The sequence below is a fragment of the Aythya ferina genome (genome assembly GCF_964211825.1).
Source record: "Aythya ferina genome assembly, chromosome: 1".
Lineage (NCBI taxonomy): Eukaryota > Metazoa > Chordata > Aves > Anseriformes > Anatidae > Aythya > Aythya ferina.
Genome location: NC_140296.1, coordinates 151,454,042 through 151,526,130, shown reverse-complemented (window position 1 = coordinate 151,526,130; position 72,089 = coordinate 151,454,042). Strand labels below are relative to the sequence as shown.

The 72,089-nt window shown below is 41.7% G+C and overlaps 1 protein-coding gene across 2 annotated transcripts; it reads right to left on the bottom strand.

The window, feature by feature from the left end:
- Window positions 1-14,924: 14,924 nt before the first annotated feature.
- ISX (intestine specific homeobox) lies at window positions 14,925-42,447 on the bottom strand. 2 transcript variants are annotated; one of them, XM_084525019.1, is made up of 6 exons: window positions 42,371-42,447; window positions 41,165-41,446; window positions 34,234-34,476; window positions 21,025-21,176; window positions 16,567-16,683; window positions 14,925-15,896 (listed from the first exon to the last, which is right to left on the bottom strand). In XM_084525019.1, exons 2-6 carry the CDS (start codon window positions 41,331-41,333, stop codon window positions 15,651-15,653), a joined length of 927 nt encoding a protein of 308 aa, XP_084381145.1. In that variant the 5' UTR covers window positions 41,334-41,446; window positions 42,371-42,447; the 3' UTR covers window positions 14,925-15,650. The 2 variants fall into 2 exon arrangements, with proteins under 2 accessions (XP_084381145.1, XP_084381146.1); XM_084525020.1 differs by lacking the exon at window positions 42,371-42,447 and having other exon boundaries at window positions 21,100-21,176; window positions 41,165-41,545.
- Between the last annotated feature and the right edge of the window lie 29,642 nt (window positions 42,448-72,089).

Here is a 72,089-nt window from a genome sequence, read left to right as displayed (position 1 = left end):
AGATATCTAAACCCCTCATTTGCAAGGCACTTTGTGGTGTATTCCCAAGGAAACAATTTGCATAAGTCAGCTTAGCCTATGAAAATGAGCTCACCCTGCACTCAGGAGAGACTTTCTATGGGGTGATTTAGAGAACATAAAATGGAGCCCATGTAAGGTCTGTTTAGAGAGCCCGAAATTTTACCTAATGCAGGACATTAAGTGCTAGCCATGGCACCTGCAGGAGTTGTGGTGTCCTGACAGTTTTAAAACTAGCAGGTAAATGCATACAAATAGGATCACACTTACAAGAAATGCCAAGAATGTACTCTGCAGCACTGCTTCATAGGAAATTGAAAAATTTGTCCCTGCCTTCATTAAGGAAAACAAGACAAATTTTCGTATTGAATAGACACAGAAAGAGGAGTTGGAAGTTAGTTAGCTGCTCACGCTGTATTCTTCACTCTGGAAAAGGGGTGGCAAGTGTGGTATTGCTTCTCACCTGTCCCTGAAATGGTAAGGCATGGTAGAAATGGTTCTCACTGGGGCACTTCAGGGTTAACCCTTCTTATGGGCCACCTCATTTTCCTTATTGAGCTCCATGCTCTGTTTCAGTCCTGCCAACACCCCTGACCGGTTTATGACCTCCCTCAAATAATGTCTTGGGACTCTGGAGCTGTTAGGAGCCATTGTATAACTGTAAATGACTTAAGCTGGTCAGGAGCCTAATTGCTGCTAAATGACTCGATTGTCTCACACAGATAGCAAAGGAGATCTCTTTGCTCCCATCGCATGTGCGCAGTACAAGACTGGGGTCATGTAGCAGGTGGCTGATAAAGAAAATGCAAAGGCAGCTGGCCTGCCTGCTTGGTTGGATACCTTTTTCCAGTTTGAGAAGTTATCTGTCCTTCTTGACTGGGGTGAGAGGGAGATGTGGTTTTCCTGAACTGGTCTCAGGTAGCAAAACCTGTGCAACGAACATTTTGCTGATTAAGAGCTCTGTTTCCATTATTTTCTCTCTTAATTGGCTGAACAGGTCGGTGCTGTCAGCTGGAGAAGCAGACAGGGCAACAGTGGGGTAGCTAGCTGTCCAGCCCCATGCCCCGGCCTGTGTATCTACTGCTTTCACTCTTGGGAAATGGGAAAAAATTGTGGGAGTGAAGCAGGGATTTAAGGTAGGGTCACAGGCTGTAAGTGGTGCTCCATGTTTGCTCATGGAGTCAAAAAGCAAGGATTTGTAGGGTGTGCATCATGCATCATGGTGTTCCCAGCAGTGCTCAGTGGGTACGACTGCCCCAAACATCCCCAAAGACTATTGATCCCTTATAAGTACTTTGCCTCACCAGCTGAAATATTCAGGATCAGCATCTGTCAAGAGGTAGGGTCAACCTGGGCCAGGCTGTGTTTGGTATATAAGATGACACAGATGCATTGCGTACATTTTCTTCCACTCAGGGTCAAACACTAGACTGAAGGGACTTTCTGAAGGGGGCAAATTCAAAGTACAGGGCAACACATGGTGAAATATTTGTTTTGAAAAGGATAAAGCCAACATTCAAAAACACATGGTTTGGTTTTATTTCTCTGTGTTGTTTTTTACCTGACATGTGAGCATTGCTACTGCAGTGAGCAATGCAATAATTGCTTAGAGCAAGAGTTAAGGTCTTTTTAAAAAAAAAAAAAAAGTGGTGTAAAAAGATAAAACTCTTGGCTATAATAGGATAAATGAGACAATGATTAGATTAAACCATGTTACTGAAGCAGCATTGAGTCTGAGAGGTGTTTCTAGGTGCAAGAACTTCATGCGACTGCAGAGCTCAGCAATGGGAAGGCAACTGTGATGCCTTCAGTTAATGAACATGTTCCTGCTGTCATCATCCCGAGCACTGGCTTTACACTACCTGGCTAATAAGGGAGCATAAGTTTGCTTTGAGTTTTTAACATGGTTCCTTCCTTATGTGCTGCTTCCATCTGAGTTTGGCTTTGAGCATCAGTTATTTTTTTTATCCTCAGAACAAAACTCTGGGGTTTTGAAACCATTTCTGCTTGGGGAAAAGAAGCCATTAGCACAGTCTTGCGTGGGAGCCTGCATCCATGCAGGGGGGTGGCATTCTGCTCATTGTTATACTGCAAGAACTGGCAAGATAAATCATTTTAATCACAGAGCCAGCAGAGAACGTTGCTTTCTCCCCTCAGATTTCCAGATGACCCAGGTGTAAGAATGAAAGCAATAATCCCTTGAAAGGACTTGTAGCTGGTTCAGCAGCAAGATTTAAAACACCATAGGATGGAAATATATGGGAAGCATCTGTCAATGTGTTGGCATTTTAAAACAAAGAGAGGAAAAAAATAAAATAAAAAACAACCAACAAAGAAATCCCCAAGTGGACAAAATGGAGTCTGGCTGAGGAAGACCAGCCAGAAAGGACGTTGCTTTGCTTTTGCTTAGATTCCCCAAGCCATAAATTCACTTTGTTGTCCTTTTGTTCTATGTTAACTCCACAGTGCTCCCAGGAGACTCTGCCTAAAATGTCAGAGGTCTATTTACAGCAGGGAAATTGCAGGCTTGCAGGAGGCTTTGTAGAAAACCCTGAAAGCACCCCAGTGGATTTCAGGTACTTTGATTATTTTCTTTGGTGAGGCAGCTCTCTGTGGAGAACAGCTGAGCTGAAGCAGTGCTGAAGGCACAGAGGGGTGGGTGTTAGTCTGTCTCTGGGGAGCCCAGGCATGTGGGGATCATTGTCCCCCATTCTCAGGGATCTTTGCTTATGTAGTGGTGCTGGAGTGAGATCACCAGGAAGGGGATCCGGCATCCAAATAGTGTAAAACACATCCGATTTTGGGATAGCTGGTTGACTTCATTGGTGAAAAGTGAACTGCATGTTTGTAGTAAAGAGCTGGTGGGGGGAAACTCATTCCAGCCTATGAGCCCCTCTCCTGGCCTGAGGTTTGGCTCTTTAGCAAAAGGCTTCCTTGAGCATGGGGATGACCCCCCATGAAAAATGAATACAAACCTGATAATAAGAAAAAATTAATAGGTGAGATTACCACCTGTTTCTTCTTCTTGGAGTACATGCAGAATAACTTGCAACCCTGTAACATCTGTATACCAGCTACTCATCTCTTGGGTATGGTGGTTGCTGGCATTTCTGGAGAAACTTCACTATTTCTAAGCTTATCTAGATGATTTCTTCTGAATCTTCACCCATGAGCAGGATCCAGGTGATCAACCTTGGGGCTGAGAAACAAGGTCATCTGGGGATCAGCCAAGGAAAAAGACTTTTGTTTTCTGTTCAGAAATTGCTGTGGTCTGGCATTCCCAGAAGGAGTTCTTGATATTAATTTAGGCAGCAAAACTCACCATTATCAGCAGGGAAATTCTGAAACTTTTGTGATTTTTTTTTTTCGAGGTTATCTCTATTGGCACATAGATCTCAAAACTGATAGTCTGTGCAGGGGAGAGATTTTATTCACTTTAGGTACAGGCAAGAGGGGAGTAAGAAAGCATGTATGTGTGACACAGGCATGTATAGGCAGTGTCCAGGGAGCTATTTGTGAGCCATCTGATGAAAAAGACAGTGCCTTTGCTCAGGTGCAGCCTGTGAGCATATGCCTCAGAGTAGCTTCCATGCTGAAGATGGCTGATATGTCACCAGGTTGTTGCTCTGCGTTGGCTGAAACTCAGCATACCCTGACTGCCACACCAGCTTACTGCGAGGTGACATTTAGCAGGTCTGGTGCTCTGTGCCCCATGCTGTGTACAAACACAGGCATGCCATTTGGATATTTCTGAGCTAGAAGAACAGGTCCTATCCCTGGGGGATGTAAGCTATTTAACACCCGTGCTCCTGCTTTTATTTTATTTTATTTTATTTTATTTTATTTTATTTTATTTTATTTTATTTTATTTTATTTTATTTATTTTATTTTATTTTATTTTCACTGGGAGCTTGTAATGAATCTAGTGAGTTAAAATCAAACTTACAAGGGTGGCTCTTCACTACCAGCAGAAAAGAAAAAAATAATGAAGAGTTTCTTCTCTGCTGCTATAAAATACTCACCCCTAGGGAACTGTACCGACTGGAGACTGTGAGTGATTCTGGAAGCAGCAGGCAGGCAAATCACTTATTTTATTAGCTATATTTTGCAGCCCAGTATGTTTGTACAGTAGATAACATATTTTGCATAAAGTCAATGGCTGATGCTGTGCTTTTTATCATGGCCTGCTATTTTTTACAGCTGCTCTTTTAAGTGTCAGCATTGAGCATTTGTTGATGTCATCATCTGCACTTTACATTGCTCTGTGCTGCGATATAGCTGTTCCAAAGCTTTGTACTGTGACAGGGATGTCACAGTTACTGGGGAGAGATGCAACCGCACTTCAAACATTTTTCACTCTTTGCATGGCCACGTTTATGGCATTTGTAAAACTCTGTGCAATTTTATGGTGTTTGTAAAATAGCGTCATTTTATGGCAGTTGGGAAGTACTGTGCTTTCAGTGAAAAATGGACTTAGGCTGGTGTCAGTGGGAGAATTTTCCAGTGCCACACAGGGATGAAAAACACCCAAACTTTCTGGGCATAACAGAAAAACTCTTTTGAGGATAGCAGCAATTAAAGCGTTTCCTGCCTTTGGCATGTAAGAAATTATTCTTTTTGTGGTAAAGAGTATTTGCTGCTCTGCATGACGTGTATGAGAAAAGAGTGCAGCAAGAAAACCTCTGTAGTGAAGAATTTTAATAAAGCAGAACCTCAAGAAAATTGTATGTTTGTATTCACACACACATGTAAAAGAGCAATCACATTCAAAGGCTGCTGGGTCCCTTACGCTGATAATGGTAAAATTTACCTCTGTGCAAGGAGCCAGAGAACAGGCTTTGAGGCTTGTCTCTACTTAGTATCCTCCACGTTAATTTGTCCCTATTTGCTCAATGTTAATGCTCCTGTTTGTCAGAATTAAACAGGAGTGCCATTAAATACTGCAGTCATTTTTATTCTTTGCAGCTGTGTAACCTTCAGTAACTATGGACAGCTTTTCCCCCCCTTGCCTCCCTTCTGAGGGCTTCACCCTTAGCCATAATTGGAGAAAAATCCAGAGAGGGGCCGGAGGTGAGATTTCTTGGAGCTGCTAATTAGCTGATGCCATCACATCAGAATTACAATCCAATTCCTTGGAGGACTCCAGAGACTGCTCTCCACAGCTCTGAGACACATGCTGAATTTACCCTCAGAAAACAGGGGCAGATGATTAGTGCTGACACCCTCAGTTCCCAGAATGAACAGGTTGGCAGAGGATTGGTTGGTTTAAAGGCCTTGCCTAGAATTAAAGAGATTCCTTTCAACTTTTATTTTATTTCTCCCTTTCTCCCTTTCTCCCTTTCTCCCTTTCTCCCTTTCTCCCTTTCTCTCTTTCTCTCTTTCTCTTTTTCTCCCTTTCTCTCTCTCTTTCTCTCTTCCTTTCTCCCTTCTTTCCATCCTTCCTTCCATCCTTCCTTCCTTTCTCCCCGATTCACAAACTAGTTCAACAGAATTTGAAATTTGATGAGGGAAATTTCCTCTCCAGAGCTTCTCATCTGGGTTGGAAGGGAAAACAACAGCAGCTCTGTTGACAATAAAATTCAATTACAGTTGAACTACCATTGATTTTTTTTTTTAATTTATTATTATTTCATTTGTGTTTATCTTTTAATTAAGCCCTTCTCATAGTATTTTTTTTTTGGTCCTCTTTCTTAACATGTGATGCAGGGGCAGGTGTTCAGTGAGTCTGAATGGAAAGGCATAGTGCTACATCTCTCTTAACTGACGTGCTAGATGATGAAAAAAGACTTCTAAGAATATAAGTATTGTTAAGATATGATATGATACACTGAGGGCAGTATCCAGTGCAAAAGCTGTGGGGTCAGAAGGGGGGCAAACATGAAAGACCATAAGCAGGACTTAGTGGTCAGGACAGTCTGCTGAGAGACACAGGACTGGAGCTTGTCTCCCTGCTCAGCATCCTCCCCTTGGAAAACCAAGGCACAACATTTTCTTTCTAGTAAATACTTACACCAAGCAAGAGCCAGTTATTGTATAACAGAGTGATAAAACATTTCCTGGGCTAGTGCTGTGTACTGCAACAGATCCTAGAAGGGCTGAGAAGGCCCAGCTTCCCAGAAGAGGAGGATCTAATTTTCATAGCTCCTTCAGCACTATCATTCGCTGTAACATGAGTACAGATTTAACTTTATTAAAGCAGCACTGCTAAGGTAGCTCAGCTAAGCACACAGGAAATATGACATGTCACCACGCACTGTTGTTTTTGTAAGGACAGCAGCTTTAATATTGGAGAGCAATGAATTGCCTGGAATGATATTAATACTGGAACATTGTGCTAATGCTGGTCTGCACTTGCATGACTCCCAGTGCAACATCAACAGGCCTCTGGCTGTAGTTTTGTTCAGTGAGTAGATGTTTAAGACTTTTATTTTTATTTTTTAAAGTGCACCAATCTCTTGTTCTGCCAAACATGGGGGATGTTTTCCTGTTTTCTTGCTAATTTCAACAGGGATTGAGCCAAAGTCCCACAGTCAGACTTGCCAGCTTTCCTGGAGCCATCCCCAGCACCCAGTTACCAAAAGCTGAGCAGTGGATTTTTACAAGGTGTAGATCAGATGCAGTGTTTCCACATAGCACCCGATTTGTTTTGTGACTGGTCATGTAAAATTATTTGTTGTATAAGTAGTTTGTGGTTCTGTGAGTCAGCAGATGCTCATGACACCTGGGGACTGTTTATATATTTGGGAGTTGAAAATAGATCTGCTTTTCACAGCTTGCATCCACCTCAGACTTCCGTCATTTCTCAAAGAGTCTGGATGAAAAGTGAGTGGACTGTGAGTACCCAGGGAAGCAGGTACTTATGTAGGATGAGGGGAGACTTTGCATTTTTGCTCTGAAATGGACACAGGGAGGGAGCTGTGTCTTAAAGGCTTTGCACAGAGGAAGAAAAGGGTAGTTCTGGGCATGGAGGGTTTCTGCTGGACTGGGAGACATTACGACTAGATGATGCCAAGGATGGAGACGTCAGGTTGTTTGCATGAGCCAGATGAATGCACAGGAATAAACTGATGCACGCAACACAACCTGGAATAGCAGTGAGACTGAAGCATGTGCCAAAAGCATCATCCAGTGACGACCATCAGAAAAATCTCTGGATACTGGGCTGGGTATAGATTTGAGGTTTGATCCAGTGTAGCTGGATTTGTGTTCTTTTGCTCCTACTTTCTATAAAATATGCAGTTTTATCAGTGGAATTTATTCTTTGACCCGGTAAACACTAAGCTGTTTCGTTCAAGTAACGCACATGTAAATATACACCCACATTTACAAACACACATACACTCATCAGATATATATATCTATATATCATTCTGTTACTGCCTCTTAGTAACGTATGGCATAATTGGGTAATAAAATGCCTCTTACTCTAGTCAAGTTCTTTCATCAGAATCAATGAGAATTTATAGCTGTGTTCATAGCACAAAGAGTTTTTATCCTCATCACTGTTTGCTCCTCTCCAGTGATGCTCTACAGAACACCACAGGCAAAAGCTGGCTAAAGAGAAAGGTAGCTAAATAGAGCACTGAAAAGGATAGGAAACCCCAAGAGGGTGGAGTGAATACCCAGATCTGCCCTCTTTTGTGCTTACATTGTGACAGTCCTTAATTAAGTGATCACAGGATGCTTTTTTCCCCTGTGGGATCAGATTTCATTGAATGCGCAGGATAGAAGAACTCATTGAAAGACAGGCCTTAGGTAGGACTTGTTTTATTCTGTTTATTATTAATTATGAACTTTCAGGCTTTACCTCCTGCCTTCTCTGATGTTAGAAGGATTCCCAGCCCCCTGGGGTCTCTGCAGTTCTCCACGCAGGGATGTCTGAGCCCCACAGGCAAGGGAATGTAGTTGCTGTATTTCAGAAAGGAATCAAGGAACAGCCTGACAAAGGCTGGGATTACTTCTGAGCTTTGCACCCTACTGTCAGACCCTGGGGTTCCTATTTTTGCAAGCAGGCAGTGCCAAACAGTGCTCTAGCGTGACCCAGACATCCCTGGCATGCAGAGAAGGAGCCTTGCACGAGTGAAATCCACGGTTCAAGTCACCAGCAGAGCATCCCATGGGAACTTGGTGGCACAGGTAGGGCCAAACCTGTTCCTCATCCCACCTCAGATCAACTCTTGTCCCCTACTCTTTGTTGTGCAGCTACCCCACGCTGTCCCCATGAAACCACAGGCATCCTCTCTGGTTGCACCTTCCTGGCCTCCCAGTACAGTCTCCTCACACAGCCAGCATCACTCTCCTGTTTATACCATTCCCTGTCCTGTTTTTCCTCTCCACTTCCCAGTCAGCATCCAGCCACAATTCCCCACCCCTCCTTGCCAGCCCACCTCTCCTGAGGAGCTTGTTCCTAATATTAACCTAGGGAATTTTGCTCCACCACAGTGATCCTGTGATTAAAGTGGTGGGGCACTCAGAAAGCAGGGGAAACAGGCTTTTCTGGCTATCCTAAGAGTCTGGGCCACGTGTTGTGTTGTTCGCAGCAAGCCAAGGACTGAGCCTGGGGGGGGGGAAGTCATGCTGAGCCATCAGAATAAGCATTGCCAGGGAGCATCGACTCCCTAAGGAATGTAACTGCTATAATCTGAAGGACTCAAAATAAACCTGTTTGAACAGATACTCTTCAGATGATACTTTGGCCAGACGACAGGAGTTGGTGACAATGACAGCAAAGAGCACAATTAACAGAAAAGGCCACCTGCATGCCAGATTTCAAGCTCCTGCTTTAAGCACTGTTCTCTTTTGAAAGGCTACCAGAATTTTGTCACCACAAGCAAAACAGTGCACTTTCCCCGGCTCTTTCTCAGAGAGGACTGAATCCCTAAGATTTAAGACATTGGCCTGAGGCAGGCAGATAACATAGAAAAACGTTAACTTGAAAGTTAAAAATTTGGTAAAATTCAAAGTGTCTGAGAGCAGGGGAATTGCACTGAGTGCTGTTAAATGCCATCAATAAAAGGATCTCACAAACACCTGTGATGCAGGCTGAGATTTGAGACTCCTTGTTGGGGACCTGTTTTTCCTTACCTATAGGAGGGGTAGCCCCGGGAATCATATGGTGCACCCCGAACACTGCACATCTACATAATCCTCAAGGCAAATTGAGGAGAAAGCCTCTCCTGAGCAGTTCCCTACGCCAGCAAGCCTTTCATTGCAGTAAGGAGGTGCTTTCCGTTGCCTGGTGTCCTTACAAGAGTGTGCACCTACTCCTGCCTTGAAAATCCTGGCAGCATTGTGTAGGATGGCCCTAAGGTCAGAGCAGTAAAAGGAGATTAGCCAAGGGAATAAAGCAAAAGAAGCAGTAGCATTTGTTCTGTTAGTACACGTGGGAGACAAAAGAAAGGAGAGAGGGAATAGTGAGGTTTCAGAGAGTGGAAAATTAGTGACAAGCAAGGCTGAAATTGCTGAGGGCCCTAAATGATTTCTTAGCTTCAGTAGACGCAAACAAAGCAAAGGTACCATTCCAGAGTCAGGAGCGTGTTCCCTGCAGATAAAGAAAGAGAAGTGTTAAATTGGCTTTTCCTATTGTTGAGGAGCAGACAAAATGGCTCTTTCTGCTATTGGAAGTGTTTGAAACCATTAAAAGCTGACAAGGCCTGGGGTCTGTAAGGCTGTAAATAGAAGCATCTATATTTAATCAAAGATGATGAAGGGTTCAGTGAATTTCTGCCCTGTAAACTTGACATCAGCTGTGTGACAAAGATGAGGAGTGCAATGGCAAAGAATGTGATTATTAGAGAGTTTTGAAATGCAGAAAAAGGGACAGATGCTCTGAATTCACGGCACATGTTTGCTGGCTGATACTCTTTAATTCTTTAACAGGCTGTGGATCATTTAGGTGGCCAACACATACCACTTGATATGCTGGTCCCAGAAAGGCTCACAGGCTCAGCACCAATACATGGTGTCCCATGAGGGGACATGCTCTCCCTGAAATGCTCTTGAAAACAGCTGTTTGAGTAATTACTTCTTTGCTACTTTGAGATACAGATTTTTTTTTTTTTAGATGATAAAAATCTGTTTGGGTTTATGTTTAAAGCACTTAATCTAAAACCCCTTTGCGACTTTGACACCAGGTTTATTTTTGATGAAACAAACGAAACAACTCTGAAGTCCTTTGAGAAGCTTCCAGCTCTGAAGAGCTGGAATGAAAGGCTTTTTCTCTTCCTGCCCCTTCCATGCTGCCAGACTTCAGGAGGCCAGGGGGTGAGTTTTTATTGCTAGACCCTAGAAAACAACATTAGGCTGTGTGGGTATCTTTGGATAGATATTGATTGTAAATGATGGATTTTAGAAAAAAAAAAAAAAAAAGAAGAAGTAAAATGGCCAGGAAGTCAGTTAAAAACTGTCCCAGGGACAGAGCAGGTTTGCCTGAAGACACAAGCAAGGAGAATGTATAACAAGAGGTATTCTTAAAAGAGCCAAGATCTCCTGGCTGGATCAAAGCCTGCCTGAATTATTTCACTGACTGCTATATTTTGAATGAAACCCTTATTTACACCCAGTCTTCTTGGTTGATCTCCATGAGATGCACAGATGTGTGGTCATTTGGTCCCTGAGCTAAACCAATATCATTTTTTCAGATACAAAAATACACCAAACTACCTAGGGGCAAAAAGGGAACAGAACGAGAAGTGGTGCTTAGGCAAGGCTTGTAGTCTAGGCTAAGGGGGGGACAAGGGGTGAAGGAAGAAGAACACTTTGCAGTTGCTTAGCAAAGTCAGGTCAGAGCACGGAGTGAGAAAAGAATGGAGAGCTTGCTCAACAAGCATGAAGAACCAGATGTTTGGCTGCTTTAAATCACAGTTTTTTTTTGACCCAAGGTCTAGTGCGTACCTGTTTGGAATTACAGAGTAAGCAGCGCCTTCTCTTCACGCTCTTTTTCTGACAGTGGTAATCACAGGAAAGAAAAAAAAAAAAGAAAAAGAAAGAAACCCTCAAAAGTAAACAACCCCCTCCAAACCCCAGCTCTCTTTTCCAGCCGCCCCCACAAAATAACAGCAGCAATGATAACTGAAAAGCTTTCTAGAACCCCTTGGGCTCTCTTACTGCGGTATTGGTAAAAGTCTGCCAATCTGAAAACTCAGCTAAAAGTAAAGAAAAAGAAAATCAGCTTTTGATCAAAAGAGCAATCACTGCATGCATGCCTCCTTGCTCTGCCCACTGGTGTGAATTTCAGTCTCATATGCAGCAAGTTTTCCACATTAAATCGTCTAAATAGGAGTCAGGCAGGCTCATAATCCAATTTTTATGTGGGGTCCAGCTTTCCTCCTGCACAGCCAAGCTCTCTTCCCTACCAGCAGCACAGGGCCCCATCTTCCCATAGATGATATGTGAGCAAAACTGATCCCAACCCCGCCAACTCTCTGCATACCACATCCCCTTCTCCCTGATGCATATTCACCACCCCCTTTGGACTTTGTCCCAGTCTCCGCCCTCTAGATTGGTGCTAATTTACGTCTGTTCTCGGACCTTGGTCATCTATCTAATTGTGTTTAATCCAGTTGAGAATCTTGCCCTCAATACCTCTGGCCCTGAGGGATTTACAAGGAAAGGTTAAGGGACACAAGATAGCTAGGTGAGCTAAGCCAGGGCGACTTGAGGGCTCAGAGGTGTCTAAGGTGTGCAAACATCATCTGCAGGATCAGGATTTCCTTACGCTGAAGAGGACTAATTTTTCTGAAATTGGTGGCCTTTCTCCTCGAGAAAAGTCAGTGCGGAAATGGAAATTGGGGCCATAAGCAGAGGGGAGGAATTGTGCAGGTTATGAGGGGTTTTATGGGGAATTAAAGGATGAAACTGTCACATGGAAAATGTAAGTTGAATGTCATGGAGAGCTGTGAGACTGTGGAGGGGTATCCCTAAGTGGGCTGCACAACCTTGTCATTTGAGTCGCTTAAAATTAGGTGAGGTAAAACCCCCAAGCATCTACCACAACTAATGGCCCTTCATTTCTGTCAGGGACTAGGAGAAGACAGGGTTGCCCGTCACTCATTTCCAAGGTGTTATTAGGCTAATGAGACCTGATCCATCTGACAGCAGCAACAGCCTTCCAGGACGTCCATGGGCAGGGAGAGTTCAGCCCCATGCTGTCACCTCTCATTGCCCTTGCCTTGGAGAAGTTATCCAGATCAGCCAAGGGAATGAAATGTTATTGTGACTCTCTGCTGTGCCTTGTGGGTAGAGATTATAACCATGATTTTTTGGGGAAGTGGTCTTAGGCTGCTGAGAGTGGGACAGATTACTTCTGGCTGGGACAAGAATAGGAGTGATGCTAGCTGGTCAGAAGGACTGTTTCACTCTGAAGCAGCACAGTGAGAGCCAAGCACCTCTGATTTCTTTCCCTGATAAATCTGACTCCTTTTCCCAGCCACCAGCACTTCTTCCCCAGCATCTCCCTGTTCAAAACATGGATCAAAATGTCTGCTTTGTGAAGGGTTCCCTGAATTTCAGAGGAAAACAGCTCTGTTGGTGTTAAAAGGTTGGTGCTTATTGCTGGGGACATGTCTGTCTATTATCCTGAAGTTAGGATAAAACTATGGCTGCATTTTTATAGGCAGATGTTGCTAGCGGGTGGCCAGCTTCTTCAGACAGCTTGGCCCTCTGACAACACTTTTTCAGGCAGGTTTAAGGTAAGTGAATGCCCAGAGCAATCCTATAAGTCTGAATGATGTTGTGGAGTATAAGATGTGCCCAAGCTAGCGTTTTTGGCAAACACCAAAATATATTACAATGCCAAAAATAAATAAATAAATAAATAAATCCTGGGGACCAGGACACCAACACAGGCATGAAGCAAGCGGTCTTTTTTTTTTTTTTTTACTTCTTGCTTTGAAGATAGGTCCAGGGTGCAGGGGAAGGGAAGAAGGGAAAGACATCAGTATCAGACAAGATGGGATGAAAACTGGAAGATGAGAAAGCGTAGGAGCTTAACAACATGCTACTGCCAGAAACTGTCCTACTCCATGACAATTTGTTCTGAATGTGCCTCAGAATAAAATTATGAAATCTATGAAAAACAAACTGATGATATTAAGTCTCTCTGGATTTTTGCCAACTGTATGTATACGAGTGGAGATGCCACACATTTCCTGAAACCTAGATTTGATGTTGGGTGGGAAATTCTGAAACTTCATAAATAAATAAGAAAGCCCAAGCAAAATTGTACCACATCAAAACAAAATCTCCAACTCTTGGCACTGCAAGCAAACGAAGGAATTCCAAGGCTTTGATTTTTCAAGATGAAGCTGGTGTAGTTTGCTCGGTAGCTCTGCTTCTCAACTCTCTGTCCCAAAACAGAGCTTCTAGATGACCTCAGAGACATGAAGCAGAGCTTCCAAATTTTGGGCAGGCATCTTGATGTGTAGGAACCCTGGCAGTGGGGCTATCAGGTAGACAAGTGGAGTGGTCAGAAAGTAAACAACAGTCTAGGAAAGCTGCTTGGCTTCTATTACAAGACTGGTGAAATTGAAACACTCCGTATCCTAACAAAGATAAATTGACACATTATGATCATCCCCGAATCGTCCTCTATTCTACACAAATTAACCCCCAGAAGAAGCTGTTCCAGTGCAGGGGCTGTCTTACAGTCCTGGTCCGCTTGTGTGCAGAGTCACGCCCATATAGTCTTAGCTTTATATGACTACAATGCCAACATCTATATTTAAGACAACAATTGAGTAGAGACAATATGGAATAGGGAAACTGCAGTAATGCACAGTCTTCACCCAACTTAGAAGCCTAAGTGTGAGCACTTTTCCTTCTGTAAAGTAAGACCAGGGTGCTTAATTCAGGTGTATGTGGCTGCAATGCAGTCACCTAAAGTTGCATGAGGTGAACAGCACAGCTAACTCATGTACATTTAAATCAGTTAGGTGGGTAAACCCCTTTGTGGTTCTGCACTGTATCTGACTTGGCTTCTTTCAGATGGTAGATGAGATGACATGGATGAAGAAGATATAAAAACCCTAGCAGGTGTAGGAAAAAGGTCTTGTGTAAGACCTGTAGGAGGTAAGACAGTGTGATTTCTGCTGAATAGTTGAGGCCTGGAGAAATGAAGCCCATGTAGGGCAGGGTTTTGCTCCTTTATTTTTTCACCCTGTAACAATCAGCTACTCACTAGTTTACGGTTCCCTCAAACAGTACGGGGATAACTGGTACAGGGACAGCTGGTACCAGCCAGACTACAAGAAAGCTATTGATTCACTGTGATCTGCTATGTAACTAACAATTAGTGGCTACGAGAAGGCTGAAGACCTGGCAGCTGCAGTCTGGCCAGAGGGATTTCTTAAATAAGCAACCTATACAGAGTCATTAACCTACCTGCACTCCCGTGTGCACAGGACAGCCTTCCCTGCAAGCCTTTGGGTCACGATTTGCTTTGAATTTGGACTTTGTCACAAATGGCCACCCTTGCAAGTGATATGTCTAGGAGGGAGACCGCATTTTAATGGCTTTGCTCAGTGTGCAATGTGTGCTTTCCCTGTCAGTGTGCAATGTGTACTCCGGCTGCAAGACAGAGGATGGTGCAGCCCTTTATGGAACGCTTTCCAATAGTGTTTCCTGTGAAAGCCAGTGGAGACCTCAGCAGAAGGAGGATTGGATCCTGAACAAGCAGAGGAAAACAGCCATATGTTGGAAGGAGATGAATATTATGTAAATAATAGGGCATACAGACATTTTGTAAGTGGGAAGGTCAACCTCATTATTGATCTACAATTAAGCCAAACCGTGGGGTCATACCATCTTATTATATCTAGTAGATTAAACTCAGTTAGTCTGTCTCTTTTTTGTTATTGTTTCTGAAGTAGCTTTAGAGCTTTCTTAATTCGGGTCAAAAAATAAGAGGCTTCCTCATAAGCATTTTAATTAACCATCTGAAGAACTCTTTTGCCCCCAGAGACTCACAGTACCAAATCCAGAGCTTAGCACTGCTACCCCTCTCAGAGTGCCGTAAGTAAGCTCAAACTGTGTTTGCACCCCTTTATATATTCAACTCAAACACACAGCCAGCAAATCAAACCCACACCCTTCTCTCACCAAATCCTTGGAAAAAAACAGTATCTTAAAAATCTGATTTTTGACCTAAACATGTTCTTTTCCCCCCTCCCAGCATGACAACCAGCATGTCCAAGGAAAGAAACCAAAACATACAGAGGAAAACCATTTTGGATGAACCTATGCACTCATCATAGACATCTTCCCTGCTGCAAGGCATCGGTGCATTTGGGTCATCCTGTGTTATCAGGGCTGAGTAAAACCCCAGTCCTTTTTGCAGGACCACTCGGCTTGGTGCACTGTCCTCCCGGGGAGAAGCTCTTGGATGAGCAGTTTGGTTTCTACACAGCATGCTGCTCCTTAGGTCAACAGGAATCTCATTCCACGTCCACGGTGGCTCTCGCCCATGTTTAGTAGGCTGCAGCTTCTTGTGGTGGCACTCACGCAGCAAGCTGACCTCGTGCCACAGGCTATTCATCGTCCCAGCATGCTTGTTTGAGGAGAGCACCTGCCCCCTGCAAACAGTCATGGGTGATAAAGGCATGCACCCCAAGTCCCCTGCTCCTCCATATCCTCCTCTATGTGGAGCTGGCACAGATACTGCTCTGTTCCAACTTGTGGGGCAGAGGCGTGCTGTAGGTGCCATAGGGGGGGAGGACGTTGAAAAGTAAATACGGTTTTGGGAATGGCAGCATCTCCAGGTGGTGAGGGACGAAGGAGAGCATGCTGGGCAGCCAAGCAGATGTCAGTTGCCCTTGCAGTGGTGAGTAGTATCCCACAGCAGGGACAGTAGCAGCGAGCTTTCTCGGCATCAAGCTAGAAGCCTTTCAAGAACAAAAACAAAGTCTCAGGTAAATCAATACTGACTTTTACTTAGATACAATTTGCAATCAACCTTGGCTGTTTCCCTGGTGCTTAGTAATTAAGAAGAAAAGTTTAGAATAGACTCCCTAAAACCCAGTGATGTGCTGTCAGTCAGAGAGCAAGGCAAAATTTGCTTTGTTCTAGCTATGGAAGCACTCCTGTCAAGAAACAGCCTGTGTGCCAGCCTAGATTAACTGCCCTGGGCTTAGCAAGGATATGGGGCAAGGGCAAAAAGCCCTGATGACTCTAAGTAGGCTGGACATTGTAAAAAGATCTTGACTGCCTAAAGAAATACATCTTTGTGGTTACAAATGTCATATTTCTTCCTGTTCAGGACGTTGCGGGTGGTTAAGATGTTTTGATCCAAAACATGATTTACAAGCATATGATTTAGAAGTAAAATAGGGTAGAATCACCCTCGTGGCATATATACAGGAATAATATTAGGAATAATACATATTTAGAAAAATAAATTTTATTTGACCATATTTGTTGGGATTTAACTTGATCATATCACCATTTTGTCCTTTCCAGTCCTCCCTCACTGGGATAGTCCCATGTGAAGAGGTAACCTGGTGAAGGATAGCTTTCTCCCCCTCACTGGTTTTATACATGGCCTCCAATACTTACTGCGATATCTGCCTTGGGAGCAGGAATGAAATCAACTTCTGTCAGATGCTGAAGGCCACCAAAGTTGCCAAATTTTTCATGTTTCCTCCACTTGGCTCGCTGGTTCTGGAACCAGATCTAGATACAGGCAGAAATGAAAGGGCACAGAAATGAGCAGCAGATAAAGAAGGAACTGCTCACATTCAATTAATTTTCCTGCTCATTAAATGACCTCACCAAAACCAGAGGCTGAACCTAAAGGAAAACATGAGGTTTGACACAACACCTTTTGCATTTTGCATAACACATGGGATCTCTGCACAATCATAACAGCCACTTTTCTCTCACACAATCACAGCTGTTATTGAGCATTTGTTTTTTTTTACGCAAAACTTTTTACAAAAATTATATATCACTTGATGTTGTAGCAGAGCCCTGTTTCTGTAGTAATGGACTAGGTCCATTCCCCTCTTTACGGAAAGACAGTAGGACAGTGTGCAGCAAGTCTTCCAGGGATCTCCTTGGAAAGTAAATCCTTTCATGGTCAAAGCTTTACAGCAGTCAAGAGATGTGGCATTATGATTTCCTTAGGAGGTGCCACTTATTGCATGGCAGGACTTTGTCACCCTGCTCTCAAATGAATAGACCAGGAAAAGACTCACATAGATGTTTGCTGGACTGCAGTAAACGTGTGTCACCAATGGAGCTATAGTAACAGGGTTCTTCTTGTATTTAGCTTGTAACATTCTGAAATTCATGTAAGGATCCTAAGCAAAAGACCCATGGGGATGCCAACTTCTGAGTCATTCAGCACTCTATGTTATCTGCCATCTCTTTTGCACTGGACAACTGACAACTAATTTTCTCAAGGGAGAGCTTCTTTCATCTTTCAGCTGGTTTGACTTGTCTGGCTTCTGGCTGAGGCATGCAAGTATTTACTGTGCAGCCACAGGACTACATCTTGTTGCATTGCTGTGAAAGTTGAATTCCCCTTCCATTGCAGACTAGCTGGCTTTGGAACTTGCTGTTTGAATGTAAACATTTCTTTCTTGGCAAGAGATTCAGATGAACACAAGGTGTTAGGGATCAAAACCATATGCTGCTCGTTGTAAACATACATGCATTTTAAATACAATAATGAACAGCTCAATTATTTCTGCATCTCTTGCCCAGCAAGTAACGGGAACGTCAGGAGACCTCTGCTATATTGCTGGTAGTTAGAAGTATCCGAGGTTACTGAAAGGACGGACCTTTTTTGCTGGGTTTGTGTGTGTTTGAGAACTGCTCAGTCTGTATGAGCTATAACATTCCCTTTCTACCAGGTAGTAGATATATAGTGAAACAAAACCATGAAATGGGTCCTCTTTATCATCGATTAAGTGATTGAAGGTAGAGGGGAGTGCCAAAGCCAAAAATTCAACCTTTTAAGTGCTTCTTCCAGAGTCTGCATGTAGGATAAAGTCTTCACTTCATAGATTTTTATTTTTTAATATAGGCATAGCTGTGTTCAGAGCCTAAACTGCCTTTTCTGCTCAGCTGGTTCTTCAGAAAACCTCCCTCCCCAGAATGATTTCTAAACGTGCACCCTGACTTCTCTTTACTTGGATTTAATCATATTCCTCCCTGCTCCATCCACCACAGATAGCAACCTACTAATATCATTTTTTTTTTCCTGCATGTTAGTAACCTTCAATTTTCTAGTGTTCCTGAGCTGTGGCACTGAGACAAAGAACAACATTCCCATGGGTGCTCATGAAAGTCACAATGGTGCTAAAGCCAGGGTCAACTGCTTCCTTAATCTTGCCTGAGATTTCACAAAAGACTCATTTGCCCATCACAGCAGTAGCATTAGCCAGCAGCAGAATGAGGGAGAGGGAGTGTTCTCAGCAAGTTGTATGGAGAAACAGGGGCTATAACAGCACAGAGGGAGGGTGGTGCTCCCCATGTTCTAGGAATGGCTTCTGTCTGTTGCTCTGTGATTGTCCCTGTGTTGGAGACACATGACCAATGACCTAGGGCACGCTAAAGAACAAGCCTTTTCCTTATTTACCAGTCCTTTATCTTCTTACTATTTCATAACTCTATCATTAAAGATTTTACTGATTATGCAGTTCACATTGACCTCTGTGTCAGTAAATGGTTCCTATGAGAGGCCACCTTTGATATGTCCTCATTTGCAATTGAACACCTGCTGCACATCTTGCTTCTTGTGTACTAGAACATGACATCTTGATCTGCTCTACGTTCTTAATCCAAGAAGAGTGTAAGACCAAGGCAAGGTCCTTACAGTGACACCTCATCAGTGTTATTACCTCTATCAGCCAAAAATATAATTTATCAAAAAAAAAAAAGATGAATTTGACAACATCTTCTTTTCCATAAGCCAGTTTTGATCAGAATTAAATATATTACTGTTCCTTTAATTCTTCATGAGTAGGGACTCATATAAGCTTTATCATCATTTTGCCGAAATCAGTGTTTTGCTCACGGGTCAGTCATTATGTGGTTGTTCTCTTTACCCTTCTGAATATCAACACAACATTAACTTTCTTCCAGATCCCTAGAACTTCCACTGTGCTACAGGACTGATTGAATATCAAAACTGATGATCCAAAGTGTGTCTCAAACAGCTTTTTAAGAACTACTAGAAGCAAGTCACTGAGATTCTGGATTTAAAAACATCAGTCTGTAGCTGCTATTCAACATTGTCCTGATAGAAAGTGTCTCATCACCATCATGTGATACTGCCACCTTACCTGACATATTTCCAAGGACAGAGCAGAAATTATGACTGAGCATCTCTGCCATTTCTGCACTCTCCTTGACTGTCCCACTATTTCTGTAGAATAACAGATCAATAAAATTTTTCACTTTTTTTCTTCTTAATGTACTTTTATCGAGTTTCTGATGATCCTTTGTTTATCTGACCACATATTTGGCCTGTATACTTTAGCTTCGCTTATTCCTTCTTTTTATAACTTTCTGTTTCTAATGTTTACTCATGCAGCATTCTTCATTTTGTGTTGGATGTACGCATGCACACATGCAAGGAGTAATTCCATCTGTCCAATTAAATTGTCTTGTAGGAAACATAGCTTTATTTCTGAATTGGGGAACACGAGCTTTTCACACAGTTGTGAAATGTCTCACATATTTTCCCCAATAGATGCTCACTTTTTCTTTTCTTGTTGTTAAATTCTCTCTCTGAGGTTATTTGACTTATAGCTGATTTTGGTTCTATGGTTCTCTGATTTCAAAAATACCTAAGTTACTGTTAATTTTTAGTTCTGTGACCAGTTTCCCTTTGTCAGCCAACACAGAGGCAAATGCAGAACCTCTGTGTCAAGTGTAACAGTCTGGATAGGGAATTTGCCATCTGAAATTCAGACACGATGGGTTTTTTCTTCCTTGCATATCTCAGGTTGATGTTTCCCATGGTAATTCCATTTCTTTCCCTTTTTCCATTTTTTTTTTTTTTCCTACAGATTATAAATTATTTTTTAAACAGAAGATAGTCCTGTTATTTCATGCGGTTTGGTGTTCTGTCTGACTAGTAGCCCAGCTTGCACTCCATACTATTGGAAATGCAATACGGGTGCACTGATATTGCTAATGGTCACATTACAGTTATGCTGCTCCAATTCTCCCTGTCACCTAACTATGAAGCAATATCACCACAGTTAGTCAATAGTCCCAGGCATGTCATAGTCAATAAACTGATCAGTGTTGAACTTTGTTAGAGTGGGCCATGTACATGGAAGTACACTGACAACTCTGGCATTATGGCAAGTACAGGAACTGTACAAATCATCACAGCAGTGTCTGATAAACAACACCAAATTCCAATACACAGTTGTATGTGTATTTCAGTGTAGCAGTTTTCATTTGTATTGAACACATAGGGTCAATTTTGAGCTCTGTTAGTAAGGCTACATTATAGCTGGGGGAAACAGGATTAGTTTCCATGCACAGAAATTACAGCCAGGGCATTTATAGTCCGTAATACCAAATTACAGGACAGTAACAAAACATTTTCATTTGGACAGTTATTCTAACTTTTTTTGTGAACTTGTAGAAGAGAGATGTGGGTGAGAGTTTGCACTGAATTACAATGTCCTATAAAAGGTTGATAGATGATTAATAAATATTTTCATAAATGGCCATTCTGTTGCTACAGAGTCCAACAGGTTGCTTATAACCATCTGCAACTCCTATTTGCTGTACATTTAAGATGCTTAGAGAACCTGTTAACCCTTTGATTAATCCCGTTTGTTTAATCCCATTTGTTTAATCCCAGTTGGGTGACAAATACTTTTTGCCCCTAGTTGTAAAAGGAGAATAATGATATTGGCCTCCTCTGTAAGGTAATGAAGAGATCACATATTTCATTAGCATTGTCATTCATGGATAAACTATTATGAACATATCCTGAATACGGAATTGGTGCAATGAGTTTAGCCTTTTGGAGGCAGAACATACCTGAACTCTGGCTTCTGGGAGGTTAATCTTTGCTGCCAGTTGATTGCGAATATGGATATCCGGGTAGTGAGTTACCTGGAAAATCTTCTCCAGTTCCTGGAGCTGTTCAGCTGTGAATGTTGTCCGGATTCTCCGTTTCCCTTTCCTCTCAACTGTGCAAACAAAGAAAGGTGCACTGAATTTCATAGCAAATGGGCACAGGACCACAAGGAAATTCAGAGATCCAGCAATTTCTGCAAATTTCTATGCAGCTGGGATGGCATCTCCAATTCCTTCTAGAGACGTACTTACAAAAGGTGTACTTACAATAGGTGACTGTCTCTTGACCCAACAGTGAATGTGGACTTTAGCATTGAAGTAGAGAGTCAACAGTGTCTATTTGCAATGCTAATTCCACTGATTCATTACATACGAGCAACTACAGAAACCTATGTATTTTAATCACAAAACATTATGTATTTTAGCCACACTAACCCTGCAATGGTTTTGTCATCAACGTCCGTTAACGTTGGATGAAACTTTGACCTTTGTTGCTCATCTGTCACATGCACACAACATCTGCTGCTCATTTATAATCCATTATTAACTATTTGTGAACAAACCCTTAATGTAAAGGCAATGAATGACTGGATACTTTGTTTTGTCTTGGTGCCGTTCTCATGAGTGTAACAAATCACCATTTTTCTTTCAGCTTATAAATTTTCCATGCCTATCTTTTCCTGCCATACTGGTTTTTCTAAGCTTTCCCCAGGCTCTGAGGTATAACACGTTCTGAAGAGTGGTTTGAATATCCACAGTCATCTGCAGCCATTTATTAAATAAAATTGAAATCTGTATTTTCCTTAGACTTAACATGAACTTTTCCACAGTCAGGAGTCTGTGAATCTTGTTAAGCAGTGGAGGAATAACGAGTAAAGGGAGTAACTTTTGTCCATAGACAAACTGCGTCAGGTCTGCTTCTTCAACTTAGAGCAAGCTCCTTGTTGGTGTAAACTCAGTTCTTTAGCAGATTTGTGTTTCTTGCAAAGCTGCTTGGGTTTACTGCAAAGCCTGCGGCCTATTCATTGTTTCCTTGTGCTCTCTTGCTCTGTTTGCATTAACTTGTTCATTCTTGCCTTAAAAGTTGAATTTGAGTTATTTTGGATAGGTACTGACTCTATGAGATTGAGCTGAGTGATACAGTGGCTTTTAGATCACTGTTAGCTTCAAGCTGAAAAGCACTGCTGGACCTCTTGAGAGTGAACCACCTTACAATCAACAAACCCAATTTCTCCTCACCCCAGGGCAGCAGTAACTACTGTCCCATGTCAGCTTGTCACCAGACATCTCCAGCTATTTCTTGCCCAATAACATTCTTTGACAACACTGCACCTATTCCACCCTGCTGCCTCACCCAAGCCAGTTGCTCCACCCCTACATTATACCCAACCTGATCTTGAATGTTGGAGTGATTCATGGATGGAGAACAAGAGAATTAGAAGAGTCATCTTCAAAAGACGTACACAAATACAGATAAGATGAGAAGTTACAAATATAAGTGTATTTGCTTGGTCTGATTTTGATCTTACCTCTATATTTTATTCCTCTGGAATTGATTTTGATGAATTTACTCCTCCCAGATGCCAGTAAGATCAAAGAGTACCCAAAGTGGGTGAACATTGTGAAAAGAAGTAAACCACCCCAGACTAACCGATCTCCACTCTCTTTCTATACTATTCCTTTAGCAGTGTTTAGAGATAGTCAGCAGCTTCACTGCCATGTAACAATTGCACTAAAAATACTACCTTATGAAGAAAAGTCACAATATTCTCCAGACTACATTGTTATGGTGTGGGGAATCTCTAAACACATTTGTGCTTAAGGACTATAAGGCCTTAAAATACACAGGACCTTTGGTGGTGTGAATTCCTGAGAGGACTCTGTGACTGTTCTACTCCTTCAACTGCTGCAGTGTGACCACACAGACTTTTCCAACAGAACCTACACTGATTTGAAAATGCCCTCCTACACTAAGGTATTTTATTCAGATAATGCACTATGTACGCCACTTGGTGTAAATTAGAATAAGGTCTGGGTTGATCTGAAATGATGCTGAAGGGTTGGTGTCTTGCAGAGTGGAGGAGAAGGGAGTGGCAGAAATAAACTGTAAGGCAACTGATCTGCAAAACATGGATTTTAGCCACATCCCAAGGCTGGAAGCCTCTCTGATGCACAAACGGAAAATCTTCCAGATGACATTGGATGAACAGCACAAAATGTTATGCCCCAAGATACATTTTTGTTTGTTTGTTTGTTTTTCTACTGAGCTTGTAAAATTGCAGCCTTATAGGAGCATAAAAATCCAAATCTCTCCTGACGTATTTGGCACTGACACCATGTTGCTGAAGAAAATGAACTTTTTGAATAATTGCTTTTGGTCTTCCATGGTCTGATGACAGCTACAATGCATACCACATAAATAGATGCATACAGTTCCTAATGGGAACAGTTACCCAGAGATGATTAGCTTAATCCCTCAAAGGGACTTTACACCTTTTCCACCTGTAGTATTAGCATAAACTATTCCTTGTTGGGGCTAAAGCAGTGAAAAAGCTAACTAAGCACCTTAACTGGTATAAATTAGGCTCTGCCCCAACCAGAAAATGACATCTTTCATTCTGTAATGGAAACTTCATTTTGACCCTGGTGACACAGAAAATAAGGAATAAAAAATTCTGTTCATTGATTTGGTAGGAAGATGTCTAGGAGACAATATATGGGAACCAGTAAGTTAATATATTCTGTTGTGAATATTTTCTCTTTTTTAAACACTTCAGCTACTTTGAAAAGGAGACCAGCCATGCAAGAGTAACTGAGAAGCGTCATTTATCATAAACACTGTCAATACTCTCATATCTCAGGAACAACCTAATAAAGCTGATGTCCAACAGAGTTAAATCCATATCATTAGACTTTTCACTGGCTTATCAAAGTACTACTCATTAGACTGCAGCCCTGGCTTCAGCCCCAAGGGAAAAATGTCATTTAAATTGAATCTTGCTGACACCACTGGGGCAAAGATTTGAAATGAGAAATATTTTTGTGCATATATACTGGAGATAGCAATGGGCACCCTCTCCTTGAAGCTCTGATTACAAAGTTACATCAACTCAAACCTTCACAAAATATGTCTATAAGAAAAGGGGCATTTATTGCTGTATGGATTAAAAAGGGAAATATGGACCATCATTACTAAGAATATGAATCCCAAGGCACTATGTCCCCTGTGGATATGATAGCGCTAACGTAGTTCAGAGTGTCTCTTGTCTGGAAGATTTTTACCTCACACCTCTCTGTGGGGGTTGGCCTCCATATCCTCCTGGGAGATATTTTAGACAGGTAAGATTGAGTACCAAGGTGATATTTTGTCAAGTACATCATGTCCTGTCATACAGTAATGAATATCTCTGCTATATTTGTATCATTACAACATATGGTATTTATATTTCTCTCACAGGGCAATTCATAGCATATCCAGACAAGTGAATTCTGCCCTGACCTTGCTCATGGTCTCAGAAATTGGAGGCGTCCTGTGATGTCCCACATATCTTACTGAACACTGAGCTGAGCTCCTGCCTCTTGACAGAGTGGGAGACCGTTCCCCCAAGCTGGAAGAAGCTGCACTCTACCCCCAACATTAACAGAGTGGAGGAAGTAATCTAGTCTCAACTGTCACCACCCCCTTGTTCTTCTGGTCCCAACTGTATGTAAACACCTGGGATGCTTGCAGGGTTCATATCCTGCGAGATTTTGTATGTCAAGGCAGTCTATGTAACTTCTAGCAACCAGAAATCCTTCAGGAGAAAGAGAGCAGACCACACTACCTCCCAGAAGATTTCTGAAGAAGCAAAAAAAGGCTCATGTATTTTTTTAATGTTTTATATTAGTGAACTGAAATATAATTTCACAACTATGCAAAGAAAGAAAATGTCTACATTTCAAAATCTAAGATGTCACATCAGATGAAAAAAAAAAAAAGTATTTTTTAGTATTCCATCAGAATACAGCAAATAATGATTTGGTCCGGTATAAACCCTTCTGTCTCATGCATTGACCAGACTCTCTAGAATTAAGATGAGTGAAGTGGACTGTGATAGGAATGAAATGAATGCCAAAGGCCATCTGGGTCAGAACCCATCACAGTGGGTACCAAACAAACAGTAATCAGTATTTTTTGCCTGTAAATACAGAACATGACAACCATCATCTGTATAATATGGAATAAAACCTAAAGGCAAGACTTTTTAGTGCCCAAATCAGAGAATACTACCTGAGCTAAAAAGGAATGGTTTACATTATCAGACTATACTAGCTACAGGACTTCTCCATAGAAAGCAGATTCAAACTATAGACAGACATGATGATGTAAATATTTATACTTGGCTACCAGCTTAAGAATTTCTGGATGCTGGAAGAACACTTGGTGCAGAGTTTGTTGAATTAATCAGCCTACATTGACTCAAGAAATCATCTCTAACAATGTAATACTATCTCTACAGAGGTGAGGTGTAGGACAAACTCAGTAGTAAAGATCATGAGTCTAGAAGGATCCAGAAAGACTACCATACAAAGAATATATGAGAATGAGAAGACAAAGTCTATGCACAGCTGCTGTAAGTGTGAGAAGAAACTTTGTGCAGATGGGACATCTTATGGTACCTGAAAGACTGACCCATTGCTTTTTTTGAAATGTACAGTATTAAAAATTATGCTATAGATGGGATTGGGAATAGATCTGCCAGATCATCTGTCCCACCCAAAGGTGTCCAGGACTGGACAACACAGTTTAAGAGAAAATAGGCTCATGAGTTTCTGGTGTCTCCTTTCAGCATCTTTTGTATGAAAATGACCCATATAGCTCGGTGACAGGCAAAAGAAACTTGCTGTCAGTGTGTTCTTACATCTTCCACGTTTTTCCTTCTTGAAAGGGCATGGTGAGCTGTTTTGTAGATAAGACTGTTATGTAAGGGAAGAATCTACACAGCACTCAGAAGTGCCACTTCTACTGAAACCAGATCTTTCAAAGTTGGAACTCATCAGATTAAACAAAATAAAATAACATGAGGTCAGGTACAGGGCCAGTAGAGACTGAAGGACAGGCTTTGATTTCAACTGGAAATGAAATTAAATTGCTAACAAAATCGACTCCTGTGACCTAATCAAGGCTTTTGCCAGTAGGAAATCTAGAAGAGTGCATTTTTTCTATAAGTAATCAGTCATTCTATTTTTGTTTCAAAAAAGAAAAAAAAAATCCAACCCACAAAACACTATGAAAAATAGAAAGAATCTGGGACTGTATGTTAACATTTTGCCTTGCAAGATGAAACTTTCTCTGACTGTAGCTTTGATACTTTCCTTTGCCTTGGGACCTTAGCTTAGAGATCCCATAGCAAACAACAGCATTCAGAATTACAGTCTAATAAAGAATGTGGGTGGAAGATATAAGACTGGAAAGTGTTGGAAGTGTAACATTGGCTTTACAAACGTGGCTGTAGAGTCTCTGGGGAAATAAGACTGTCTGAGTTTCTTGAGCTATTTTCTATGTAAAAGCTGGGGATATTCAAGTGTGCTTTTATGCTCTGTGAAAGTCATTTGCAGGTTAGCTGACTGCTGAAACCAAGCTGGAAAACACCAGGCAGCTAGATATGTCAGCATTTGCAGACTCTTAGAGATACAGCTGTCTATACATTGCCTTATTGTTGACATTGGAAGGGCTAGATTCTTCACACTGATAAAGCAGTATAACTTCTTTAAATTCAGAAACAGGCACATTTGTCCTTTGCAGATCTGGCTTTGTTACTAGGTCAGACCTAGAGCAAGTTGAAACATTTGAACTTTGTTGAAATACTGATTATTCTTAAAGGTGTGCAGTTAAGGGATGAGAACAATGAGTACAAATTACAGCAAATAAAATTCTGATTAGATAATAGGAAAAAAATATTTTCACCATGAAGGTAGTTTGATACTGGAACACAGTCCTGGAGAGATTGAGAAGTCTCCAGCCTTGGAGATATTCAGAACTTGACAGGACAAAGCCTATGCAACCTGATCTAAGGTGATCCTGTTTAGAGTTGGGGTTGGACAAGCTGGTCTCTAGAGGTTCCACCCAATATACTGTATTATGTGATCTCTGATCTCCAAATATCAAATATCCATGTGGACCAAAGTGTAGCAATGCTGCCGCCCCCTCTCCCCCTTTAAAAAAAGGAGGCAATTTAAAGCTTTAATACTACTCATAGCTTACCGAGTCTGATCTCTTGTTTATACCATGTTAGCTAAGCTTATTTTCACCACCTACCATAACAGAGCTGCAAGATATTAAAGGTACAAGCAAATCAATACTGAAGACTAGTACTTGTACCTGAGTTTGCTGAGTAAAAGCTGTGTATCTGCAGCAACACTACGCTTTGGCAAATTCATTCTGGGCTGTAGCAGGCAAATAGCCTACACCTCGGGCTGCTGTGCCTCAGCTGCCCTGTGTGTCTGAACCAGCTAAATATATGCTACTTTGTGAAGATCTCTGCAACGCTGCAATTGAACCTCTGATTTGCACTTGGTCCTGTCTTAGCAGGCCAAGACAATATTAAGCCTACTCAGTCTCACTACAAGGGGCATATACTGGAGGGATAAGGAACTAAAACCCCAAGAGAAGGGCTGGAAGTCAGTGCTGACACATCTCTGCTTTGAAGTACATAATCTAGATAGGTAAAACTTGTGGGATCAGTTTATCTTTCTGCAATCCTCTTTGTCATTTCTGGACAGACACCCTCTCACAGTATCTGATGGCCAGATCCAAAGATTTTTTACTTGTTTGACAAGAAGAGAGAAAGCACTTACATAAGCAAGCAGTGGCTTTAGCTTCATATGCTCAAAAATATATTTTTTTCTGTGTAACAAAGATGACTGTGCCATTTGTTTCTCAGAGAGAAACTCAGGAGCCTTGACAATGATCCTCATTATATCTGGCTGGGTTGTGTTTTTTTCCTTTTAGCCTTTTTAAAGAAGTAACTCTCTCCTTTTTGATTCAACCAATTATAGATATTTGAGTCTCCCAGCTGGTTTCTTCCAGTGACTTTTCTGAGCATTGTTCTTCTCTGGTGACATTCTGCTTATGATGGTCAAGCCCATAGCAAAAAACAATTGCAACTCTATAAAAGAGCTATTACAGCATGCTGATGGCATCAGGACAAAATGTGCTTGTCTGTGTACAGAGATGTGCCTGTGGCAGTCCCTCTCCTAGTTAAAGAGGTGGCTCATGGCTTTTAAAAGAGCTTGTGCTGCATTATTTACGTGGGAGTATGGCAGCATGGCTAATCTTTATTAAAATATTTTTTTTTTCAGCCACTTTCAAGAGGGTCTGGCATAGCCAGTGAGACTGATCTGAATTGTACATGTACAATGTGTTCCGCATAGGGCCTCCTGCTAGTGAAATGTAGCATTTAGCATCCAGCTGCTGGCCACTGAGGCATAGCAGAAGTCAAGGTAGAGCAGCAGGACTCAAACTGTTAAAGGCTCAACTTCTCCTCAGTCCGCAACTCTTTGATGAAGAGCTGTGTTCACCCTGGCGCAGAGTACAGTGCCTAATCACCTGATAGCAAGGCTGAAACGCAGAGAGGTGCAGACTTAGGCAGTGTGGGTTAGAATGCTAAAAATGCTAGGCCAGAAACCTGTTTAAGCAAGCTGTACAGTGGTGGCTGTGGGAATTTCTTGTTTTTCAGAGGAGCTGGTAGGGAGCAGATGGCACACGTGAAACAGTTCACACGGGCAGTTTGTTAGAGGATGGTGCTCACCATCAGCCTGAGTCCCCAGTGAATATAACCCTTCTCAATCACCAGCAAAGAGGCGATGGTGTTTACAAATGATGCTGCCCTGTTGTGCATAAGTCTGGCACAGACAGTGGTCTGTGAAAACTCTGGAGGGAGCACACAGACCATGGTTTGAGGGACCCCAACTGACAGGGGTGTGTGGTATTTTCCACCACCTGGTATCAGTTCTGTTCCCAGGCTAAATGACCTCCATGTTCACGAACTCCTTCAGGTCAAAGTGAATTTGGGATAGGTATATATGTGCGTTTCCCCACTCACCTACATCTCAGCTTTAAAACATACTTTCTGAGATTGCTCTGCCATTGCCAAAATTCACATTAAAGATGCTCACAATCAGTGAACAATGAGAAAGCAGTGACCTGACTAATCCAATAATGGTTTTCACTGTGAAATACAGGTTCCCCATTGCTCTCCCCACACTCTCTGGTCAATCACCTTTGTCAGAAAGCTGAGCTTATTACAGGTTGCACAGACAGCCTTTTTTTTTTTTTTTTTTTTTTTTTTTTTTCCATTTCCCTGCTTTATTCCAGCTCTTTGTGATTACTTGTACCTACAAACCTCTAGACATGAATCAGGCATGCTTGTTTACATCCCAGCCTCAGAGTCTGCTCTCCCTCCGATAAAATATAATTCCATCATTATTTTAGTACATAGTCTCTGATGTTTCTAATTTCAGCATAAAGCATTTATTAATACAGTAAGTAAAAGTCTTGCCATCAATTTTAATGAACAGTAATTAAAAGCACTGAATCCTGGAGATGTAATGAAAAGTTCTCAGACAATTCCAGAGAAGTCAATAAGTACTTGTAAGACCTTTGAAGTAAACTTATCAAGATGTGCCATCAACTTTACAAGTGGTCTCATTACATAGATTTGACTAGCAGGAACAAATTAACCTCTGGCTCCTGTGTAATATACCCTTTGGGTCTAAAATTCCTTGGAAGGAATGAGCTGTTGGAGAAAAGCATTGCATGCTAACACTTGCTTTAACCAAACAAACAAACAACCAAACCAAACCAAACCAAACCAAAACCAAAACAAATAAACAAAAAAGCACAAATAGAATTTATGATAGTCCTCAACTGCCAACCTTTTCTTGCTTCAGCGCTTACTTGTATCAGTCAGACAACTGTGTGAACGTAGTCTGAAGGCAAGAGTAAAAAATTCAGGGTTAATGCCTTTCATTTAATATCCAGGGTGTGATTAAAAACAGTCAGTCTTAAAAGAGGGAGAAAAACAAAGAACTAGCCTTCAACAATGCTTCAGGTAAACCCACCAAATCAAGGTCAATGGTTCGCTGCATTTCTCAGTGTGTATAGGAATACTGTACTTCAGAGACACAGGACTGCAGGGACTATTCACACTAACAAACAGAAGACTGGTAAGACAGCCGATGGCAGCAGAATTTTGTATATAGGCATTTATTCCCTCCCCCCCCCCATTTTTCCTTTTCATTTAGAATTGCTTCCTTTTGTTGTTCAGGACAATGGGATGCTTTTGCCCTTTTTCTCAGTCCCATTGGTGTATTCTGGGCAGCCGATATTTATCTGGAATTGTGATTATACAGTGCTTCATTGTCTCTTGGGTGCTTTATAAATGCATTAAATAAGCATATTGGGGAAAAGACTGTTCTGCAAGTGATAAACCATGCCATTTCACAGGGGTACATGGATTTGACCATATCATCCGCAAATGAACAGAACAAATGAATTTATGGCTTCAGAGAAAACATAATCACTAAGCTAAAGATGCCTGCAACTGGCATCAATGCAGAAGAGACATGACTTATACTGGAAGTTCTCCAGGACTGGGCTCATCTCCGTATTTTCCATTGTCTTTATGATAATTGACAACAGAATTTGTCAATATGCTTTGGGATCAAAGATATTATCATAATAATAAAACTATAAGAGTGGTAAAAAGACCCCAGTCAGCAACGAGCAGAGGATTTCTGCTATAGAAATATGTGAGTGACGTTGACTCACTATGGCACACTCCTCTACAGTGAATAATGAAGATATGAGCTGCAGGAAATAGCATTGTGCAGTTGTTCCCAGGCCCTGAAAGCCCCAGTTCCCAGTGAGATTAGGAGCAAGCCCCTTTTGTGGAAGCCTGATCTACCTTGTACTTGAATTATTGCCCAGAGAAGAAGTCCCAGAAGACTGGGCATCTGACAGTATATTAAGCTGATGATGTTATCTGGTTTCACCAATGTACTGACTGCTCCCTGGCTGGACCAATGAAATAATTGCATTGCTGGGCACACTCATCCAATGCCTTTGGAAGTAAAAGGTTAGGGCAGACACAGACAGAGATATGTATACAGTCAGACCCAGCACATGTAAAATAATTGCCCATGACTATATGAACTAGGATCTTGGACTTGGAAGTCTCCAGCAGGAGCTGCAACAGGTCTGGCCAGCATGGGACATGTCCTTCTCTCAGGCTTTGGTGATCGGCCATGGTGAACTGGTTAAGCCTCAAGGGTTTCACACAGAGCAGAGAGAAGGAACTAAAAGGAAAGTGGGGGCTCAGTATTTAACTCAGGCATTTGCTGAGATGCTGACTGATGGCCACAGTTTGCCCTGTTTGTGCTTGAGTTTTGAAGACAGTGGCAGTGGTGGTGGTTACACATAGCAAAATGGCACTGATCAGTCATTTCATAGAGAGCTGCCCGAAGCAGAATCAGTAACCACAGCTTCAAAGCAAGGCTTCTCTCAGTCTGATCTCCTTCTGAATTGGGTTTACCAGTGCTGCTTCTGAGAGCAAGGCTTTCCAGAAAAGTTCTGCTGAGCTTCTCACACGGCAAGTCATGGGTGAAAACGTTCACATGCAGAGTGAAGGCTTCCAAATTCAAATGGGAGTTTAGCACCACAAGCATATCTCTAGCATATGAGGGTTTTTCTCTTTTTTATTTTTGCTTACAATGCAGCCTCTAAGTTCAAAGTGCAAGAGGCATTGCTTCCTGTAAGTAGGTTGTGATAAGGGCATAAATCTATTTAGTTTAAATGACCCTGTGTTTCTAAACCACTTAGTTGCAGAAGCCATCTTGTGGGAAAAACAAGTTTTTAGGAACACTGCAATGTTTCCATTGCAGGCTTGCCTGGAAGTATGCACCAAATCCACGCTCACGGTTCACAGTTGGGGTTCTCTTGCTATCTTGAACCTCTTGCCCATGAAGGGCATATTGTCATGACCTCCTCCTCATGTTTCACCTCCTATCCAAAAAGCACCAAACACCAGCTTTCCTCCTTCCAAAGTGATATTATTTCTTCTTGTTTTCTTCACTTGATTTCTTTTGCTCCCTGATAACTGTACACGTGTATGCTTACCCAGAGCCTAGTGCCCTCTGTCACAAATTGTGTACATGCTTTATCTAGATAGAAGGGTGAGGGACTGATGTCTTCCATGTCAGAATTTTCTCTCACTGCTGAGGCTGGTGCTGTTCCCCTGGGCACTTGGAGGCATACTCAGTGTGAGCACAAGGGAGACCTTGAGGACACCTTTGTGGTATATGCTGTGGGTGTTTGGCACCACCAAGATACTTTCTTAGAGGACAAGTAACTATCCCATAGCTACTGTGCCAAAAGTATGCCTGAGGCACAGAGTTGCTAGGCATGGTAAGAGAAGTTCATTTGCTATTAGCTCAAGCTGTAAAGATTATAGACTGCTGCAGGGGATGGTGTCATCCCGCCTCTCCTGGAGGCACTGCTGCTGACCATATCTGCAAAAGGTGACTCCAGCCTCAGCCAGAGGCAGGAGAAAAGGAGCCACCTGCTCTTCTCCTCTAACACGAAGTGGAGGACCGCGGCTGGAGCTTATGATGCTGCAAAGTATTTTAAACCCAGGGCTTCAGCTCTCTGCTAAGAATGACACAGTGTGTGCACAGAATTTGAAACATCATTGTTTGTGCACTGTGGGGAAAATGCCAATCCAGTGTTTTCAGATCCTCCCTCTCCTTCAGCCAGTTTCTATCAAAGGCTCAGCAACTGTGGGAACCAGGAGCCTAGAAAACGGCAGATCATTAAACCTCTGCTTGGTTTCAAAACCCCACTGCCTCCAGAGAACAGAGGGATTTTGTTTAAAATGCCTTTAAAATACAAGTTGTCATTGAAAGGGCCTGTTCAGCTCAGCTCAGTTTTATGCAGGTAATTACGTGCTTTCCCCCTGTTTTGCTGATGAGGCTGGTACCAACCACTGCGCCGGTCATTGAAGCTAAGTGCTGAGTCAGGACACCTGCCTTCCCCCTCTGTCACCCTGGGAAAGTGGCCTCCCCACGTCTGGGAACTCCCTCCCTCATGAAATGCACTTCTTGTTAACACTCTCAGGCAGTTCTGTGTGGCAGAGACATGCTGCCCTGGCTCTACCTTGAGGATGCAACACATGATTTTGCCCTGCTGCCATCAGCTTCCTGCAGTTTACAGGCCAGAAGTAGGCTAAAATATCTGGTTGTCTTACGATGCTTCTCTCTGCATCAAGACAGGCTTTGTCTTGTGGAGGAGGAGGTGACAGCAGCTTGTCACAAGACTCATGTATACCAAAGCAGCAGCTGCAGGAGCAAGGCTTTTCTTTCAGATGTATTTCACAAAGAGACGTGTTTCCTCTGCCAACTTGCAGAGTATGGGCTGAGGAAGATGTGTGGATGTCAGTGAAGTCACATGTATTTGCAGTCACACAGACCCACAAGGAGCCTTCCGCGGTCTTCATTGAAATTGCACTGTGCTATTTTTTCCTTTTTTTTTTTTTTTTTTTCTTCTTTTCCCTTTTCATAAAGGAGTGAATCATAACAAACCATGCAGCAAAGATCTTACTACTGCTACCAAGCACCTGCTTTCTGAAGTGTAGTATTGCTGTCCATATTAACCTCTCCAGAAACTCAAAGAACTTAAAGCGGCACTTGTCACATCCTACATGCCAGAGCTATTGCATATCAACAGTTTGCCTGTGTGCATGGTGATGACCTCTTCACCACCCGTGCCGTGGGTCCAAGGTGTATACAGCATGTTAAGCTGATGTGGCATGTTCAGCAGCCTTGCTCCTCACGTTGTGCAATGCCCATTTCCTGCTAGCTCCGTAGATTGCCACCCAAAGAAGGACGGCAATAAACACCCAAATTAGTCCCTGTCATTAAAACTGGTAGGATTTACAAGCCTGAGCTTAGCTCAGAGGGTGGGTCTCCATGGTTTCAATGACGAGACTGAAGAATCATCCCCCTGACTCAAGCAAGAGCTTAACAAGAAATACTTGTGATGTCTGCTGTTACGTATTGCCACGTAGTGCCATGTAAGATACCAGCTGTAGTTTGGGGCATTCTGGGAGAAAGTCTGAATCTAGAGGTGCTCACCATGAAGCGGATGGTCCACTGGGAAATCACATAGCTGATCTTCCTCTTCATCGTGTTTTCTTTTGCCTTCCAGGTGTTCACGGCCTGTTTCCTCACCCAAGAGGGAAGCTGGGCTGTCAGTAAGTCTCCTGCAGTGGGCTCCCTGCATTTTCTTTGCTCTGGTCATGGGTGTAGTACACATGGCAGGGAGAAGCATTTTATCCGAAGGTAAGTCATTCTCCAATTGACCCCTGCTGACGGAATCTGTGAAGGACACAGCACAAGAAAGCTGTGGTAAAGCTACTGTTATTAGGTGCACTTTCCAGTATGTGTGAAAAGAACAGAAACATGAGTGTGGTCTAGATAGTTTACCATTCTAACCTGATCATAGTTAAAATGGCCTTTATCTTTCTGTGTTGTGCATCATTGCCAGGATGACCCCTATGTTGCAGGGGCATGATCCTAGTAAGCTTGCCCCCCAAAATCTAAACTTCTCTCTGCTTTGTTCCACCTTATAACTTTGGATGATACTTGTGGGAAATTTTCAGAATGGGAGTGTAGAAGTAAGCAGATATAACCAAGAAACAAGAGAATTGGGTCTGTGCTGCTTTAATGAGCAAACCTAGAATTTGCTCTAGTTTTTCTCCTTGGATTTCTTTGCTTGGAAAGGTAGAGTAAGAGGCAACACATAAGCAAAATAGACTTTCACCATAGATAGCACTAGAGTGAAACTAATGTTACAGCACGGATTTGTCTGTTATTTACACCAAAGAACATTAAACTATTAATGGACTTCGCTCCTGAGCAGTCACCCACATCTAGGCTCTGGGGTTTGCAGCACCTAGGGCTATTCCCCTCTCCTCTCTCTCCTCTCATATCCAGATAACAGCTGTGACACTCAACAGATTGTACTGGTATAAACTCCATTTTTAATACCTATTTTACTTCTGGTGCAGGATATAGCATTGGCAAAGTGTCTAACTTTTTAGAGAAATTTTATTTTCTGAACAAATAATAAGTTCTATTTCTAGCCAGCCTTGGAGCAATGATAATTATAACATCTGGAGAAAAAGTGCCCAATTCTGCCCTCAGTAAAAGCCCACACAATAGGATTTGTACAGAGGGATTACACTGACATGAAGAAAATACAGTTACAAGAGCTCTGGAAATCAGCCAAAAGTTCATGTCAATGAGGAATGATTATTTAAATGTTATCTTTTCAATTTATCACAAATCTTTTGGGAAACTTCTAAATACAACTGCCTGCATCCAGCCGTGCTAACTTTAAGAACATGGTATGATTTCCACCTCTGTGTTTGAAGCATATTGTGCAAAATAGAACTCATTTAATTTGATTAGGATCAATTCATTTTGAGTTTTCTGGTAAGAAAACATGTAGGGTTTCAAACAACATTCATGGGATAAAGAAGAGGGCAGACCTGGAACTGGCCCCTAACTTGGACATGGAGTTAAATGATTTGCTCAAGAACTTGAAGGATGTCAATGGTAGTGTGGGTTCTTAGCCCGGGATTTCTATCTCAATCTCCCATCCTTAAATTAAGGACTAGCTGTACTCCCTTTCTAGATGGGATGCTGTGAAGATGAATATGGACAGAAATAACAGCGATTATATCCTGCAGTAATGAAGACAAGGGTACCTGAGCAAGGTGTTTTTAGGGGCAATCACTAAACCTTCTTCAGAATGACATTGGCATTTTCTAAGTTATAGATTTTTTTTTCATGTCTTCATCCTTCATATACAACTTTTTTTATACAAGTGCTTCCCCGAGATACTTGCATACCCCAGTGATGAGCACAATTTACTTATGGACATGGATAACATTATTACAGGCTGAAGAAAAGAAAACAAGGAGGGAATCCACTGTCCCATGGGAATCCAATGGAAATTTGTCATAGATGGATGGGAGAATACCAATGTCTGCATGAACTGGTAGAAAAGAGTGGGAGAGTGTGTTGTTTGAGATCAAGGAAGCAAATTATAGTGATATAAACCTTATGGAGAAGCTGAAGTGGCAGCTATCTAGGCTAGCTAGCATTTTTCATTGCACATTCATATGGCTCCAGCAGAGACCTCTGAAAAATATTTATTAATTGGCATGGGGTAAGATTGCCCCCAGGGAATGCGGTTTTCTTCATTCCTGTTTGTTGTGGGGATGGTGATGACATTTCAGCCTGGCTCAACATGAGATATTTGTTACCGTGCATACTGTTACTATGCACAGAAATTACTTTGACTTGTGGCCCAAAATGGTCTTTTTATTTTGACTTTCAGCTGTATAGGAAAGGATGGAAAATGTCAGGGAAGATTGCAAGATTTCTTTTTGGAAACAGGAAGTTATTTCAGATGCTCTAAGCTCCATTTAAGCCTCTTTGTGTAGTCACTGGAGAGAGACAGACCTGTTGCAGACCTCAAGCATATGATTTTAGGGCCTTACTAAGGCTCTGAGCAAGGAAGAGTCTGTCACTGAGACGTGCAAGCAGCTTTTTATTGCACTGTTTTTCTCTTGCTCGTACACTTCTATTTATTTATTTATTTATTTATCTATTTATTTAATTTTTTTTTCTTCGGTGGTCTGTTTTTCCTTGTTATGTGGGGTGAATTGTTGATATTAGCCAGGTGGTACCTATTCAGTTATATTCCTTCATTTGTTTCCTCTTTTGCAACAAATGGGGGTGGAGTGTTGCTACCAGTGAAGTAAACAATTACCATATTGACACTTGTGTGTGAAGCCACAGTTAAATTCAGACTAATTTGCATATCCTTAACACAACAGGGCATAATGCAGACGTAATAACATAATTACTGTATCTGTTACTGCTTTTACTATTAATTTCCCAGGTGTAACATCCTCATCCCAAGCTCTCTTTGCCTTGACAAAGGGCTTCCTGTTGGTGGAACCTCACTAACAGAAACAGGGGGAGTAATGAACAATTATTTCAGCTGTATTTTCAAGCACATTGAAATCAGGTTCCAAGGGATTTTAGAGAAAGGACCAATTCACTTAACAGATGAGTGACTCGTTTAATGTACTGGCCCTTTTTCTAAAATAGGCTGCAAGTCTTCTCTGTTTAAAGTGAAGGTGTTGGCACCAAGAAGGAGACCAGCACTTGTTGGGCATGCTTATTTGTGTTCCTTTCAAAGGCCACAGTTATTCTTTCTAGGCATTGTGACAAAAATAAGAGGGGAGAAACATAGGCTGAATACTAAAATGTCTTTTTCCATGTTCTTTTTTTAACTTGGTAGGAGTGTCACAAAAATTCAAAACTTTCAGTAGACTTCAGATCAACAGCTGCTGTTCCAGGTCATTTTGTAAGTTGTTTTTGTATAGTAAACTTACAAATGCCTAATATTACAACTGGGTTTGTAGGAAGACTACAATCTTTATTCCAAACCCCTTTGGAGACACCCTTACAAAAACCTTAGGAATCAGGTACAGAGACCTTATATGTGATTGACTCCTATTCCATCTTTCTATGAGTGGCTAACACTTGTACATCACATTCTTTTTTGTCAAAGAATTGCATAATAATTTAGGTTGGAAGCAATTTATGAAGGTTATCTGACCTAGTGCCCTTGGGTTGCCTTGGAAAAAGACTCCAGGGTAAGCTCTATGTCCTCGTTTCTGACATTCTGAATCTCCTGGTTCCACCCATCTTCTTAACACTTAGTGGCTACATTTAGACTTAAGGACAAGTGTGATCTTGGTCCCTAGGCTGCCTAGATCAGCAGACCATCTGGATAATCGTTTCTGGTCTAGGTATCTACTTCATGGAGCCACTGATATGTGTATGGCTCAGTTCTTGCTTTTGTGGATCATAGCATGGCTCAGATACATAACATATAGGAGGTGGAAAATGTTCTTAAAATCTGTAGTAAGATATGACTTGGCCCTGACCCTCAGTACTTCCTTCTTTGCTGCTGCTGAGCTGTTCTGGGAAAGCAGCTGGATTTGTATCCCATCCTGGAATTTCCAAAAAGTTCCCTTGCTCATTTCTGTGCCCTGACCTTGGCCAGAACTGAGTCAAATTAGATATAGCTCACTATTTACACAATTTGTTTAATGTCAGTGTTATATGGCATAAAGTTGAATGACTTTGATGAAATACAGCAATTATCCCAAGATGTACTGCATAGGGTATTGCAGTTTTGAAATAAACCTTATCTGCAAAAACTGGCAATTCTGATGGGAAAGTAAAGAGTAATTAGCTTGGGTAAATCTATGGAGCTAGTCAGAAACCAACAGTAAAAAAGCTTCATTTTCTTTCTTTCTTTTTTTTTTTTTTAAAAAAAAAAAAATTATTTTAAATTATTGATCAATTTCAAAAGCAATATGAAACAACATTTTGAAATATCTCTACAGCTTTCCTATGTCTTCCCACTTCTACTGACAAGTGAATCTCCATGCGTATATGCTATTTTTATTAGTTAACATTTCACATTGCCTTAAGTAAATTACTCCAGACTTGCTTCCTAGCAGGGGAGAGAAGGGTCACTATTCTCTTGTTACAGCTACTATGTCTCTCTGGCTGGATGATGAAGTGAAGTCAAAGAGAAAGCCTAGTTGTTCTGCTTGCATTGCTTTCAAGGTGGAAAACTGACTGCATTCTCAGGTGGAGCAGTTTGTGGTGAGACTGCCTTGGCAGTACAGCAATGCAGTCCCAGGAACTCACCATGTCCTGCATATGGTTTTGTCAGACCTTGTGTTTCGAGTGGCATGTTTAGCTGACATGCACATTGAAACAGAGCTGGCTATCTTCAACATACTGATCATGAAACAGAATTATAACAAAAAAAACCCTGTCTCTGCTGTGATTTTCCATTCCCAGAGAAGAGTCTCATGTTGTTAATATACATTTCTGTGGTCCATGCTATGAAGAACACTGACTCTCTTTTCCATGGTGTTACATGTCTCACTTTGGATCCAGTGGCACGAAGTGATGGCCATGGGCCCTATGGAAAGGACTTTCAGTTCACTAAATCTCACTCGCACAGAGCACATGCCACCATTTCCCCCCACTAGGCAACCTGGCACCTGGGCTCCATCAGCATGAGATCCATTATGCTCGCACCAGCATCAGCTATATCCCTGTCCACTCCTACAAATTACTATGTTCTATGTTTCAGGAATGTATTTAAAACATAGCCTGGATCTGATGCTGTTAAGGTCTGATCTGCACTGGCAGATTTAGCAGACATTTAGGGGCTGCACCCCTCCAGCAGTACTAGTCATGAAACAGCTAAACAACAACACTAACTGTGGTTTTCAGCAAACTTGTCTGTCTTTGAACTCATCCCTTCTTTGAGCTGATGACCTTGAGAGGTCCCATTCAACCTGAACTATTCTGTGGTTCTGAGAAAATACAGTAGAACTCTATCCCTTTCCCTCATGTGCAGGTTTCTGTGGAAAGCTGCAGGTACTATTTCAAAGTTAGCTATTATATTCAGCCCCAGTGGCTGGGGCTCCCAGGCTGTGAGATGTGTTGTGGGTTTGCTCTGCCCCATGGTCAGGAAACAACTGCTGTACAGAGTGAGGTCACCCTGTGTTCTGGGGGAACAAGAAAGTGCAAATCCTGTGCAAAGGATGATTGAAGAAGCAGTAGTGGGACTGACCTCTAGACCAACTACTGTAACCAACCAAGAGTTCATTTTTTTTGTAGTTTCCTTTCTTATTTAGGTCTTCTTTGCTTTCCAGTCTAGATCAGGATCCTGTTTGGAGCTGAAACAATGCATATAAGCAGTGGCTACTTGAAACATCAGGTCTTTAGAAAAATACTCCGTCCCTTACTACTGGTTCATCCAGTTTTTGGGGGAATGGAGTGATGACCCATGAGGGATCTCTATGTATTGCAAAGTATAGCAATAAGCTTTGTCTAGTGAGTGAAAGTCTTCTGTCAAAGCTCCTGGTCATTTTTCAGTAATTGAATGTATCTGGTTATATAAAACATCTCTGTTTCATGGAAGATGTAAATTAAAAAAGAAAAATAAATACTAAATCCAGAATATGTTTGTTGTTGATCTTTGTTAAGGAAAAAAAAATAGTTTCAGAAGGGGTAAAAGTTCAATTACGGCTGAAGTAACTAAACTGAGGAAGCTGAAGTCAAAAAGGTTAATGCACTGGTTGGTTTGCTATAGTCAAAATTATGTTAGCTCTCTACAAGTTGGCTTTATTTAGTACATGAAAGAACCTAGCTTCCCTGATGATAAGCAGAAATGATTAAACACAGATGCTTTCTCATGTCTTGTTCCAGTGATTGAGTTCTAAAACTTCGCAGCTACAGACTCTTACAGACCATTTCTCTTGCTTGAGGATGAGTGGTCAGATTTATCAGAAAATGATACTTATTTGGCTGTAATTCCAGAATACAAGGCAGTTTCACCTGGTATAAACGAAACTCCAACAACTTCATTAAGCTGCAGCAGTTTTAGGTCAGCTTCCTGTGTTTGAACGCCCATCTTTCCTTGTGACAGGTGATTCTTTTTTTTTTTTTTTTTTTTTTTTTTTTTTCTCTTTTAATAACAGAACCATTACTTTTTAATGGGAAATATAAAGGATATTGTATTTGTTTACAATAAGAACTCGCTGTTACTGAAGAGAGCTACCTGCAATGACTACTGAGGTTGCATACGCATCTCTCCAATAACACCAGGACTTCATATTGTACAAAATCCTACCAAAGGCTGGCAGCAGAACACAATCTACCATGAGGCTAAAAGGAAATTAATTTTAAAAGATTATTTCTGAGTATATAATGAATAATTTGTGCTTGACTACAGAAATCCAAAATTCCTGAAAAATTTAAGAATAAAAATTCTACCTTATCAAAATTTAGCTGTAGAGTTTTAAAAAGAGAGAAAAAAAAAAAAAGAAAAAAAAAAAAGAAAAAAAGAAAAGAAAATAAAAGAATGTTTTTCATTATGTGATGTACTTACCAAAGGCAAGTGGTGATCCTGCTTTTAGGGCTAAAGAAGTCTCAGCATAGTTAATTCTGTTCCTGATTTCACTGCTTGGGGTGGTGCTGGCAGAAGGTTTCTTTAAGATCTCCTCAATGGAAAATGACAGGCTGGGCTTCCCCTGGCTGATGCATTCACGGGGGTCCATTATCTTCCTGGCAAAGCAGTCACAGGGCAGAAAGTCCTCTCCTGCTCTCGGTGCACCCCAGGAAACATGCAGCTGGGAAGGTGCGCTCCCCTCCCCACTAGCGCCCAGCTGACCTGCAGGAGTGTTGGGAGGAGAAACAGAGGCAACCCAAAAGTGAGCACACTTGCCTGCTCCTCTCTTCTGGCCAGCTTGAGACCAAAAACTGTGCTGCTGTATCTGGGGAAGGCAGCATCAGGAGGGGGGGGTGAAAAGTCTTACCAACCCCACCCACTCCTGAACAACCCCTGGTCGGTGCAAATGTACAGAGCTCTGAGCAATCACATTGTCATCCCAGGAGGAGGTATGTTCCTCACAGACACAGGTTAAAAATGCCTTGGGAAGAGTTGCTTCATGTTAGTAGATCCTGCTCAAGTGACAGTTATCCTTCTTTACTGGTTTCAGGCTGAAATCTTTGACAGACCGTTTGATTGTGTACAATTATGGAGTTAAAAAAACAGTTGGCAGGACAAATACTTCTCCCTCGTGCCATTTGCTAGCAAGGGAGACACCTAGTAAATTTGTCTTACATACGTGGAGTTGACACAGATGGAAACCTCCCTCACCGGCAGTTTCCAGGTTATCCTACAGCCACCCCCACAGTCATCAGACTTAGTTTAAATTCTCTCTTTTCCCACTCTGGAAACCCTTTGAACTTTCCAGACAGATGCTTTTCAACATCATCCCATCTTATCAGTCACAAGAGAAAAAGAGAGGCCCCTTGCAACACACGTAGGAACAGGAATTAGCAATGCACTCCTAGAGATAAAACATTATTTTCTTTATCTCCTGAGCAAGCTAACTGGAAAATCATCCCACCAGCAGTCAGGTATCCAAGACAGGGAAGAAGATTTCCCAGAGAATGCTGATGAATGCCAGTAATTGATCTCATCTTCTCATTATGTTTTATTTTGGGAAGAATGTGTTTTTAGATACTCCTATTCCTTCCCTCTCCCTGCCCCCACTGGTATTTTTTGCATTCTTCTGGGATTGCCCCTCACCTTTTAAATTGCTATGGTTGTGTCTCCATCTCCTGCTGCCTCTCCTCTGTGCCTTCGTTATCAGGCTCTTATTATTGTATTGGCAGGCCCTGCCTTATTTGTCCAATGAACTGACAATTCTTGAGCTGATATCCCATCATATGACCTCTTCATGGAGTGGAGACCAAAATTACTGTGTAACCAGGGGCAATAAACCACACCTGATAAGATGAAAGGCTTTCGGCTTTTTCCAGATTCCAAGTACTGGGAAAGGGTTGGGGGTGGGTGGGTAGGTGGAAAAAGAACAATGAAAGAGGTAAAAAAAAAAAAAAAAAAATGAAAGACAAATGGTGCAGCCAGTCATGATGAAGAATATTTAATTATCTGATTTTATTAATCAAGCTTCTCCTCAGGTGACAGATTGGACAGGTGAGTGTCCTTTACTCTGATGAAATGTAAGGGGTAGAGAGTGGGAAGTGCTTCTCTTTGTTCCCTTTTCATCCCTCTGCCTGGTGGCTTGCTGGGGATGTTTGTGCAAAGGAAAACCTCACGCCCTCCTTGTTACCTGATGAGGTGGCAGCTGCTGCATGGGCACAAGAGGCCTTGTGGCCTTGTGGAGAGGACACCTTGCCTATTCAGTCAATATGCACAGATGGGTGCTGCTCTGGCCAAGGGCAGCATTGACATCCTCTCTCGCTTTTGGGTGCTGTCAGTGGCTGTAATTCTGGCTGGACACACACACACAAAAAGGATTTCTTCCAATTTTTTGCTTAGTCTGAATGAGAGAGTGGGTAGTTTATGGGCTGGGAGAAGGTGAACATGATATCTGTATGGAGAGGGAAGGGAAAAAAAGATGTGAATGTACACCTTGGATGGAAACCGCCTATTTAATAAAAGGGCTTCCTCTTTTATTCATGATTCCTGATTCAAAAACCAGTTTGAGTTTCATGGAATACTATGAAAAAACACAAGGAGAAACTTGGTACTTACTTTTACAAACTTTATTTTCCCTACTAAGCTTGCCTTAGACACTAAAAAAGGGCCACTCTTCTTGCTTTTACCAGCTCCCCATAGAGTAACGGCTTAAAATCTTACTCAGTTCCCAGATGTCATGAGTCAAACATCCTTGACCTGGCCTCCAGTGTGTTAGTTAAGCATATACGACAGTGTCTGGACTCTCTGCCTGTTACTGTGCTACCTTTTATCGGGAAGATTTCAGGCCATGGCAACCGGCTTCAGGGACTGGGATCCTCTGTTTTTTTAAGCCACTTCTTCTGTCCATTTTTTCCAAAAGCTGTATGTAGATACAGCCTTGGAGTTGTCTGCTTCATTTGCCAAGTGAAGCCCAAGAAAGACACACTTTCCTTTGCCATTAAAAGTTTTGTCTTTGGTTTGTTATTAAAGCCTCTTTGCATTCAGGAGTCTCATTTCTTGCTGCAGGAGGAGGAAGTGTAGTATTTTGGGGAAAGTCTGATAATTCCAAACACTCCTTCTGAAAGGACTCATATATTTGGAGGTTCCTGGCTGGGTAAATCAGCCTAGAGACTCTCTGTGCAAAAAAATACACCTCTTATCCCTCCTCAGTTCTATAGCTCCACTTTTGCCCAGTTAAAAACACACCATTTTGAAAAGATGGGACGTAGCCTTCTGGCAGTGATGTATCTCTGAATGCTCATACCAGCTTCCAAAGAAATACAAGTGTCTCTCCATTAAAAAATACTCTAAAGAAAAGAGAGTGGAGACAGGCACACTCCAAGTTTTCATCTCAGTGAAATATCTTTATTCAACGATCAGACTGACAACACATAACAAGTGAAACCAGAGTATCTCCATAGTCACAGAATATATGCTGCCTGTCTCCACTGCTGACTCTCTCTGGGTAGGCACCTGCTGAGACAACACTGTAGTCCCATGTCACAAAATCATACATTGCATGTTTGTAAAACTATTCTGTCTTACTTTGTGACTTTAAACCTCTTCACTGCTCACAGGGGCAAGTTGCTTGTCTGTGTGCATTTGAGTTTAAATGAGATGCACACACACAAATTTATAACTTGAAAGCCTCCTTCTGAAGGTTTTATTTTTACTCTGCCTTATTGTATTGTTCTTTTTATTAAAACTGAAGGCAACGCCATCTGAGAAATATATTTTTATTCTTCTATATAGAAAAACATAACAAGCTCTGTGGTAGGAAATACAATGAATAACTGACAACTCTTGAAAGGGGATTAGAAAGCATCAGTGTAATGATGCATAAATCCCATGTTTTGCATACAAAGGTTTCTTCAGAAAAAAATGCAGATTTGATATCAAAATGTTTAAGTAATACTGAAAGACTTTAACATTTTAATATTTTTTTAATACTGAATTGGAAAAAAAGTGATATATACTATTTCATTAACTAAAAAACTAAATACTTTCTTTCTTTGGAATGACTGCTGTTTTGGATTTTCTTTTCTTTGTGTGATAGTAAAATAAAGATGAGTGGCAAAAAATAGAAGCTTGAAATGCAAATGAACATTTTGCAAATTAAAATAGTTCAGCTGACCCCTTTTTCAAATGATTGAGTTGCTGAAATGTAACAAATTATTTATGTTCAAAACAAGAAATGATTTATTTTTAAATTACCAAAGAATGAAGAAGTTATTTTTCTGCCAAGTTCTAATATAATAGCTTTTGTAGCATAGTTTGGGGATATTTTTGCATTTATGCTTGACCTGGAAATGCAGATGATTCTCGTTTGTTATAATTATTGTGCTACCTGTCTAATTTAGTCTATATAATCCTGAATGCAGGAAACACATCTTCCCCTGGGGCTGCTGAGCTCTGAAGGCAACTCCTCACACCAGAAGGCAGCTGTCTAGAAGAAAATCATGCCGCATTGATTTTCTCAGCTCCTCCTGCCCATGACAAGCACATCTAGAGGTCTACAAAGCCTATGAGGTTTTTAAGATATGGTGTGCTTTCAGAAAGTGAAGAGTCCTGTATATGCTTACTCAAAATCAACTATCAATGTTTGGGAGCTTTTGGTCCAATATTGCCTGCCTTGAAGAGGAAAACAAAGTGTATTTATGCTGCTGGATAGGAATAGTGCCTGTTCCTGCCCCACTGATCTCTTTTCTGCACAAAGACAGTAACAGGGCGATGTTCCACCTGGAACTCCAAAGCCTCTCCTTTAGCTCCCACTTCTGTATGTGACACAGAGCTGGAGCTGTCTGGTGTTTATGCATTGCACAGAGGCCACAGCTCACAACACTTCATCTCTCAGGGCTTGTGTTCAGCCAGCTATACAGAGCAAGTCTAGGAGCTCAGGCAGTCAGAGGTCCAGGTGAATAGGTACACCAGCAGTTGCTGGCTACAGTGCATCTGCAAATTGCCCATGTCACCTCTGAAGCCTTGTGTCCTTGTAGGTTGTCTTCTATCCTTTATGCCTTACTGGACTCTGACAGACTCCCCTGTGACAGCTACTGCGATCTTCTCAAAGCTCAACAGCTGGTAATGATCTAGCAGAAAGCCCAAACAGCCTACCTTCTGCAGTCCTTTTAACCTCAGATTTATTAGCCCTGTTGTCTCCACAGATTTCTCAACAAGCACATAAATTAGAAATATTAATAAAAGGGACACTGTAGGTTTAAACTGATAGCATTTATTAGTGTTTTTTTTTTGTTTGTTTGTTTGTTGTTTTTTTTTTTTTTTTTTTTTTTTTAATGGCACAATTATTATCAATTGACATTTAAAAAGGCATCATAATCCATCAAGGTGAAATGGACTCAGAAAGTTATTTCTCTCAGGCCAAAAATAATAACAACAGAAGCAGAAGGACTGCAAGAGAGAACACACAAACAGTTTGAGTCCAGATCACTGATTACATATTTTGGAGGTGTTTTTTAGTAACTTCATCCTCTGTTTAACCCATTCTCATATTTCATAATTCTGCTTATCCCCTGCCAGGCCCTTCAACTCCTTTATAGAGATTTTTCTCCAAAAATCTTTAGTTAATCCAGGACTGGGAGCCTGGTTCTTTGCTTCAAACAGAGCAGAAGCTGTTATATGTGGGAAGGGCTGAAGAGATCAAAGGTTGTCCTTTTCATAGCAATTCAGGCCTCTGAGCAGCAATTGCCATGGAGAACTGTCCAGCACGGCCATAAACTGTCTTTGATCTGTCTGCTGTTTTGCAGATGGAAAGTTAAAAATAAAGAGAGAATTTGCTTAATTTAGCCCATCCTTGCAAACATGGGAAGAACAGCCATTTTCTCCCTACCTGCTTATGAAGGCTACAGAGGCTATTTGTACAGAAATAAAAGCAGCTTTCCAGGAAGGAAGGAAAGAAAGAAGGAAGGGAGGAAGGGAGGAAGGGAGGAAGGAAGGAAGGAATAACAGTAAAACAGAAAGTCCATGACCTCTAACTCATTATTTCAAATTGGTTGTAGTTTGCTAGTGAATGAATGCCCTTAGTGATGCATGAAAATGAACTTTTTTGTGTCCCAGAAAAGTTCATCATCCAGATGTGCAGAAGGCACTGAGTCCTCCCATGAATCACTAGCACTATGCTGGATTGCTGTTGTTTTGTAGCTGTATCTGCAATTAAAAAAAGTAGGCCTTGATGCATTTTCTACTATGTAGATGCCCAGCAGAGGAGAATATTCTAAACAGTGCCATGGTGAAGTGTCTCATTTTCCAACAGGGAGGAGACTGGCACTTCCAAATGGGCTATTCTCAGAAAAATGCCTGAAAGAAGTGCTCCTAACTTCCATCTGGAGTCACTTGTCTCTCTCCATTGCCAAGAGAGAAAGTCTCAACATGTAGTTTAGATTAATTGTCTAAACTACATGTTAGATGTTAGGTGCCTAGAATACAGTACAGTCCTCCCCCCAACCTTCAAATTTACTGTACAATTTTCTGATTGCATCTCTTTCAAAGAATGAGACTTTTTTTTTTTTTTTTTTTTTTTTTTTTTTTTGTCCTGTATGCTTAGCTACATGTGCACTGGATTGTTTTGTTTTGGTAGACAGATTTTTTTTTTTTTTTTTTTTCAGTGTGCTTGTATGAAAAACTGCACACACACAAAGTGAACCTAGTAGTAGGCAGATGTCAATGAGGTTAAGCTGCCTACCAGTGTCTTGGCTGAATGGGAATTATTTATACTATACTCTTGGGGTGGAGCTGCCAACTATAGTCATCATTCCTCAGGAGACTGGTCCAGAGTCTTTCACATTCTGGCTACAGGCATATGGAAAGTAGATTTCTTGTCCTAGGAGTATTTTGAGATTTCAAGAGATGCTACTACACCAAACTGATGTGAAAAGTCAAACAGTCAAGGGCTCTCCTCCACTCCCCCACCCCCAAACAACTGGCAAGCAATCAAAAAAACAACCCCCAAAACTACTTTTATTTTATTTTCAGTTCTTTAGTCTCAGCTCAATAAAACCCCTTCGTTTTGATCATTATTAAATATTCTGTCTTGCTATTGATCTTTCAATTATATATTCACTTAATTTTTAAATAAAGATGTAATCTCAAACAAGGTAAATTAACCTTTTCTAAAACTACTGGAGCAATGTGTTTCAACAATCTGAAGGGTCTTCAAAATCTTTTTGAAAAATGAAAACTCGTTTGAAAAATGAATAGTGAATAAAAACAACAGCAGCCTGCTAATGTACTGTAGTGCTCTGTGTGTGCATAGTAAACGCATGTGTTTGTTGCTGACTGAGTATCCTGGTCACTTCAGTGCAACTGGAAAATCAACTGTTTGCCAAAAAACTAATTATGTATGATTTTCCTAAAACATATTTATATTTTGTTATATTATGTATGATTTTCCTAAAGCAGCTGTCTGTCCTGATTAACAAGAGGCACAGTTAGCCACCTAGTCATGTTACACAGTTAAATCCATTCTGTTTTTCAAAGTCTTTTCCTCTATTTCTGTACCTATTTTCACAATCCAGCAGTCCAGTCTGTGAGGCATCCTGGAAAGCAGTTACAGCATGTATACAGATAATTTATGTGGGAATAAATACATTCTGTATTGCATGCATAATAGGGCTTTTATCTGTCTGGGATGGTCACGGACTGCAGTGTGTGCAAGCTTGACAATCTTACCTTTCTCAACAATTGATTTGATTTCTACAAGGGAAAAGAAAAAAAGAAAAAAAAGAAAAAAAAAAAAGTTATATAAAGTTTCCAGACAGCTCTGGTACCCTGTAAGTATTTTAACTAGTCTACACCTTTCATATGATAGTCTTTGCAAATGGTTTTGTGAAACAGTGTTTTAGTTAATAGTAATTAATTCAAATGTTAAGACAGACAGATCCAATATTATATGATCACTGCTTGAACCATTTCTTCTCTCAAAGTCAAGCGGGAGAGGGCAGCGTGTCCTGCAGAACAGCACATCTGGGCTGGTACAGACCAGGTGGGGACAGGAAAATTGTCTTACATCCTTGTCCACCATTTTAAGTTGAGTCATCCCCACAGTGAACAGATGTCACTGGGTGAGAAGTGATACTTTTATGCATCTGATTTCTATGCAAAGATTCTCCCGCAGTTACCTGACACAGTAAATCCCATGATTTACAAGCCAAGAACAACCTTGAATTTTTGTATATATGGGCTTCTGCAGCTTTGCAGGATGGAAAAGAAATACAGAAATATCTACAGAAAAAACATCCAGTAAATTAAAATCAGTTAAAGGTGGGCCACTAAAGCCTTTTTTTCAGGTGATTCATTCTAGAAACCACAGGAGAAGCTGAGAGTTGTCCTAGCTGCTATAACCTTCACACTTCCCAGGGCCTAGACATGCAGTTTTAAAGAAATGAATAATGGCTTACAATCATTCATGGTTATTCTTGTAGGATATCCCAAGCCCTACTTATTCGAACAAGGTGTAGTGAGTAAAGTGATTGTGATCCATGCTCTGCCGAGCCAAACAGCCTCTTGCCTGATGAGACCTTAAGTGTAGTTTCAGGACAAGCTAGGAGCCGGAATGGTTTGTAGTGTCAAATTTCTCTGTAGGTCCTGAACAGAAATGGCAGGAGGGCATGAAGATGTTTCCTCAGAACTATACAAAGGGAGTCCCAAGAGAATCCCCTGTGTTGACAGTGAAGTGAGAGCAGTAGACAAAAAAGACTTGGAGAAGATATTGGGCAAGAGCATTGGCAGAGCAGACTGGGAGATATTATCCTTGCAGCCTGTCTTGTCAACACATCATCCTTGTCAGTTCTAAAATTCAGGTCAAACTCCATGAAGAGATAGCAAAAGAAATTGCACTGTAGTGATTCATTAGTTCTGCTTACAAAACTTGGAGAAAATGTGACTTCTAAATTCAGACAATACATCAAAATTTCAGCCTCTGCCAGGGACAGTTGTGTCAGGCTGGCCAGATGGCAGGATGGCAAAGCAAGCAAACCATCCACTGAGGCCTGCAGCAACTTGGGGAAGCACAAGATACCTGTGTACAGACTAGAGAAGGAAAAACAGCATCTGCAGGTGCACCAGGTACACCAAAGGAGATGGTCATCCACTTACTGAGGAGATATGACTCCTTCTTGCCTGGAAGTGCTTGCCACTCCTGAGCCAGCCCTCTCCCAGGCTCCTTCCCTCCACTTTGGTAGCATTGCAACTTTACCCAGCCTCTCCCTGGGGATTCTAAGAAAATGATGAAGTGCACAATATTCCTAAGCTTTCAGCATTTTGTTTTATTTAATGGGCTCCAGTGGGAGCTCCTATTAATCCACTCTGGAGAGAAGAGCTTTTGTTGTTGTTACTGTTGTTGTTTCTGTTGTTTGCCCCCTTCTGCCTGAGGCAGGTCATGAATTATGTGTCTGACGTTTTTCCTCAGCCCCTGGACTTCCCTCTAATGTCCCACAGGGGCCCATTAAGAGCTTCCTTGCCATATCCCTCCAGAGAAAGGCCAAGTGCTGAAGTGGCAGAGGCAGGAGAAGAGGGAGGCTCTTGTGGCTCAGAGAATAACAGGATCTTTGGAGTTGTGCAGCAAGCCACCATTAGGATTTGGATAAAGGCAGGACATCTCTGTAGCTACAAGAGCCTGTGTGGATCTGCAGGGGGACTGAGATGCATAACTGTATGTCTGATTACAGGGCAGAAGTGTGTTTTGGGTGTCTTTCTTTCTCAAATTGCCCTCTGTATCATGGTATTTCTACTCATTTAGTTGCACAAGAACTTAAACTTCAAGGAAATGGGTGCTTTTGACCTGGAGCTGACAGCAGGTCCTTTTGTGGATATAGCCCACAAACTGCACACACCAGAGTTTACTACACATCCAAAGTTTAGCCCCAGCTGCTAAAGCTGCCTAAACCTTTGGGGAAGAAAAGCCCTAGTTTTGTTCCCCTAAGTGACACCTGACATAGCTGCATTTGTGTATTTTGAGTGAAATTATACAAGAAACCATCCCATCTGTTTCATAACCATAGAATTTTTAAATGTACTTCTGTATTATCTAATGTGACAGTGACATAGACTATGAAAACTGGGTTACGCAGGTCCTTCCCTTCCCTTCCCTTCCCTTCCCTTCCCTTCCCTTCCCTTCCCTTCCCTTCCCTTCCCTTCCCTTCCCTTCCCTTCCCTTCCCTTCCCTTCCCTTCCCTTCCCTTCCCTTCCCTTCCCTTCCCTTCCCTTCCCTTCCCTTCCCTTCCCTTCCCTTCCCTTCCCTTCCCTTCCCTTCCCTTCCCTTCCCTTCCCTTCCCTTCCCTTCCCTTCCCTTCCCTTCCCTTCCCTTCCCTTCCCTTCCCTTCCCTTCCCTTCCCTTCCCTTCCCTTCCCCTCCCTTCCCCTCCCTTCCCTCTTGTACTAAGAAAGAAAACTTTCTGTAGTAGTGTGCCAACCTGGCTTCTCTTCAAGTGCTCTCTTTGCTTTTTATCCATAAAATTACATACTGGAAAGTCCCTCTAAAGAACATAATCAGCTGAGGCTGCAGAGTCAAGTACTGGAAAGCTAAAGCAATGCCAGACTTAAGATTGCTTTTGCTCATACATTAAGCAAAAAATGCATTAGGATGTACTAAAGACTTTTGGAGAAGTCTGGACTCTTGCAGTAGGTGGAAGGATCTGTTTCACAAGCAGGACTGATAAATTAACTGAGAAGTGATTTATTTGCATGAACTGTCCCTCACCCGTGATACCAAAATCCCCTTCCTTCTGTTGATTTTGTCCATTTCTGTGTCCTCTACAACTTCCAGGAGGCAGTAAAACCACAGTGTCTGTGGCACACGACACAGCACTCTGCAGCAGACAAGGGAATAGAAGGAGAAGGAAGCAGATAGGGATTTAGTTCCCTGGTTCAGACAACCTCTGAGAGGGATGAAAGAGCATTTTTCAGCCCAGAAGGCAACAGAGGAGTTTTGAGCCTGACACTTGTGTTCAGGAGCTTCTAGATGGATCACAGCTCTCTGTGGTTTGTTCATGGATTATTCAGTCTCCTTTGGTGATGAGCTGTCAGTCACTGCCAGCAAGGCACTGAAAAAGGGCTATAAACGTAGTGCTATTTTCTGACCCAGTAAAGGTTTACATGGACAACCCTAAGGAGAAAAGGAAAATTTACCCACCCCAGGTCAACAGAGGGCAGAGCAGCTGAACAATGCATGGCCAAACTAAGGCAATGAGAAGCCCTCTTGCCTACCTAAAGTGAAATCTGGCTGTGGACAGGTGAGGGCTGTCAGGGGCAGCTAGTACAGATGCTGTCCCTCTCTCCTCACACCTGTCTAGACTACTGGCAGTGTAACAAAGCGGTGAGTTTCCTCACTGGCTAAATACTTAAGCTTATTCACACCTTATGTTGTCAAAAATAAAACTAATTTGCTGAAATGTTCCGTTTAGTTCTATTATTATGGGAGTAAGCTTTGAAAAATGAAAATGTTTTCAGATTGTTGGTGTTCTTTTTACGAACTTTATGAAAACATCATAAAAAACAAACAAACAAACAAAAACTCTACCACCTTCTGTATTTATTTATGAAAAAAGTCCCTTTAATTTCCCTTTAGCTTTAGGTACAGACCTTCCCTCTGCTGGACACTGACAGCAGACTCAAGCAGATGTTGCTCTATCCTTGACATGCACGCTGAAATTCCATCTTTCTCTCATAGCCAGGAGGTATAAAAGCATTTTTCAATAATGAAAAGAGAGATGTTGTTGTCACCAAAGCAGAGCTGGAGCCCCAGACACATGCCTATGCATTAATCTATCATGGGCATCATGTATATTTGTTCCTCCTGGCTCTTGCAAAAGCAGGTAAAGACTTGGATGTGCTTTAGCCACAGGAACTTCCCTGCAGACATCAGATACTAATTGCAATACCCATGCTGTTGACATGACTGGGTAAATATACAATACAATCATTGTCAGCTTTGTTTTTGTTTGTGCGTTTGTTTTACAAATAATTTTCTAAATTTGGTTTACATGCTAATACACCAGTGGTAGAGACAAGATGAGGTTGAGAATCGGTTCATAATTACCTATCACTTTCTATTTTGGTTAACAAGTTTCTTTTACTCACTCGAGGAACCATGAAGAACATGGAGTGCAAACTCATATTACTTCACATCTCCAAATCTGTCACCTTTAAATCAGTGCTTGTTAATAATACAGGTAAGCTCTCACTTAACTAACAATATTGATACAGGAAGTACATCTAGCTCCCATTTCATATCCTGACATTGGTTGTTAGGAGAGTTGCTAAATACACAAAACTCTACTGCCAAGGACATTAAAAGGAATTTGAATGCTGGATTCAAGCAGCCTCCCGCATATAGCTGAAGATCTATAATTTCACTTAATCATTTAACTAAAGTTGAAACATTAGAAAGTTTCTTTGATTGATATGGCAGTTGGAACAAGTTTGCAGCATATCAGTGCTTCTTCATTAATAACCAAGTGTTAGAACTACCAAATGCATCTGAAATATTCATTTTCTGCAACTGTATTTGAAATTCAAGCATTCTGAAGATGCACAGTTTGGACTTGGGGTTTAAAGCTTTTAATAGAGATATCACATTTCAATAAAAATCCACCTCAGGCACAACAAGCTAAATGGCTAATATTCAGTTAGCTCCACCTTAATTTATCAAGGCTATGCAGCACTAAAAAGATTGCATGCACACACACAAACATAGTCATACATAGCCAAGAACTGTTTTCTCTTGGTAATGCAAAGTAATAGAGATACAGATGGCATAATACAATTCACAAAAAAAAAAATGTAAGACAGCTGGCACTGAATGTGTTTGAAATAGGGTAGCGAGCATACTGGGAGGATGTAAGAGAGTAGAGGATGCAGCAAGAGACCATGTCAGTGCAGACATGCCCAAGCCAATGTCCAGCAGAGCCAATGTGCCCCATGTGACTGTGCAGCACCATGCAGATGACCTGTCTGGATGTACAAATAGTATATCTGTTTATGTGGAGCATCCGCAGGTGACTCTGCACAGTTAAGATCCAGCTTGGGTAATAGGCATACAGAGAATCAATGAGAGCTGCAGCATAATCTCTTTATTTCCTGATTCACCATCAGAAAAGATGCTCTCAAACTTCCACAAAAACCCTTCCACAAAAATCCTTCTATTAAGACATTTTCACCACGTGTCACTGAGTTAATCACATCCAGAACACTTCAGTTCAAAGAAATGCAAGAGTCTCTGTGGACCTGCAAGACTCTTTTTTTTTTTTTTTTTTTTTTTTTTTTTGTAACAAAAAAGACAGGCAAACAATGTCTTAAACGTCATGTCCAAGCTGGTTGTTTAACCTGACTTGTGTCTGCCGGCTGGCAGTTGCTTTTTAGTGCTAATGGCCAGCTTCTCCTCCCACTTCTGTCTCCACAGTGAATTGTTGACAAATCTTTCCAGCAACCTTTTAAAAGACCAAATGCATACAAAGTGTTTTAGAGTGAGAAAGAGAGAGATGGTGAGAGAATCTACACAGGCTTGTGGCTGTGATAAGTGCAGTTTGAGAGTATTTTTATTTTCTTCCAGAGAGAAAGAAGGGAGGGTGGGGGAGGAATGACTACAAGCATGCATTTAGCTACCTTCTGCATGACAAAACATGGCCAACAAATTATCTGCCTACTTTTTTATGTTTGTGCAACCAAGATTCTTGCCTAGGGTGCTGGCTTAATATCTCTGGACCACAGCTCAAGTGCTGGACTTCAAGTGCACTGAAGACCTTTACATGTGGAGGAAGTCACGCTAATGCACCTTCTTCATTGCTCATGTAGGCTTAGTTCATGGCTGACAAAATCAGTAGAGTTTGGCTCAAATTAATAGAGTACAGTGGGAACATTTGAGGGTACACAATCAAAAGGAGCGGATCCATTTGCAATTTGTGCAGTGTACCTGAATCTCATGGTGACTGGCCTGAAATGCTAATCAGGTCAGGTTTTGCTTTTTTGGCTTATAACTGCAAGTTTTACAAGGCTTTCTGATTGAGGATGATTTAATGCCTCATTTGGCACCTGAAGTTTCACCCACACCAAACAGTGTTTGTACTACATCAGAGGAAAGGGGAATGGCTCAGTGTCTGCACAGCCCTTCCTCCACACCATGGCTGCACTCAACCTTGCAATAGGTCTTCTCTATGCACAGCTGAAAAATGTAGCCTTCAGACCAATAGTTTGCAGTCACAAATACAGATTGGAAGCTGTGGATTAGGAAATATGCTCCAAATGCATATGATGAAATTTTATACTAATGTGTGGACTGCAGATGTATTATTCACTGGATTTGTAGTCTGCATTTGCCTAATTCTCCTAAATGTAGCTTCCACCTGGACTCCTCAAGGCACTAGGCTGAGATTACAGAGCACTTTAGCACTTAAGAACACCCTTGTGCTAGGTGTTGTACAAGTACAGAACAAGGAAACACTTTTGAATGACGAGAGGTGCCCAATGAATGTAGTGATGTTATGAAAACAAAAATGTTACAGAAATCTTGTTATGTCTTCATGCTGTCCCTGGTGGAATGGGCTGCACTGAAATGAGCTAAGCCATAGCTGTAGTTTGACCATTTATACCTGAACTTCCTTCTAGGTGCATCATGTCAGCACCATGTAGTGCACAGATGTATAGGCTAGTTTCATACACATAGGTTTGTGCAGGTAGTATTGTTCTGAACTTTGCTTTGTTGAGATGCTTTTTCTAAGACCCCTGGAAACACCTGGGTTAGCACAGTATTCCAAACAGGCTACTTAGTTTTACTCCAAGGAGTGTGCCTAGTGAATGAGTTATCTCTTACAGCATTGGCTCTTGTACGAACAACACACAATGCTGCCCAGAAAGAGGGAGGTGAACCCTCAGTTCTCCATGCCCTTTCAGAGCAAGTGAAGAAAAAAATAGAAAGCTACTCCTTTTTTTTTTTTGGCATTTCTCAGTCTGCTGTGTACACCAGAGATAGCTAGTCTGCCAGCAGCTAACAGCATGCTAACAAAAGCCCTAAGCTCTGAGTTATGGTAGAGAAGTTCCCAGACGAAAAGAACTACCATGTTAGGGTCCTGGGCTCCTCGTTCATTAGCTATTCCTCTTCAAGAGCTCCCAGTTCCATTTTCTCCACCCACCTCCCTTTGGGAAGAGCAAACAGGATTTATTTTTTTTTCCTGTAAAAGTATTCATCTCCTGCTGCTGCTGGACTCCACAAAAGCTCCACAGCATTGTGATGGTGCCATGGCATAGGAAGGGATTACAGCAGTGAGTGCAGCAGGGAGTCACTGGCATTACTAGCAGGAGTTGGAATCGGGAACTGTACCACTGCCGCACCCCTCTCCAAAAGTTTCAAACTTTAAGCTCCGGGAGCGCGTCCTGCACTGCCCGTGCAATCTGGGAGCTTTATCTCGCAGCCATCTGGCCCCCTTAGCCAGGCAGCTTCCCTCCCTCCCTCCGAGCGGTCTGTTTCCTGCTCCCTCCCTCATTAACACCGAGGCGTGGTAGTTACCGTGACCGCGCCGAGCCGGCCACAGGGCGGCCATGTCCACCGGCGGCCGCCAGAGGGCGCCGTGCTCCCGGCCGGGCCCCGGAACGCCCGATGGGCTGGTCCGAGCCCTGCCGCGCCCAGGCGGGGGACGGGAGAGCTGGGGCGCCTCCGGGACTCCGCCCGCCACAGGGGCGCGAGGAGCTTGTCCGGGAGACCTAGGCGAGAAGCGGAAAATTTCCATCTCGTCCCCCGCTGGGGTCAGGAGGCACGGCTCCTGGAATGGACAAAAGTAGACAGGGAGAAGGTGTGGATGAGCGCTATCTAGCAACTTCTAGATGTCTCTAGAAGCAGCAGGGAGGCAGCCATATGGCTTGGGTACCCCAGAGCTGTAGGGTGGTATGGGGACTGTCAGGGTGCCCTGGCGCTTTAACAAGTTAGGAGGTAGGGGAAGTTTCATGGCAGCTGCAGGTGGCTGGTGTAGTTCCACAGGCACTACTCAGCATACCACTAAACCCTCTCTTTCAAAAGTAGTTGAATAGTGAATTGGCATAGCCGGCTGCTGACATAACATTATTTACAGCAGTCAAAACTAAAACTGTTTGTGAAAGCTTGCAGAAGGAGCCTGAAATACTGAGTGATTGGGTAATAAAATGGCAGATGAAATTCATTGTCAATAAATGCAGACTAATGCATATGGAGGAGAACAACCTTAACTGTATGTGCACAGTGATGGACTCTAAATGAGCTATTACCACTCAGAAGACAGATTTTAGAATCATTACATATAATTCTTCCTAAACATCAGCTCAAAGCTAGCAGTGGTCAAAAAGACAAATGGAATATTAGAAATTATTAGGAAAGAAATGGAGAACATAGTAAAAAACATTCTTTTTGTTACCATGCAGAGCTGTGCTGTGTTCTCTTCTTGAATGCTATATGCAGTTCTGCTCTCCTGTTAGGAAAAAAAAAAAAAAAAAAAAAAAAAAAGGGCAAAAAAATCTTGAGGTAGGTGCGGAAAGTACAGAATTAGAAACTTTATAAAGAGGGTGACAAGGTTGACAGGAGGGAGGGAACAATTTATTAGACAGCAGGTTTAGTAGAAGTGCCATAGGTATTCAGGAGACAATGAAAGTGTGGAGCTCGTTGCCATGGGAAATTTTGAAAGCCCCAACTGTAATGAAATTAAAACAACAACAACAAATAAAACTGAGGGCATTAGGCCAACCAAAGGCTAAATTTTTGGAGTGATGCAGTTACAACTACAAGCTCAGGAAGTAGTGTAGTTTCTAGCTCCTGGAAATGTATATTGGGATTGGGGTAATCACTCTATCCCAGCACTACTTCTAAAGTTCTTTCCGTTTTTTTTTTTCCTTTATTTATTTATTTATTTATTTAAAAATTTTATCTGTTGGGCTGCATAGACCTTTGCATGGAACCAGCATGGGCATACTTATATTATTATGCTACAGATACAGAAATATTTTGGTCCTAAGGAAAACCTATGGCAGAATTCATTGATTTAAAGAATAGGGAAATCAGTTCTGCCACTAGCTGGGTCATGTCTCACTGTGCGAGGTGTTGCATTGATTGAAGCAAGACTGCTGGCACAGCATGAGCAGCTTATAAGAGGTAGCTTTGAGCTACGCAGAAAGTATCAGTGACTAAGAGTGGGATTCATTTCAGCTAACTTTAGCTGGTGTTAAGAGCTAGGTGCTTATTCTTTAGGCAGCTGAGGTACTTCTTCCTGTCGCAGTATTTCCACAGTACCAGATTTGCCAAAGGAAACAAGGAAAAAACACATATCATGTTCCCAGAAAGAAAAGGGTATGGACATCTTGGGGTAAAGACACGAAGTAAGAACTTGATTTCCCCAACAAAAATAAATGAGACACTTTGCTATCGGGATGTAACAGAGTACAGATGTAACAGATGTCTCAGAGACAGGACAAATGAATAAAAAAACAGAAATAGTATTTGCATTAGAAACATAAATATTTTAGTTTGGTACAGGACTACAGAATAAGTATCCCCCTTTAGGATATTAGTGAAATGCTGGAGAGTTACAACTGCTTTTCCTAGCCAGGGTTGCATCCCCAGAAAGAGCTACTAGTGAGGAAACAGGAAGTAGTACTCCTCAGAACTGGGTCCTAACTACTAGAACAAGCATTATTTAGATCAATAGTAGACCAAAGCAAAGCAGAATGTTGCAGAAGACGGTACAAAAGAAAATATACTTGGCAGGAAGAAGGGGAGTAGGTCTGGGGGTTGGTAATCAGGATCTGTTCCAAGGATATTGAATCTCTCTCTCTCTCTCTTTTTTTTTTTTTTTTTTTTTGTAATTGCTTATGTAGTGGCTGGTCTCCAGTTCTTCCCCTTGCAGTGAGACTTTTTTGTTTGCAAGAGAAAAGCATAATGGATCAGGCATTTGAGTAAGTAATGAAAACCTAGCATATTTGTTCCAGAAACAATTAAGAAAAATGGCAGACAGCATTTTAAAATCCTGAAAAACTTAACAGCTTAGGCATGTGAAATGCCCCATTCTCCCATTCTCTCCAAATCTCAAGCCTTATTTACTTTGTTTTTAAATGGCCATTCAGTAAAATTTTGTTGTTGTTTGTTTGTTTTGGGGGAATAAATATATATATATACTTATTTATATATTTATAAGCAGAAAGGAAAATAAAGGGATAATCTTTTCAGAGGTGAGTACATAGGGCCTGCCAGTCAGCTGGTTTCTTTGGTATACTCAGTTAGTTCATATTAATTATCATGTATTGCAGTGGTGCTTAGCAGCTGCCACTGAAATTGAAGTTCCCTTGTGCTGGATCTGTAAAAACATGAAGGAAGAGTCCTAGCTTTGAAGCCATCAGAGCTTAACTAGATAAGAGAAGCCATGACAGTAAAGAGGAGACATGCCTCCACAGTTTAATTTCTTTGACTAGCCTTTTAATTTGTAAAGGAACATCCACCCAAAACAGGGCTTGATTAGAAATCTCTGGCCAAGCTAGTGCCTTGAAACAGTCCAGGGCAGTACTTACCACACAGTGACTCTAGAACAAGCTGCAGATCCAGAAAATCCTTACAAATGGGGTGCTGTACCTGTACCAAGTCCCTCCTGTGACCCAGGCCAGTATGGGAGAGCTGACATGCTGGTGTGGTTTCTACCTCTACAGCAAGTCTGTGGAGAATTGGCAGAAGCACCATCAGCCATCTTGCCTGGAGTGATAAACATGCACCTGAACCAGCCTACATGTCCCAAATGAAGAAGTCCCCTGTACACCTTAACCACAAATGTGGGCACATCTAATTGCTTGCCATTTACAGTGGAACACAAGCTCTAGGAAGAAATCATATATATTTTTTTTCAGTGTATGTTGGTTTTAGCTACACTCACTGTTTCTATGTGGTTTCTGGGTATCACGTTCTTTTTGTTAAAAAAAGAAAAAAAAAGTTGCCATTAGTGCTCAATGTTATTGCAATATGATTGTAATGCATGCATTAACAATGCATAGGTAGATTAGATATTTAACATTCAGTTGTAGTTCTGGCACAGTTTGAGGGCATGAACTGTAGCCAAGAATATATGGATTCTTAAAACTGTTTCCTGTGCTAAATCTCAGCATCAGCCTGTCCATAAGTAATGAGGAGAAGGACGATGTAAAATAATGGCATTGTTCAAATTGTGTCACCTCTCCCTTCCCCACATTTTTTAAAGAAATGTATTGCAAACATTCAAAATGAACCTGGCTATCTTTCTCATGTCTTTCTTTCTTCCTCATCCTGATGGAATCAGTGCTCTATATTACTCTTCAGATTCAAGAGATTATAGCAATCTTCTCTGTTTTTTCATTAGTTGAGCTGATTCTGTGCAAAAGCTGTTTAAGATTCATGAATGATTTTGCTTCTGCAAAGAATAGGAATGCAGCTGAGGGGGGAAAAAAAAAGAGAGATGTCCAATATTCCATTTTGACCATGGGATAGGATACTGATGAGAAACATGCACACAATTAACTTACAGTGAAATATAAAAATTTATTCCTTCAAGACTGTTCCCACAAATTGTGGTGTGCCCAGGTCACTGCATCCAAGCCACTTGCATGAGCAGAGTGTTGATGCACAGGCATACTCATGCTTTACTGGGTCTCTGTGGAGACAAGCTCCCAGTTTATGTCCATATATTTTCCCCAAGCTGGGACTGTTTAGGTCTGTGGTTTCTGCTGCTAGGCAACATTGTTCCAGGCCAAAGTTTCTTATTTTCTCATTGCAGAAACCTTGAAGACAGTACAAATCTCCTGTTCTGTTGATTGTTCATCCTGAAAGTGGGAGGGAGATGGATCTCCTGTCTTCCCACAGGTCATCTAAATAGGTGATCCTGCCTGGGGCATGCTGTATGGGTGCCTGGCCAACTCTCCATACTTCAGCAAAGGGCGGACTTGGCCTTGGTAATTCATAGGCCTCATGTCTGCCTACAGTTCACACCTCTGAGTGGATGCAGAGATCATTTTAACTAAGTAATAGTAAGCCTATTGTCATAGACATCTCATAGCAACAAGAACAGGATAAGTAAAAAGGTTCCTACTCTAGTGGGCTTATCATGCTTAATGGTTCCAGTTACAACAGTCCAATGTGGTGCAGTACAAAGCCTTTGTGCCTCTTGACCCTCCAGGCAATAGGAGAGACTGTTGTGAATGATTCACACATTCTAGATCTGTTTAAGAGACCACCGCTCCCAGTACTGTGTAACGTCTGCTTCTCCACCGAGGCCTGCTTGTCAAAAGTGTTTGCAAATAACATAGGTCTGTCCTCCCTCCAAGCTTTCTCATCCTATTTCTGTAAGGCGCTTGGAGCAGGAGTGTAGCTCTGAACAGACAGTCTGAAGTATTACCTTCAGGCTTATGTTTAGGCACTTTCATTACTTTCATTACTTCATTACTTTCTTGGATCAGGGCCTTAGCACCCTGCAGTCACCAAGTGAACAGCCCTAATGTGAAGCCAGTGCCAGCTCTGAGTGGCTAAGCAACAGAACTGGCACATTATATTGATGCTATCTTCTTCATTAAGAAAGATGATTCGAATATCATTATTTCTTGAAAAGCATCCAGCCTGTGAAAAGATTCAGACACTGTTGATCAAGTTACCATGGATTTCTTTTGAGACATTCAAGCTATTAAGAACAAGAATGTTTTGTCTGAAATGCTATACAGAAACCCACTGATAGAAATAATCACCTGCTAGCTGTTACCTTTCATCTTTTGTACACGAGTAGAAGTTTACCATGTTTCTAATTAAAGTGAATTAGATGAATTTGTCCTAGCAAATCAGGGCATTCAGAGCATAAATGTTTTCTAGAAAGGGAAGAGTGAAAGGGTCTTCAAACAGTGAGTCCAGAAGAAAAGATTGTGAAGATGGACAGACATGAGTCGTAAAGAAGGGGTACTGTAGGTGTCCTTCATACCTCTGTTTAATGTTTTATCTTCTTGCACAAAGGAAATTAGTAACATTGTACCACCGGCAGTAGCACATCTTCATTTGAGAACATAACTTATTGGAGCTTTTTAAAGAACCACTCACAAGTGCATATAATGGGGATTGAAGCCTTTGAGGCACTCTGGAACATGTAGGGTCTATCAGCCACAAAAAGGTCATTTCTTCAAAGCTTCCCAGATAACCTCTTGAACACAACTGTAACTATAGAAGTAATTATTTTTTCTATGTGTTGCCAATAAAACAAAAGAGGGACTAATCTCAAAAATGTATATGTGCTTTGGTTCTCATTTACAAAAAAAAAAAAAAAAAAAAAAAAAAAGCTTTTTGCAAACTGTAGTGGTGTAAAAAAAAGCTTTTTACAAACTGTAGTGGTGTAAAATTGACGAGGATGTGAACAAAATTTAAGGAAGTGGGTCAAGGGAAGCAGTGGCTCTCCAAGCTGCGACTAAGAATTTACGTGGGATTGGTAAATGCTATAAGCAGACCTGCAGACCCATCAACCATCCTCCCTCTAAATCTATCCCTGATGTAACATCAAGGAAAAATGTAAAAAGAAAATAATATTTACTTTCACCTTAAGGTCCTACTTCATTGTAGGGATAATGGAAATAAGAATCAATGTCTTCACACATGAAAGTGATACTTGTTACTGTAAGCCTTTGCCCTGTCTTCCTCAGGGTTATGAGGAGTAACTGTGCCTGGTAGCACAATTGCAGAATCTCTCTCTGAAGCTGTTTGAGGTTTCAAAATTGTTTCAATCCTTCCCCAGGTTTTGAGAAAGGTTAACACAAATATCTCCTCTTTAATTTTTAATCTAGAGGACACTTAAATGCTGAAACCGAGAAAAGCCCAGATTTCACTCACCTCTCTGAATGCAGCTTGCTCTGGGGCAGAATACAGTCACTTTTTAACAGGCTGTAACACAACTGCTTAATTGGCTGGGGCAGGACAGGAGGTGACTGAAAATGTGAGAATGACTCCTTGGTGAATGTTCCCTCCCCCTCTTTGTGCTGGGGAAGAATCAGCAAGTCTATTGCAATTCCTTGGGAATCAAACAACTGCAGAGGACAAGCTGAGGCAGAGAAAGAGGAGTCACGTTTCTGCACGTCACAAAGGAGACTTAGAGATTCATTATTTAAGCTTGTATCTTCCCACTGGGACTTGGGGAGAATTATGACCTGCCCTCACTGAGAGCAAGGTGACTTAGCTAATTTCTTCTGTTTCTTGTGGACTGCACTTCCTCCCACACTCCAGTTCTCCAGCTTCGTCTGCTGATTTTAGTGGGAGTTCCCAAGCTCTCTGCAGCAGGGCTTCACTTGATGAGGAAGTTGCTGGTATGCTTCATGCATCACTAGGCCTAGCTCTGAAAGGACAAGGATGTGGAGATTGGGTTGTCTCTCACATGGGTCCTACTACTTTGACTTGTCACCCTTTTGACATATTGCTAATAGCAAACACTTCATGGCAGCATCTTCAAACAACTCATGTTAGGGAAAGGGGAGAGAGAAGAGAGTCGACCTGGATCATCTCCTAAATGAGAAGGGCTACAGGATTTGCTGTTCAGTCACGCACTGAAAGAGAACATGTGGCAGGGGTGCAAATCCCAAATGACTTTTGCTGCACAAAAATAGTGTATCTGGTGTTTTTGTCAGCTGTTGAGCTTTCTGGATTATGTGTACCATCTAGGTAATGCTGCCACACTTCTGAATGGGATTTCCTGGATGGAAACATGCCACATGTGAGGAGCTAGGCAATCCCTTGTATTATCACGTCTGTTATACCTCAGGTCCTGGTAGAAGCAGGAAAATCATGAGATCAGCATGCCAGGCTTATGGCAATGGCCAGTGCAGTGTCCTGCTGTTTGTTTGTTTGTTTTCTTCAGCACCACAAAATAATTAATTAGATGCGAACTGGCTTTTTGCCTTTGTTCTGCACCTGAACATTTAATTCTCCTCCTCCTCAGCTCCCAAGCTGCTGCCTGTTGGCTGTTCATCCTTGCCTTTCTGCCCAAATAAGGTGGCTACAATCACTGCTGCCACCTCCTATTTAAACTGACTAAACTAACCCGGATGGTTTTACTTGGCACAAGCAAAGAAATGCTGACACTAACCTCTGTGTTGTCTGGTTCAAAAGGGTGCTTAACTGTAGGGGAGGGAAAGGGTGGGAAGAGGAGGATGGGGCAAACCAGATGAGCAGTTGAAGTAGTAACATGTAGCAGCACAGCTGGATCTGAAGGAGGATGTTTGTCTTCAGCCTCTGAAAGTGATTAGACTGAAGCCGTGAGTGGGCACACCTTGTCTGGCACATCTGAGAATGAGCATTACTTATTTATTTATTTTGTAATTAAATTGGGATTTGGATATTTATCCTTATTTCCAGATTGTAACATTCATGGGCTTGTGTGTGCTGTGTTAGGGTTGAAGATCAGTTTGGTTTAATTACTGGTGGCAACCCCTCCATTAGATGCTGTGTATCACATGAGAAGACAGTGATGATGATTTCTAAGGTGAGGTGGTACTTCTGCTTTTCCAACAGTCTGCAATGTTCCAAACCAAATCATCTACATGAAATTTCTGAAGAGTTAATCTTTGGAACCTGATTTTATTTTTTTTCCCCTGCTTTCTGCATAATCCTTGCTTTCCTAAGTTGCCTTATAAGCGTTGTGCTGTATTCAAAAATACTCATGCCAGGGCATCCTGAGACTGTGTGAAGTAAAGCAGCCTTAAGCAATGGTTCTTCAAACACTTCTATACATGTTAAATTGTGCATATATGTGGTGAGTTGTTTCTTCACTATTTATGATACCCATGTGCATAATCTTCTGCCCAGCTTTATGAATTTTTTACTTTCTTTTTATATTTTGTAGATCTTGTTTATATTGTATATTGTTTTATATTGTTAATTTTTATATTATTTGTTTTTATATTGCTTAGGACTGGAGAATATGATTGCAGTTTTCTATTAGATAAGAACAATTTACCAAAATCTAAACATTTTTAAGGATATATTAATTTAATCTACATCATCTTGTGTGAAATTGCCTTGGTGAGTATGATGGAAATGTTTTGGTTAAGCTTTATCAAACCAATTTTTAGCTCTAATCTAATAGCTAAACTGCACAATTTTGATTTTTAATATTGAAAGTTTATCTCAACCTGCCATACAAAATTGAAATGGCAATCTTTATATATATCTGATACTTGTCCAGTTTACCTGCAGCATTAGTCAGACTGTTCAAGGTGGAGCAGACTGTCCCAGAAGGGATCACACAAAATAACTACACTGGCTGTTCATTCTGCCACTGTTTTGGACTCTGATGCAAATGGGGCACATCTAAACTGTGCAAACCAAGACAGGCAAAAACAATTACTTGCAGGTTCCTTAACACCACGGAAAAAGGGATATTAATTTCCTGCTGATCAATGCAGATATATCTGCTGTCTCTTCAAGATGCCATACCTGATTTTTTTAGTGTGGTGTCTGGTTCTGCCAAGATGTACTCCTTCCACAGCTTCAGGCATGGTGAAGTGGGCAGCTTTTACCCAGCCCTGCAGGCACTGATGGGAAGCTTTGTTGAAAAGCAGTTAAGCCGTCTCTTGCAGAGCACATAGCAAGACTTGCTGGAGGCATTTGGAGAGCTTGGGCATGCACAGAAATCTGTCCCACCACCACCTCCAATCCCTGCCATCATTTCTGCCTTCCCCCAAGCACAAGGCTGAAGGGTCAGGGCTATATATCGTTTGTAAAATTAAAAAATGGGCAATGTTATCTATAATTATAACACTCTAAGCCATTCTTATCATTTACAATACAGCTATAGTAAATGATTTAATTGTGTGGAACCTCTTTGCCCCTCACAGCAAGTGCATAACACTTATTAGTTTCAATAGGAGTTATGTGCATATAACTATGCAAGAAATGAATATACCCCTTTGATTACAATAAGGTTATAAGCAGCGGGAGTCCATTATGATTAGCAGTAAAATGAAGAATTTTTCATAAATCATAAATGTTTCTTTATAATTTCCATTTCTCCTTATCCTTTTTCTCTGTGTGCTTCTACAAATTTTTATTTTTCTCCTAATTCAAGCACTTTGCAATTGTCGCAAAAGCTGTTATTCATTATAAGCCAAAATGAACTTGCTTTTTTTTTTTTTAATTTCCAAAGGATCAATTATACCTAAAAGAAAGGGGGAAAAAAAGCTAAGAACAAGTATATTAAAATCACTCTATAATATTAGCCTGATTTCTGCTTCTCTTCCCTAGAGCTAGATCTGACTTGAATGTCACTTTGAATCCTTGCAAAGTCTACCATGCGCTAAAGTTCCCATATTCCTAAATGGCAATGGAAGCACTGTTAGTGTCACCTTAGCTTCTCCAAAGCAGTATAAGGACTAGAGGAAAGAAAATGCTACTGGTAGCTGTACTTTTACAGCTGCTATGACAATATCTGCCAAAGGTAGTACTTGGTAACATTTTTTTAAATTTTGGTTGTGAACCTCTGTTCTGGAAAGGTGTTTTTTGAGATGAAGACAGTATGGGGAGGCTGTGTCTTTTAGTATCCGTGCCTTCTGGAGGTGGGACACTGGGCTAGGCGGACTGCAGCTCTACTATGTCAGGTCCTGTATTTCAGACATATCTGCATAAAATTGCAATTCAGGCTAGTGCATATGCTGTGCAAACGGCCAAGAATTACATCCTTCTTTGACATTACAGAAGACATTTGTGCTTGGAGAACAGGGAATTAAAGATCAACAGTGAAAATATTTGACGCTTCAGGCGGAGTTACATATCTCAACAAAAGATGTAACATTTCTCTGCTGACATGCAAAGCAAAAGAAGGTATATTTTTTTTCCTAGAATATATTTGGAATTATATCCTCTGGTACTATCTACTGACCAGTTGTTAGAAAGGATTGTTAAGTCTGTTACCATGTTTGCTGTTTTTCCATAGCTGATTTGGTGCTGGCTGAGATGGTGCATCAGACATGTTGGAATTTGTATGTGGTTCTGGAATGTGGTTATCCCATGTTTTCAAAGGACCAAGATACCCTATGGAGTAACTCTGCTGCCACAAGGAATCTCACTATATCTACCATTAAAAAAATATAAACTAGTTCCTACCAGATACTACATGGGTTTGTAGCAGGTAGCAAGAGAAACATCAACTTGGAATAGGTGAATTATCATGACCAGAGGGTTAAAATGCATGTTCAGCTACATGCATGCAGACATACAGACATAACCTCAGGAAAACAAAGTGAAATCCTGCTGTCATTAACTGTAGCTGTTACAAGTGTATCCAAGATACCTATCCACATATTGCTGCAATTTTATGCTATTTATCTTGTTACTCCAAGTGTTCTTCATAAGGTTGACCACTTCCCATTCAAACGATAGTTTTTCCATTGACTTCAGCAGGTGTTAATTAAATCTTGTGAGTAAATGAAACAATTTAGCTGGAACACTGCAGGATGAAAATATGATTTCAGTCAGTCTGAACACTAGAAAGATGAAGCTTGGTGTGAGGATGAATATTTGCTTCCTGGATTCCTTCAGAAAGGTGGAATGTTAGCTTTCCTTTTGGAGGTGAAGGTATGTTTTTTTTTTTTTTTGCTTTGCTGTAGAGTTGCTCTTATAAAGAAGCTTTTGCAACACAGCAGAGACCTTTGCCCAAGCTGAAGAATATGGTTAGTGATGATGAAGTCTCCTGTTTAGTGTAGAAAGAAACATTAAAAGCTCTTTTACATTTATCATTGCTTAAAATTCTTCTGGGATTATAGCAGAATGATCCCATAGTACAATCAAGTAAGCCAGTGCCTTATCGGTTCTTCTAACACCTGCAAACACTAATACCTTTATGCTTCCTGCACTTTGGTTTTCAGAAGTGAACAGAAAAAAAAAAGCCTTGAATTTTTATCATTTTGCTTCCTGCTTCGTTACTTTTTTCTTCCTAGAAGACTTAAAAGCCTGGAATCAAAGCACTAGATGCAAAATGATATGTTATTTGTATATTTATAAAACCATATTATCAGGTATTAAAGCAAGTGACAACTAGCACTATATTTAAGATGGCAAAACATTTTTTATTATGAAGTTGTTTTTTCTTATAGTTCTAGCTTGTGAAACATCCACCTTCTAGGCTAAAATTTCAAATGCTTGGTGAACAGTTTTGAAAAGTTTACTTATAAACTATTCAGAGCATTTCCAACTGAGAATGAGAAGCAGAATACATTTCTCCCATTTTCTCTTGTGACCCTTTTTATCGACTGTTATTGGCAAAATGGCTGATATTTGAAAACTGTGATTTTCCATGGAAATAGCTGCCTAAGTCAAAATGCCCAATTTCATTGTGAAAGAAATTGATTTTTATTTAACTGTTATGAATGTTTGAAAATCTCATACCAACCATGCATTGTAAAGGCTTAGTCTTTTTTACTTATTTTTATTTTGCCTTACTACCCTGATCTTAGAAAGACTTACACAAATGCTTAACTTTACATGCTCTGAGCAGTTCCGCTTCTTTCAACAGGATGACCACAACACATAAAGCCTCTGTGAGGAATGGGCCTTTATAAAATAGTGTTACATGCTTATTTTCTAATCACTGTCATACCCTGCTTATGCATCTCAATGCATAATGGCCTGGCTACAGTTCAAATGCTTTCATAGAGTCATGGAATCATAGAATGGGTTGGATTGGTTAACAATTTAAAACAAGTCTGAAGCATCCAGACTCCCAGCAAAAGAAGCACACTTCTTAGGGTGTATGCATTTCTCTCCTACTGTTATGATCTAAGGGAAACATGCCCAGTGCAGTGAAGGAGAGTACTCCCAAATTTCATTCTGATCTTTTTCATGATTGGTCTTTATAGCCTTCTGCCATTTATGGCCTCTTTTTTGCTGCACTCTGAACAAGTGTGGGATCTAAAAGGTGAGAGCTGGAAAGCTGCAGTTTAGGATGCAGTCTGGCTTTACTAAGTAGCCATCCCTCTCCTTGTTCCTGAGGAAGCATTTGGCAGTTGATTGAAAGATGAACATTTCCAAATCCTACTCTGAAGCTGGAACACTAAGGTTTTGGCAAGCTTGGCTGAAACACTAACAAAGGTGTCCAATGCCACAGCTATTAAAGGTGGTAAGGAGGCCACCTACTGCAGGAAAAAGGCTGGAGATGCCTTTTTATGGGGCATTGCCTTCCAGTCTCTGAACAACTCTTGCAGGTATCTGCAAAAGGAGGTGGAGACAAGAAACATTGAAAGGTAATTAGTTAGCAAGGATTTGCTTAACAGCAAAACTGAAGAGCTTATGAGTGACATTAGTACATATTTCTTACAAAGAGATCTAGAAGCACCTACCAGAGGGGCTGTTGGAATGCTGTCACTCACTTGGGTAACCTGAGCAAAGAAGAGACAGGTATGGGTTCCATACGTGCTATGTCCTCTGCTGTTGTACGATACTTCCTGTAGCAGCTGTTGACTTGCCTAAGTGGGACAGAGGTGCCCAAGCCAGCCGTTCGCCATCTGGGTATCTCCATAATGCAGTAGTGCATTGAGATGCAAGCTCCAGTCTGAAGGCATTCGAGTCATATTAATGTGACCAAGCTATTAAGCTCTGCCTCAGGGAACCATTACCTAATGTTTCAACAACTGTTTAGGGTAAAATGCCAAACCCAGATATTGTCCCTACCCAGGCAAATGCTGTAATCACTGGAGTAGAGAGCAATAGTCCATTGTGCTGTTTGACCTGATGATTAACCATTCCTGTCTGCCTTGTGGCCCATTTTGCATATGGGCTGGGAAAGCTTTAATTATGAGCAAGTTGTTCAACTTAAATGAGTGCTGGGAAAAGTAGGTATGAATCTGTCTTTACTGGGCAGGGAAGCAAACTCAGATTTTCCACCAGGATGAGAATGCTCCAAATATGGCTCAGTGCCATATTCAGGCTGCTCTGCATATTGCCTCTCTCTCCCGAGAACCATATAGTGTTCAAGGGCCCTTAGCACATGTTCAGGATGACAGTCTGAGGACATCAGCCCGAATGTTTGGTACTGCTGCTATGTCTTCTCCCGGTTCTTGCCTTTAGGGACACCAGAGGCACATGGCTGTATTGGGTTTATGTGGAAATGATTTGGTAGCTGGGAGCTGCAGGGGTGGCCTCTGTGAGCAGAGCCCTGCAGCTGCCCCATGTCAGATCAGAGCCAGCTCCAGCCAGCTCCAAAAGGCCAAAGCTAGCTCCCCTGCTGCTGGCCAGACCCAAGCTAGGGAGTGACGCTGGGCGGGCTTCTGGGAGAGAAGATTTAAGGAAGGGGAAAAAATCTGCTGTGCAACAGCAGCTGGGAGAGTGGAGTGAGAAGCAGCCCTGCAGGCACCAAGGTCAGTGCAGCAGGAGGGCAGGAGGTGCTCCAGACACGCAGCAGCAGTTCCCCTGCGGCCTGTGGAGAGGCCCCTGGTGGAGCAGGCTGTCCCCCTGCAGCCCATGGGTCCCACATGGAGCAGATCTCCACTCTGCAGCCTGTAGAGAGGAGCCCACACAGGAGCAGGGGGTCTGGGGGGAGCTGCCGCCCACCTGTGGGGGACCCATGCTGGAGCAGTTTGCTCCTGGGGGATGGATGGACCCCGTGGTACAGAGCCATGTGGGAGCAGTGCTTGGAGAGCTGCTGCCTGTGGGCAGCCCCTGCAGGCTCAGTTCAGGAAGGACGGCATCCCGTGGGAGGGACCCCATGGGGAGCAGGGGCAGAGAGGGACCATGAGGGAGCGGTGGAGACAAAGCGTCAGGGACTGACCACAGCCCCTATCCCCCATTTGTCTGCACCACTCAGGGGGAAGATGCAGAAGAGGGTGGACTGGGGGGAAGGTGTTTTTAGTTGCCTTTAGTTCTCACTGCTCTAGCTTGCTAGTAATAGGCAATAAATTATATTAATTTCCTTATGCTGATTCTGTGTTGCCTGTGACAGTGATTGGTGAGTGATTTCCCTGTCCTTATCTCAACCCTTGAGCCCTTTTCCATCATATTTTCTCCCCCTCTTCCTTTGAGGAGGGGAGATTGAGAGCAAGGTTGTGGTGGAGTTCAGCTGCCCAGGGTGAAACCACAATGATAGAGCTGAGAATCAAGAGCCCTGTGCATACTGTGCCATCCCTGACTCACGTAACAGCTCCTAGGAAGCGATGGAGGGGATAGAGAGGGGTCTGTGCAGGTGAACTAGGTAGGTACATGATGGGATTGTGCTGAGCACAAACACAGTTCATTTTTCATGATTTGCAAATGGCTGTTTGTGATCCATCTTGCAGTGCCTAAGTGGAAGCAAAAGGGTATGTGCATCACAGTATGTATTCTCTCAGCGTGCACTGGGGGAAAGTATCAAACCAATTCCTCCCTGTTAGAGGCAGTCAGAGAGAGGCAGTCAGAGAGCTCATGGACAACAAAGCCAGCTTATCTAAACAAAAATGCGATTGTGTATTGCACACATATCATTTTATCCAGGAGCTATTATGACTCAAGCTTTTTTTTTTTTTTTTTTTTTTTTTTTTTTTTTTTTTTTTCAGCTGATGGCATCATTAGAAGGTTTCTGCTCTGAATTAGAACAGGAACCCTTGAAGGAATAATAGCCTCATGATTCATAGCCTCCTGTTATTTATTTGATCTATAAATTACTTAATCCCATTGTAGAGAGCTCAGGGTGAGGCTGGGGGCTGGGTGTAGTGCAGAGGCTGCCAGTAAGCATTAAGGCCTTGAATGGTGGACTGGCAGGGGCTCAGGCACAAACACATAGCTGGACTGCCTCTCCAGGGTGAGCTTTAAGCTAAGTGGCAGCTTTGTTTGGTGCTGGGGAACTTGCTACCTGCATCTCTTGCTGGTGCACATTTTCCACCAACTTTGAAGAATGGTGAGGTGAGCTGGCCTCACTCCAGTTGAATTTAATCATTCCTAGCTCCTCTAATATTTCATAGCCTTGGTGGTTGTAGAAAACTGTCATTAAACATGCAAAAGCAATACTGACGTTTACTCTGCAAGGAGGGAGAGAACATATGGAGAGAGCCCACGCTTCGTGCACTGCAGCACTTCAGAGACTGGATTAGCATCTCTTTTTTTTCAGTTGCTAGTCTGGCCTGGAAGGTTTCTTAATTGACTAGTGTTGTTAGCATGGCAGAAACATCAGTGTGGTATCCTGAATGCAGCTGCAAGCATCATTCTAATACAATTTTATACCTTCTGATGCTTGATTTCTAGTAACTTTCAGTAGATTATCACCAATATTCAGCTGTTGACATTATAAGTGAGGTCACACCTGTTACCAAGATGTTTCTTTATTGGCGACTCTCAGTTTTCCATCACTACATCCTCATCTTGC

Coding starts and splice junctions, on each gene's coding strand:
- ISX (XM_084525019.1), bottom strand. CDS start 41,333: ATGGACCCCCGTGAATGCATCAGCCAGGGGAAGCCCAGCCTGTCATTT. Junction 21,177..34,233: donor AGTGGACCATCCGCTTCATG/GTGAGCACCTCT, acceptor TTGTTTGCACAG/TTGAGAGGAAAGGGAAACGG. Junction 15,897..16,566: donor CTCCCAAGGCAGATATCGCA/GTAAGTATTGGA, acceptor TGTTCTTGAAAG/GCTTCTAGCTTGATGCCGAG.